The sequence below is a fragment of the Brachyhypopomus gauderio genome, chromosome 3 (assembly GCF_052324685.1).
Source record: "Brachyhypopomus gauderio isolate BG-103 chromosome 3, BGAUD_0.2, whole genome shotgun sequence".
NCBI classification, from domain to species: Eukaryota; Metazoa; Chordata; class Actinopteri; order Gymnotiformes; family Hypopomidae; genus Brachyhypopomus; species Brachyhypopomus gauderio.
Window position 1 is genome coordinate 26524641 of NC_135213.1, and position 70418 is coordinate 26595058.

The following is a 70418-nucleotide window of genomic DNA, read 5'->3' on the forward strand; positions in this document are numbered from 1 at the left end:
GCGTCGAACATCTCGTTGCCTGAACAGCCTGTAACCTTTGACCCTAAAGCCAACTGGCTGAAATTCCATTGGGGGATCAGCCGCTACGCGCTGTACTCCGGCGACGACCGCAGCATCGACCTGTTACTGCAGGACATGCATAGCGCCCCCGTCATCGGCGCAGGTGATTATTTCCTTTCATGAACGAATTTGCAATAATTATTTTTAATTACTAAGTCATAATGTGCAATGCCTAAATATTATGGAAGCAGGACATGATCGATTGCAAGTTTTTTCTACAGCAATCTCCTCAATGTTCCTCTAAAGTCGCCCCGGAGAGAAAACAATAAGTTTCTAGAATTTAAACGAATAATTCAACATAAGTCAATTCACCTGTTTGATTAGGTTATACTGTACTATACTCGAACATACCGACATGTGCGCACCTGTTTGCGCGGCTGGCTCGTGCGTCAGGTACCAGCGTCTGATGGTGGCACCTTTGTCTCTCTCAGATTACACTCAAGATGAAAAGGCCTTAAAGGGCGCGTGCGACTGCTCTCAAGGTAAGTTTTTATGTCTCTAAGTCTTTACTGTTCCGCACCAGTCTGAGCTCTTCGACGGTCTACAGCAGAGAAGCTGCTCGCCCCTGCGCCCCTCCGGCCAATGTCTGTTACCATTGCTTTCATTTAAGAAGTTGTAGTGTAGCCTAGACTATATTGCCACTGCCTTTGTTGGGCATTTAGGATACCGTATCATTTAATAAAGGCCCTCAACTGGAGTGCAATAACCCCAGAGCTGCAAACGAGCACTACCCGTAGAAAGCAGCCGGTCTGTAGCGAGGAGCCTGGGATCGTGGTGTGTAGCTCCACCACTCTCCCCTCAAACCAGACCAGCCTCTTAGAATCACACAAACACGGCAACAGCAGCAACAAATCTAATCTGTGATATTTTTTAAACAAAATTTTGTCCTCTTTAAACGATTAATTTACATATAAAAAATTATGTCTACCACACTCTTGCATGCTTCATAATGGATCAAAGTTAGAAGCGTTATCATCACCAGGCAAAAGACCTTGTTCTTGTCCTTGTTCTCAGCTTTTTCGCTGTAGTTTGTTATTGTTTTTGGCTGAGGCGTCGTATTCTTTTGAGTTTCTGCAAGGATCTGGAATTTGTGTGCTGTTTTGCGGCAATTCATGACTCACCTGTTTTGAACTGTTAATACGACTGTCTCGGAGTAGCTAAAAGAAGGCAACCGCGGTGTGGTTTCGAGGTTGGAGGCAGCCTGCCACAGCCAGCCACAGCCTCTGACAAAGCACAGGGAACGCCATCAGTCAAGCACAGGGCACGCAAGCGCCAGTAAAATAAAGAAATACATTTTCAAAAGTGTAATTAAGCCATTACTGCCAAGAGTCTGCATTACGCACACAGTGTAATTGAGCAATTCAACCCCATGAAACATTATCGTTAGACAGTACCAGTTTCACTAATGCACAAAGCTGCACAGTAAGATACAGGGTAGGCATACACTACATAAAAATCGTTAAATAATTCAAAAGGTACACTGAAACTCCACTGAAAATGTTACAATTTGTTTAGAATTAACAAACCATATAGTACAACTTATCAAATATCTTATTATCCTGGCAAATAATAAATCTCTTGTACCGTTTAGTGGTCAAACCAAGTGGTCATCACCTGAAACTGGCTTTGAAGTTGCAAGACTTTGGAAAGGCTATGTTCAAACCTATGAGGTGAGTCCACGTGAAGTATTATAAAGTGACCCATGTGTTGCAATGTGAGTTCCTACTTCAAAGTGATCAGTGATTGTGCCGGTTTAGACAGGAGAGACATGAGGTGACACCAGACGACTTCTTCTACTTTGTTGACTTTCAGAGGCACAACGCTGAGATCGCCGCCTTCCATCTAGACAGGTTCGCTCTTCATTTTCTAACTCATATTTTGTAGTAAAATGTTGCAGAAGAACGAAGAACTTTGCAGCAGTTTAACTGAATTTAATTGCCTGTGAATGGAGCAGCTAAATCAAGAGAAGAATGGAAACAGATACATTTCCAAAACATACAGCAGTGGTGAGGTAGATCTTGCTCAGGGCAGAAACATTTAGAGTCCCTATAATAAGCACTTATTCAAAAGAGGCTCCCTATAATGAATGTTTTCCACTGTAACTGTCTAATCTCTACAGAAGATCCTCCTAAAGGTATGATAAACTACACAAACATCAGACCACCCACAGACAAATCAGGACTGATCCCCCACAGCAAGAATAATCACTGTTTATAGCTATGAGTAAACACACATCATATTTCCCAAAGCTATGTGAGGCAATACCATTGATTGTTACCATTGTTTGTTGAATATTTTATGTGTCAAGACAAACAGTTTTCATTATGAATTGCAATACTATATTATTATTCATGAAAGTGACTGATAAGTTTAAAAAATCATCACTTCACAGTTTTGATCATCTTCTCAGAAATGATTGTTCAGTGTGTAACTGCTAGCATAATTACCTTAATGTCATTCCATTGTTCATCTTGCAAGACACCAGTAAACCCATGAAAACCCTTAGGTCTTGGAAAAATACCAACCTTCACAAGGCAGGTGAAACAAGACTTGCTTTGTCTATTGTCACTTTCACTTTATAGTCATTCTTTATATCATTCCGTTTAGAGTCCTTGATTTCCGGAGAGTTCCACCTGTGGTTGGAAGACTCATCAACATTTCAAAAGAGATTTTGTACACTACTCACAATGATGATCTCCGGAGTGTCTTCTTCACCTCTCCAGGTGTGGTGTTTCCAAAATGAGAAAATAAATGAACAATTATTGATGTACAACATTCCAATTGTACAGCACAGACATTTCATTAACTAAGCAGCCAATGTTCTACTTTACAGATTTTTACACTGACAGCTACAACTGGTCCACAACAAACATATGTGTCTCTACATTTGTTTAGCCCGATACATGAAATTGACATATCTTTCACATTTTTTTCCCCCGGCCAGCCAACAACACGTGCTTCTTTGCCAAGTGTCTGTACATGTGTAAGACAGAGTATGCAGTGTGTGGGCAGCCAGACGTGCTGGAGGGGTCCATGTCAGCATACCTGCCTGGCCTGAGTCTTGCTCCCCGCATTTCCATTCCCAGTCCCTGGATCCGCTCTTACACCTTCACTGGGAGAGAAGAGTACGTTGAGCCGTCACCGACGCTAGCAGCCAGAACGTACACTTTGCATTTTGTTGTTTGCTTCATTTTAACGATGAAGGCATGCCAATAATGAAATAGCATATGTTGTGTCTTAGGTTTTAGAGAACTCAAAGTAGGCACCCTTTACTTTGATGACAGCTTCTCTTAACTAGCTTCATGAGTTGAGCTTCCTGATATAAATTGAACAAAAGTGTCTCTGACAGCCGTTGGCTGATGTGGACCTTTGACAGATTTCTGAGTGGAGCTGTCTCCAAGGCCTGTTTGACTATTGCAGGTGGGAAGTTAATCCCTCATACTGTGACACGATCAAGAGCCTCTACCCTTACAGCTCTGGCAACAGACTACTCAACATCATTGACATGGCCATATTTGACTTCCTCACAGGTACTTGAGCATGAATGTATTGTAAGCCAATCAATGGCCTCCAGTTGTCATGGGGAGCTCACCAGTCAGTACTGTAGTATTCCATGTTCCAGTTGTCACGGTGAGCTCACCAGTCAGTACTGTAGTATTCTATGTTCCAGTTGTCACGGTGAGCTCACCACAGTCAGTACTGTAGTTTTGCATGGAAGTCACTTCTTGCTCCATTTACTGTAAACAGCCTTCTATATTAAACACCATTGTCCTATACTTTTCTATATTAAACACCAGTGTCCTGTACTGTTCTTCTGTTTTAGGGAACATGGACAGACACCATTACGAAATCTTTACTAAATTTGGTGATGAAGGATTTCTGCTTCATCTGGACAATGCAAGGGGGTGTGTGTTCCTTCGTAGTGAATGTTCTGATACATCTCCATTTTAAATCTGATGAACTAGATTAGTGTGTGTGTTGCAGATTCGGAAGACACTCCCACGATGAGATGTCCATTCTGGCACCGTTGATCCAGTGCTGCATGTAAAGAATTTTCTTTATGAATAACAGAAAATTATTTTATTACATTATATTTGCGTTATAATGGGTCAGAGAAAATGGTGAATATTACAAACAACATTTTGCTTTGTGGAACTCTATGGGAGGTATGGGCCTTGAGTAATTCTAAAACCAACCATTCACCAAATAAGTACTCTGAATGCTGAGTCATATATTAATTTTTTTTTAGATTTAACATTCCTTAGATGGCGAGTACTAGCTGTCATACTTTAGCCACTACAGCATGTTTGAACATACTAATATTCTTGCAGCATCAAGCGTTCCACCCTGCTGAGGCTCCGCCTCCTGACCCGGCCCGAGTATCGCCTCAGTGATGTGATGCGGGAGTCGCTTGACCAAGATCCTCTCAGGCCCGTTCTGACTGAGCCCCACCTGCAAGCCCTGGACCGACGGCTGGAGCACGTGCTGAGGGCTGTGGTGAGGTGCATGAAGAGGCTGGGTGAAGCGCAGGTGGTGGTCCCAGACTTTGTGGAGGCCACTGAGAGTGAGCAGGAGAAAACGAGGTCACGGACGCAGAGGAGAAAAGACAGATGAAGTCGAGGCTCAGGAACGTTGAGTCATGGCTGCCCGTTCAGCAAAAATGTCTAGCTGACAGTAAAATGTGCAGATGTATGAAGACTACAAATAATGTGGTGAAAATCTTCAACCGCTTCACGTTTTCAGAAATGTCAACAGCCTTCTAACAAGTCTCTGGTTCGGAGATCTCGAGGAGAAACCTCATCCTTGTGTTTTCTTCACCTCCATAATCATTTATGATCTTTTTTCATAATGAATGTAAGAAAAAAATGTTGGTCCAACAATCTGCTCATTTTGGCTCCCTTTTGAACACTTATTAATGGCAGCTGAGCCTTAATTATCTGGAATGATCACACAACGACTCCTAAGCATGTTGGAGAGAGATGGAGAGGGAGAGAGGTGAGGTTGATTCGCCACAGTAAAATGTGTGCTGTAAAAACGTCTAAAACAGACAGACTTTATGACTCTCATTCCAGACAGCACACAACAGTGTAATCCTTGGCTTTCTCTTCTGGATGCAGCTTGTAGGCTTTCAAGTGTCATTTCGAAACCATCTGAACAAAGTCATCCTAGGTATCCCTGGGCAACACTGTCTTGCCAAAGCTTTGTTTCAGCATGTGATATGAGATTTCTTGCAAAAGAAGTGTTGACGGAAGGTTCTCCAGCAGGTTGTAATTTGCCTGCATCATTGCTGCTGCACTCTATTGCCAACCAAATGTACAAATATATATTTCAGTCTAGGAAATTGAAGTATTCAACAGGCAGCAAATGTTTTTGAATTTTTCTTTTTACCTCATATGTTTGATTTTTTAAAGCTTGCATTGTCAACCTGAAATTGCACTGAAACATCAAGAAACCAAAGTCAAAAGACTTCTCAGTCAAAATGTCAAAGACCCAAGCACCATCAAAAAGGTGTGGCCTAGGTCCTCTCCAAAGTCCTGTTCTGACCATAGTTCTGTTCTGACCCTAACATCCATCCGAGCTTCATGGTGGGCCTCATTTTGGCCGTTTCCCAGCACCTTGTGTTTTGTGTTCTTGATTGCACAGCTCAGACCTTTTGAGAGCTGTAACAGATTAAAACAGTGAACCATTCGTGGTTCCCAGAAGATACAACTGGAACTCTAGGCAGTTGGCTATTACAGTTTAAACACTATAAACCAAAATATCAGGCTAAACTGTAGAGAACAGCCAAATCTACATGGAACCAACGTATCTGGGCAGTCTTACCTCCTGTAGGTAAGACCTGTTTTGGCACAAGCACGTGTGATTTATAGTTGGGCCGATGTAAGTTTTTAACTAAATTATATTTCATTTTTTGGTTTTGGACTGCCCCCTTGTGGTGTGGCTATGTGGTGAGCACATAAAATACATATACATTATATTGCCAAAAGCATTCAATCACCCATCCAAATTGTTGGAATCCAGTGCTCCAATCACTTCCATAGCCACAGGTGTATAAAATTAAGCACCTAGGCATGCAGACTGTTTTTACAAACATTTGTGAAAGAATGGGTCACACTCAGGAGCTTAGTGAATTCCAGCGTGGAACTGTGAAATGATGCCGCCTGTGCAACAAATCCAGTCATGAAATTTCCTCACTCCTAAATATTCCAGTCAACTGTCAGCTGTATTGTAAGAAAATGGAAGAGTTTGGGAATGGCAGCAACTCAGCCATGAAGTGACAAGCCACATAAACTGACGGAGCGGGGTCAGCAGATGCTGAAGAGATGAAACTATTCTTGCGGCAAAGGATTGACCAACATCATATTGAACTCTATAAATTAGGAATGGGATGTCATGTAAGCTCATATGTGAGTGAATACATTTAGCAATATAGTGTATATTATAGTCCTACATTGACAAAACTGGATGTATTCATACGAGTTTTTCCAGCTATTTACATCAACAAAAAACAAACATGGTTAATTAATACCACTTTTATAACTTTTTTTATTGCTTAAACTGCCATTAGGACAATCTATATCAAAAAGATTATCATCTGGGCAAGACACTGGAAAGCAACAATTTGGGTAGAAAAACAGAAAGAAAGCAAATGGTGCACTGTGTCTAACAACTGCAGTTCAAACGGTGCACTGTATCTGAACAGCTGCAGTTCAAACGGTGCACTGTGTCTGAACAGCTGCAGTTCAAACAACTGCAGGCTTCACAAAATCAGCTCAAAAGACTCGTCTAGCAAGGACATGTACTTTTTAATAACAGAAGCAAAGGCAAGCTAGATTAATATTGGTTCATACAGACATGTTCATAAGACCACTCATCAATCCATTCATTTATAAAGACACACAGTGCAGTACAGTGTAACAGTGACTGTGAGTGAGAAACTCAGGGATAAATGTTCTGGGCATAAAAAAAAAACCATTAATAAATATATAAAACAAAGCCAGAAAGTTTGTGAAGTTGAACAGAAATTAATATGAATACATTTCTCACAGTTAACAACAGAAATATTGAAGTTCTGTGTGGTTGAAAGTCTTTCTTGATATGCGTATGCATAAAATAAAACAATGGACGCGATTGAAAAATCCTTGTAGCACAGCGTACTGTGGAGCCAATGTGCCACCTCATTCTGAAATGGTGGCCTTCCTCACATGAATTCTTCCCCCCACAATTAAGGGTCTTTTCCTGATTATGCTTTATGTTCTCTAAAACTTGTGAAAAGACACAGTTCGCAACAACCGCATGTTTCTGTGCACAACGAGCAGAAAGAAGAAGCGTGTTTGCATGTGTCCCTTATGGCACCAACTTAGATCTGATAACAAAATGGAATGACGTTAAAAATCACGGGTGAGGACTGTGAACATACTGACAGCATTTCTAATACTGGTGCTTAGAAACCAACTTGCACATCTTGTGACTGTGGGTTATACAATCTTTATTTTTGCTCAATTTGAATAAAACTGGTAACATGCTAATTCCAAATTAGCTTTTGACCAACTTTTTGGATAATGACAGTAAAACTGTCCTGACCTGCACTTTGGCACTGGCTTTGGAACTAAATTAATGGTGCGCTCTTTCACACTGACCCAGACAAAACCAAGACACAAGCCAGTTTTTTTTATTCCCAGTGAGAGTGAAATCTGCTTATGGAGTTTAAATTTGCTGGGCCATAAAGGAATAAACCAACTTGAAACCTAATAAGACCGTGAGCTGGGATGACGGTGAGACAAGCGGACGGCCCCTCCAGTGCTACGTACGGTCAACAACCACGTCTACATGTGTGAAAGAAACAGTAAACTGGGGAACGCAAAACGTGTAATAAACGCTTAATAAAGATCTTCATAAGCATGCATACAGTCACTGTATAAGGATGCAGAAGATGATGAACAACTACTTCAGCTTGTATTTTTTACAAAACTATTCTTAGAAAACTACTTCAATTAAAGTATAGCAAGCCAAAAGAAAATGCAAGGGCTCTCTTGAAAAGAATTCTTAAAAAATATAATCTCACTCCTCCCCTCTCATCTCCCGTCTACAAGAGCTTAAAATAAGTCCAAAATAAATTCTGTTTGATTGTCTGACTCTTCACTGGTGTGTCAGAGGACGTACTGACGGTGTTCGATTTGACAGCATGCACACTTCTGTAAGGAACGTCGAGTGCGGATGGTGAGCAATGATGCAACGAAAAGTAGAAAGAGAAATAAAAGCTGGCCGCGTGTGTGGACCCTGCTGTTGAAAGGAGAGTGAGTGGGTGTGTGTGTGTGGGCGGGGAGGCCTCAGACAGACAGGGAGACGAAGCTGTTATACTGCTGGATGTTGCGTTTCAGGATGTCGGAGCAGGGGCCCAGCACTCGCTCAAAGCGTGGTCGGTCCAGCTTCACACACTTCAGCGGGCCGCGGGCCACCACGGTGGCAGCGCGGGGCCTGTTCATTAACAGAGCGATCTCACCTGGACCAAAGACACAGAGGAAGGAGTGGCTTATCTTTCACTAAGCACAGGAGAACTGATTTCCCAGGCTGACGAATGTCTGGGCTAAGACAATCATCAGCCTCATGTGACCACATAGCAAGAACACTGAATGTCATCTCTGAGGAGCTCCACTAACTCCTGAAAGGTGTGACTGATCATGAACATAAACAAAATTGCTGAAGAGATGCAATATAAGCAAAAAGCTGGAAGATCATCATGTAAATACATGTAGAATAAAAAAGAAAGAAAGAAAAAACTCACCGAAGTAGTCAGAGGGTCCTAACCGGCCAACCTCCACAAACTCCTCGTTCTCGGACCTCCGCTGTAACACGGCCGCACAGCCCTACAAAAACACGGAGGATGAGAGACACGGAAAAACACAGCAGGCAGTGATGGCAGAGGGAGAGAATGTGATGGCACCTCCAGGATGATGAAGAACTCGTCCCCGGGCTCTCCCTGCACCACAATCTTCTGGCTGTCCTCAAACTGCACTGGCTCTAGGGCGTCAGCCACCGTCAGACGCTCCCACTTGTCCAAGGACTCTGGAAAAGCATGCAGGACCTACTTACTGCACCTTTACATCATGATACTAATGCACAGAGTTCCTAAATTAACTGGATCAGTAAACAGAATTTTATGTCTCATAACCAAAATAAAATTGGTTAATTCAGATGGAAGTAACCCTAACCCTAGACCTAAAGGATTTACTGAAGGGAAAATGAAATGTTATAAAAATTATTAAAGTAGAAAATGATAGTGAGGATACTGACAAAACTTTATGTAAACCCACACATAGACCCTAAAAAATAGCACTGTGAACCCAATATATACATATATAAAACACTCCATTACTAATGATACTCTATACCGTTAAAACCCCAAGCAATACTTACCTAAAATAGATACTTTGCTAAGGAATTCTTCATACATCTTCCTCTTTCTTAGAGTACTTCCCTAAAACCAAACACAGGGGGTCAGGATGGGCAAATAATAATTAGCGGTTTGTAACACGCTTATTAAAGACTTCTACTCTGCCGGTCGGTGTGTAGAGATGTACTACTCGGTCTGCTCCGTTACCATCAGAATTCGTCTGTAGCTGTCTCTGTCGATGCCCCACAGTTTGACATCGGTCTTGGCCCTGACCGTGGCAGCTCTGGGGGTCCCATAGATGAGCGCCAACTCGCCAAAACTGCCGCCTTCCCCGATGCTGGTCGCCCACTCGCTATTTACGTAAACCTGCCCAACACAGTGTAATGATTGGCTGGGAGGCGGGGCTACACAGTGGCTCGAGAACAGAAGTGCCGCAACACTAAGTGGGCAGGTTATGTTCCTATTAACATTGTACATGATTTGAACCCAAATGGCATGCAAACTGCAGTTAAGGTGGAATATCCACAGTATGAATAATGTGCAGGCCAATTAACCCAAAGTGATACTTACATCCATTTCGCCCTGATCGATTACATAGAAATTATCACCTTCATCACCTGGAGAAACATGAAAGAAAAAAGATGCAAGGGATTTAAATTCAATAATAAATAAATTCAGTTCAGAATGATTCAGTAGCAAATTCAGTAAGAAGTAAAGGCTGCACCTTGTTGAATAACAATCTCCCCAGCAATGTAGGTGACTGGAAACATGGCATCAAATATGTCACTGAAAGAATAAAGAAGAAAGAACTGGTGGGTTAGAAGGTGACTACTCTTCCAGAGATTACAGATAAATAAATGACTGCCTACCTTCTTTCATTGTCATCCAAGTGTGAGAAAAGGACGTTCTTTTCGATTGCCTTGGCCAGTGCCGCCATTGTTTTGTAGTCTTTAGGAATTACCTTAAAGAAAATGACCTTGTAAGTTTTTACAACCCTTTTTCATGTTCTTTGGCTTTAAACACAGTCTTGACATACGTGACCATAGCATGTGTTCATCAAGCCTGTTTGTTGGCCAAGCAAAGTCACCGGGAAATGGTTGCAGTTGGTCTTTTAAGCATGAATGAGTATGGCCACAGAAGTGTGGTTTGTGTAGCGGAGGAGACAGACCTTTCGGACATAGGAGGCGGCATCCTCCTCAGTGTAGACTTCTGCACTGATGGCTCCCCTCCTCCGGCGACCTTTCACCACCGAGTTCATGGGAGGGGAGACCTCGTCTTCTCGAGAGTCCGACCGAGAGCTGCCCTTCTGCTGATTCAGGAGCTGCTTAGCCTCCTCCTGCAGGCGCACAGGGAGCGCACAAAAGACACACACCCCCACACACCAAACACACACACCCCCAGCTACAGTTACACTGCATGAGACAATCGTGATGCAGCATGACGGAGCGACTACGGAAGCAAATGCGATTAAAGCCGTGTTAGGAAGAGACCTTCTCAAGCCTCTCGAAGTACTCTCGGAGGAAGGCCATGGGCCTGTCGGGCCGGGACGTGCACAGCTGCACGATGCAGTCCTTCAGCAGCTGTTGGATGTTGTGCTTCTGCACATAGTGCTCGCACTCACGCAGACTCCTCTCCTCCTCACTGCTGCTCGTGCTGCCCGACGCCATGCTGACCTGCGGCTTCTGACCTTCTGACCTAGGGAAAGTGAGGAAGGAAACTAGTTAGAAATGGGCAGAGTTTGTAGACCAGAAAGATCTTAGTAAGTGTGAAAAAAAGCACTTCACTCAAACAGAGTTGCTAGACTGAGCAGTGTTCTCTGCCAACAACTACAGATGCATGAATTACAAAAAATAAAATAAAAATTGCACCCATAGCTGGTCAATAAGTCAGAAATCAGAGAGAATAAGTAAATTTTAGTGTATCATTTTAACAATTATCACCGTAGCTGGTCATTATGACAATAATCATAGCTAGTTTTTTTTCTAATGGGTTGTCCATAAATGGGGCTGCAATAAATTAAACTAATAAAATGATTCACTTACAATTTTCCATTATATACTGTATGTAGCTACATTTTAAGCCTTTTCTCCACATATATCGAAAAACCGTCATTGCCTATCGCCGCAGTAGATAAATGGATAACGTACTTGAACAAAAATGAAACTAAACAACAACAACAAAAACCAGATGCAACCCAGAAATACATCTTGCCCAGCTAGAAGCTGAAGTGCGGAATGGCGGACGGATGGCTACATGACTCCAGGGTTTGACAACAAACCAAATGCATCAAAGCGCCACGTTCTACATTTGGGAAAACTCAGCGGCATGAAAACGCAGCATACGTTATTTATTTAACGCTTCTAGAGAAGGAAAATTAATGTCGTACAAATATTAGGTCCGCAGATCCGACGCCATCTTTATTTGTATCATAACAAACGACAGAAGCGCACAACAGCGGTTAGCAAGTTAGCCCATCTCTAGCTAGCAAGCTACATTTCAGGATGGCCGCTAAACGCAATTTTAACGTCAGTCTGTAACACCGAATGTGTGCGACAAGTAATATAATATAAAATCTTACCGAATCCGACTGTTTATTAGATAGCTTCAGATAGCTTCTTTTTCTCGTCTCCTCAACCCTTGGACGCCTGCTACACCGGAAACGGTCAAGACCAATCACAAATTGGCATTGACGTCAATTCTCTTCGTTTTGACACGGAAGCTGTAACCACTGGCAACCTTAAAGGGGAAATGAACGTGTCGTTTTGACAAAGAATCTGTTTCTTCTTTTCCCCCTAATGTTCTTAAGACTCTCAAACAAACATTGCCGCCGAAAGCCGAACAATATACGTATTATGATATAATATATCATATAAACAAACACAGAAAATATTTTCTTATATACATCCATTAAATTAGTACAAGACTAAAACAACCTTTATTGTGCACGTGATTCTAAATTACTAGCACTGGCGAGCAAAATTTCTTATTCACACCATAGCACCATGGAACTGTTATATGATGCCACCTGTGCAACAAATCCAAATATTCCACAATCAACTGTCAACGGCATTATAAGAAAATGGAAGTGTTTGGGAATGACAACAAATGCAAAGAGGTCACCAACTTTCTGCTGAGTCAGTCACTACAGACATCCAAACTTCATGTGGCCTTCAGATTAGCTCAAGAACAGTGCACAGAGAGCTTCATGGAATGGGTTTCCATGGCCGAGCAGCTGCATCCAAGCCATACATCACCAAGTACAGTGCAAAGCGTCGGATGCAGTGGTGTAACTGACACTGACACTGGACTAGAGCAGTGGAGGTGTGTTCTCTGGAGTGATGAATCACGCTTCTCCATCTGGCAATTTGATGAATGAGTCTGGGTTTGGCAGTTGCCAGGAGAATGGTACTTGTCTGACTGCATTGTGCCAAGTGTAAAGTTTGGTGGAGGGGGGATTATGGTGTGGAGTTGTGTTTCAGGAGCTGGGTTTGGCCCCTTAGTTCCAGTGAAAGGAACTCTTGATGCTTCAGCATACCCAGATATTTCAGACAATTCCATGCTGCCAACTTTGTGGGGACTGTTTGCAGCTGGCCCCTTCCTCTTCCAACATGACTGCACCAGTACACAAAGCAATGTCCATAAAGACATGGATGGTATGGACAGAGTCTGGTGTGGATGAACTTGACTGACCTGCACAGAGTGCTGACCTCAACCCAACAGAACACCTTTGGGATGAATTAGTGCAGAGCCTGAAAGCCAGGCATTCTCGTCTAACATCAGTATGTGATCTCACAAATGCGCTTCTGGCAGAATGGTCAAAAATCCCCATAAACACACTCCTAAACCTTGTGGACAGCCTTCCCAGAACAGTTGAAGCTGTTCTAGCTGCCAAGGGTGGACCGACGTCATACTGAACCCTATGGATTAGGAATGGGATGTCACTTAAGCTCATATGTAAAGGAAAGTGAGCAAATACTTTTGGCAATATAGTGTATCATAGCTTTATAGAGTCATAGCTTTATATAGTCATAGATTTTGTGGACAACAATTTAAACATTTAGGGAATAACATGAGGTGTCTTGCAGAATGGCAGTGTATTGAACTTTTACTGGTTTAGGTCTTTGAAAAGGGCTCCAAGAAGCATTACATGAGCGGTCCAAGATTTAAATAACTGATTAAAAAAGATCAAAACAAACAAGCAACAAAAGGCATGCAAAAGGCAAGGGGGTGAACGTAAATTGTTACCGGGCGGCAGGGGCCCCGGTGGGCCGCCGGGCCGCTGGCCGCCGGTGGTTTAACTCAGCCCGTGGAGGAGCCACTGCGGCCCCGGCCCGTAGTCACGCTGCTGTTTAACGGTGTCTATTACCTCCCTCGCTCCAGTCAGGCATACACACACACACACACACACACACACACATATATATATATATATAGTGGGCCAGTCTGTCAGGAACTCCCGGGCCACTTTTTCTCCCCAGTCCGCCCCTACCGGGCGGTGTGTAAAATGGACACAAACGGGCGATTTTAGGATCTGGTCTTTAGGGGTGCCCAGCCCCCAGTGCTCACAGAGGCACAATACCAAAGTATTGCGCAGGTGCAGAGCAAGGTTTTTGCATAATATAATATTTAAAAAATGTGTTGAGCCAGGGGGTGCTGAGCAACTTCACGGTGGTGCTCTAGCACCACTAAAAATACCCTAGCCTCGCCCCTAGTATTATATCACGATCGATCGATTGCCAGTGGTTGGCTCATTAGTAACTCATTGAATCATAGATATGATTTTTTCGGAGTGAGAAATCGGATGTGTGGCGTGAGAGCGCGTGAAGACGGTCAAATGCGTGTGTCTCACGCTCAATGCGTGAGAGTTGGCAACCCTGTATTTTACCCTTTTATTTTATTTTTATACTAAACATATATTATGTTCCTGTTACTTTTAACTCGAGTGTCTAGATTTATGTATAATTTATTAGACTAGGGACACATCAAACCGACAATTCTGATCTGTCAGCATACTGTCGCCTCTCGCCGTCTTTATTTACATTTCAACACCACATGATGAATGGCGAGCATATACGCCCTGCACAAAAGGAAACAGCTAAAAGTTGAAGTCTTACGACGAGTATATGGAGTTTTGAGTGACTCCCACCCCTCTTGACCTACGTTTCATGAAATTGCACACGGTATTGTCAAGGTAATAGCAAATGTTCTCTATATAGCACAACAAAACTACCTTCCACGTGGCAAAATATGTTAACATATCTCTCTGTCTCTGTAGATCAAGCCACAATGCAAACACACGCGCGCGCGCACACACACACACACACACACAAAAACGGCCAATGAGGATCTCTCCCTCATGACTGACTGTCGAGGACCAACACGGTGCGGAATATACTGAGAACGGACGACAGTCGTTCACCCACGCCCTCCAACGCCCGACGCCATCCGTCGGGTCAGTGTGTCCATAGTCTTAACGAATCCGACTTTTATTTTGAAATCTATTGAAAGTTTAGGGTCACAAATTAATTTCAGTCGAAGCACGAGAGCGCTATCAAAGCCGTCAGCTGGATGGATGTAAGAATGCTAGGGTAACGACATACTGATTTATTAAAACTACCCGAAGGTCTTTTTTCCCCCAATACGTGTTATTTATTTATATTCTAACGGGACCAGTACTGGTAAGGAAGCGAGCCCATTACAGAATAATAATTTCCCCGTCTTGTTCCGCCGTTACGGTCTTTAAAGCATTTTTCTAGCTCACAAGTTAGCCGGCTAACTATACAGCGTTTGCTACGTTAGCTATCCACGTTTGCTACGTTAGATACGTTAGTTCTCTACGTTAGCTACGTTATCTTGCACATAGCTGTGGCATAGCAGGCAGAGGCAGTTAGCTGCCTCATACAGCGGTTCATAAATGTTATCCTTCTGCCAGTTAGCTAACGGTGGCAATTCGGCTCGCTTTTCTAAAATTATGAGCTATTTATCTACTCTTGAGTTAGTTTGATGCAACTGTTTGATACATTTTAAACGACCTAGTAGGTAAGACGTTGTTGTCAGTTATTAGCTGTCAAATATTAAGGTAACTATCAGATTGTTTAGTTGATTTCCCTTACACGTAAACTGTAGCCGTGACCTGTCACTGATCAGGTTTGAACCGTCTCAGTGGAAAGTTACTTTTTTCTTTTTTGCCAAGAGTGAAAGTGAAGATGGATATCAGAAACAACGTCTAGTACTGAGTTACAGGACGTCAGTCATAACCATGACAGTGGAAACAGGGCAGAGTTTCCGCCAGTGCAGACAGGTGGTTTGAAGGCAGTAGTTCCTGGCAGGGAGCCCGGTGTTGTCCTAGCTACTATTTTTAGAGAGGAAGCTTCATACGAAGACTATTGTGTCCGAGTTACCGAGAAAACACGACAATGACTGAATCAGGTGTGCAGGTGAAGCGGCTGCATTTGATCAAAGGGCTTTAATGAGATCACCTCAACAACGGCGGCTTCTCCTGTTGTTTGAGAGTCACTTGCAGGTTCACCTTCTCCTGTTCCCAGATGAGCAAACGGGGCAGGACGGGGCAGCACGGCGCTCCTGGGCGCACTGCGGGCCGTCCGGCGTCTGGAAGCCCATTAAAAGTTCATGAGCTGTGCTTTTGCAAAATGCACGCGGGGCTCATTCTTATGGGTGAAACCTTTGACCTACTCACTTTCATGAAACGATCCTGTATCGGATAGCTCCTTATTCTACTGAGGAGATTCATTCAGGGCTGAGTTACAGTGGTCTGGTGGCTTGACAGAAAAGGGAAGCTGTTGATAAAATATTTAGGCCTAGAGTCTTTTTTTTTTTTGGTTGTTTTTGTAGGTGTTGTATAACCTTGCTCCATTTTGTAATGGTCTGTATTTAATTAAACCTTTGCCTTTGTCTGAAATTGCAGATGCACCAGTGTAAATGCCAGAATGTGACAGTATGTGACAACATGAAATATGCCTTCCTTTCTTGTTTCAGGTGACCTATAAACCTTTTTTTAATAATGAAGACCCTCAAAATGTTGAAACATGGCGATACAGTATAAGATGTCGTGCATCATATAAGGTACCCAACTAATTTACCTTGAGTTGGTATTTACCTTCTTGGGTTACATGGTGGAAGATTATATTCTAGTTCTAATGCATAAGCCAACAGGAAACATTTACTGTGGATGATAATTGGGATAACGTGTGTGACTTGAGTAGCCGGAGTGTGCCAGTTGTGGGCTAGACGTGTGTGTGTGTGTGTGTGTGACACACAATAGCCCAGTCTCATGGATCTACATCCTCAGTGCATATGACCGTGTGTGTTTTAGGAAGGTGGCATGCGTAGCTGGGAGTGGTACCTGTCCAGGGTCATGCGTGTCTCCCTGCGTTGGGTCCGGCTGTGCCCCTGTCATGGAAGGGGCAAGCAGCCCGGGAGACTTCGAGATCTTTGGAACTATGGGAAAGTAATCATCAACTCTCTCTACTTCAACGTCCTCACCAACTGGGACACGGTGCTCGACTCAATGTTTGAACCCATATACTGGTTGGTGGACAACCTGACCCGATGGTTTGGAGTGGTGAGTTGCCTGATATAACTTAATAATTGTCTGTTTTGGTGTAATGTTCTTATAGTTATTTTGTTGCTTGGCTGAAGTTATTAAGATAATAGTGTAATGTGCAATGCTGGTCGCCAGCTATTCCATTTTGGTGGTCTAAAAAGACCATAAAAAAAAAAAAAAACTACGTGGAACAAGAGTGTTTATTAAGGCAACGTTAAAATATTGCTGCTGTTACACACCAGTACTCTAATGCTGAGTTCTTTTTTCTTTTTTGGAAGGTGTTTGTGGGCCTGGTCATTGCTCTCACCAGCTCCATAGTTCTGATCGTCTACCTCTGCGTACTGCCATTGATCATAGACACGTACCCCACACACTGGGTCATCTGGCACCTCTGCTACGGCCACTGGAACCTTCTGATGATTGTGTTTCACTACTACAAGGCTATCACAACCTCTCCTGGACAACCTCCGCAGGTGCCTCCTGCTTACTTCAGTCATTATTATGCAGGAATGTAAATAATCTAAAGGTTCATTATCAATAGTTTTAACAGCAGCCACTGTTTGTTTTTTCTTTCATTTTAGGAGAAAAGTGATATTCTAACAGTGACGATTTGTAAGAAGTGCATAGTTCCCAAACCAGCTAGGACGCACCACTGCAGCGTCTGTGACAAGTAGGTTCTGGCAGGGGTGTCGCAGCGCTTGGAGCATGAGGTGCTGAATCAATGCCATCAGATTGTTTGTAATAAGGTTGCCGTAGTGTTGCCAGGGTGTGCACGAGACTTCAGATGCAACATCTCACCCATTATTTGTTTCCCCACAGGTGTGTTTTGAAAATGGACCATCACTGTCGTATCCCTTTGCTATTTATTGCTAAGTACAGTAAAGCTCTTACATTGGAACTTTGTCCCATCAATGACGGTGATCACATACTCTGCTGCTATTTTGCCCTTAACCTCTCTGCCCTGCAGCCTGGTTGAATAACTGTGTGGGCCATTTCAACCATCGCTACTTCTTCTCCTTCTGCCTCTACATGACCCTCGGCTGTGTCTACTGCAGCATCAGTGCCAGGGACATGTTCATGGAGGCCTACAATGCCATTGAGGTAAAGGCTGAAAACCATAGAAACCATGAAATCTGCTGGAATACAAAAGGGGAACTCTTCCATCCCAGTTGTTTTTAGAGCTGACTTTCTCTCCTGCATCAGCCTGCAAAAAACCTGATAATCCTCTAAAGATCTGAGTCAGGCGTGAGCAGTGAACAAGAACCTTGGCATTCAGCCGCGTCACTGGTATCCTGGTACACACAGGTGCTGATGCACACACAGTGGCCAGAGAGTACAGAGCGGCTGCAAGCACTCACTATACTATGAATGTGTGCTGCATCCTTACTGGCTTGGTGTGTTGCCTAGCTTGGTGTCAGCTGTGTAAACAAATGGAACTAGGGATGCAAATGATTAATCGACTTTCGATTAATTGTCGATCAAGAGGTTAGTCGATCAAAATGTATTAATCACGATTAATCGTTAGAGCGCGCTACTGTAGTAACTTGAACAGAGCGTAAGAACGAGAAGTGAACACGTGTCGCGAAAGACCAGAGTGGAAAACAAAATGAAGCGGGCGAAAAGACGTGCGGTGTGGGACCATTTTGAAGCGGGTTCGGGAAACAAGACAGAAACTGCGTAATCCAGAAAATCCCGATGAGGGAAACTTTATTTTCCACGCAACTCAAACAATAGCACCGTTCTCTCTCCGCTCCCCCAGTGTCACTTAGGACCAAGTGCCTGTCTGTTAGGGAATTCGCTGCGAGGAGTAGTACTCGCTACAATTTCAACATTGTTAATTTAGGCAAAGAAGTCAAATATTCTCTGTGTAATGCGGTATTGAAGTACAACAATTCCACTAGCTCACTCAATTATCATTTGAACACCGTGCAGCTGTCCTGCATATCACCACTGCACCTGGTCAACCTAAAATCACAGCTACACTTGGAAGGCGAGCGTTTTCGAAGCTCGCTACGAATAAAGAAGAGTGAGCTAAAAACAAAGCTAGCTACTGCTACTGCTGTAGCACTTACAACAGATTGTTGGACGGCTCTAACAACAGAAAGTTACATTACCGTGACGTGCCACTACACTGACGAGAACTGGCAGCTAAAATCTGCAGTGCTGATTACGACGAACATGTCGGATAGACACACCGCTGACAATTTAGCTGACAAGCTCAATGATGTTGTGGAGACTTGGGCACTCTCCGGTCGTGTTACAGCGTGTGTTCACTACAACGCTAGAAACATTGTCCAAGCATAGGCTCAATAATATTCTGTTTGGCTCTCTATTTAATTTCTTTTTTTGTCTAATGTCTAATGTTTCAAATGCAAGAACGGAGCCAGTCCTTAATTTATTCCTTTTTAAATGAAAGAATGTATTTTGTTATACCATAAAAATTTCCTAATGCAATTACTTAAGCAATATATAATACAATATACTTATCATAATATAATATATACTTTTTGAACAAAGTGAACCATTTAGCTGATATTTTTAAAGGCCCTATTGAAACACTGAAATTCAGGTGAAAAACGCCGCTTATCGATTAATCGAAAGTCGATCGATAAGATCAATCAACTAACGATTAATGAATTAATCGATAATTTGCATCCCTAAATGGAACCCAAGTGATATGGCTTATGAGTTAGAGGAAATGACAGGAACTGAAGGTTAGAGGTCCACAGATTAGACACGCCGTCCTCGGTCCACAGATCAGACACGCCGTCCTCGGTCCACAGATCAGACACGCCGTCCTCGGTCCACAGATCAGACACGCCGTCCTCGGTCCACAGATCAGTGAAGCAGCAGCAGTGTCCTCGGTGTTGGGCTGTTTGGCTGAGGAGCTGCTAAAGAAGTTACTACCTATTATATGTTCCCTTCAGCCCATATAACTGACAGTTGTAATAAATCCTTATTCGAGTAAATTATAAGACCCTAGGTAACTCGAATTAGGTAAAGATGTAATCCTGTGATATCAAATGAAACATATTTCCTAGTTGCATGATTTATACAACTAGGAACATTTAGTACATGTACAGTACATGCCTGAGGACATTTAAATTCTGCCATCTAATGCAGAGTATTTCATTTTTTTCCTGGGTTGCCAATCAAGAGCTCCTATCAGACACCTCCACCTCCTTACACTTATCAGGAGAGAATTTTTCATAAGAGCCTTCTTTATCTGTGGGTGCTAACAAGGTAACACACAAGACATGACATTGCATCTCTTGTATCCGAGTTATGAATCAGAGTTGTGCTTTTAGCCCTGTGTTGGGTGCTGTGTTTGGGGTTTTAGCTCGGTGGCATTAGCCTTGGGAGGCCTCACCATCTGGCATGCTATACTTATCACCAGAGGAGAGACTAGTGTGGAGAGACACATCAACCGTAAGGAGTGCAGACGCCTTCGGGAGAAAGGCAAGGTGAGCCCCCTTCCTGCTTACACGTCACTGATTTCTAGCAATAAACAGATGAGATTCAAATTTGCATTCATAAAATGTTTCTACTCAAGGTTCAGTAAACCATACTCATGTATCTAACCAGCAAATAAATATTTTGAATTATCTTATAATTAAAGATAATTACAGAATATTATGAAGTGAGACTATAGTGATATGCTTAAAATATACTGGACAGGTTTCCTTTAGAATTTATAAAGATAAATCCAGATGAATAGTTGTTTTTAGTTATGTTTCCACAGCTAGTTTTAGTAGGAACTCCTATGTATTTGTAAGCTGTACTAGTGTCGTACTGGTAACCACTAGACATAGTTTATTTGATCAGTAGGGAGGGAAGGAAAACATTTATTTATGGTAAAATGCTGATTCATGATGAGGCTTCAGTCAAGTGACCTGTTCAACTGTTTTCTAGAGTTTGTGCAGTCTACTGTACCTTCAGATCTTTTGATGCTCATGCCAAGCTTTGTCCAGGCTGAAGTTCAGCTTCAGTCCTGCACCCTCCACCATGCTTAGCCTACTCTTCTGTGTAAATGCACACACACACACACACACACACTCAATGGCCATCCATGACAGCTAATACTGAACCTAGGAAAGTCAATGAGACGTTTCTCCTTTCCTTGAATTCAGCTAAATATTATTATATCTCCTGGAAGATGGCTAAAATCGGCTAACCTCTCTTTATAGTTATTCCGGAATCCATATTACTACGGAAGAATAAATAATTGGAAAATACTGTTTGGTGTAGAAAAGACAAGGTATGAGGCTTTCTTCATTATACCCGTTTACCTCTAACAATAAGAGCTGACATCAGTACATTACTTTCAAACATTTGTTATGCATTGGTTATTTAATTGAAGATGTATATAATTTTTATAAGGTAGAAAGCACAAAAAAAAAAGATGATTTTACTGGTTTGCACACCAATGATCTGGACCCTTAACATAAAGCTGCTTTGTGGCATGTTGTAAAAAGTAAACTTTACTAAATCTGACTTTAGAAGAAACCTTTAAATGCTCCTTAAAACCTGAGGTCTTTTGAAACTTGCATCTTTTTAAAAATTATTCTTTCCAACAGTCACTGGCTAACGCGGGTGCTGCTTCCCTCCAGCCACGCCCCTTTTGGGGATGGACTAACATGGAACTGCCCTCCACACCGAAAGACCATGGCAATATGAACTTTGTCAACCAGTATGGACCCATGTTTCATATTGGCACTACAGAATCACTGGCTCTCTCGTGATCTCCAGGTAGTGGAGGCAGAAGATTGTGCTCTGCTTTGTAAGCAGTCACTTTTCTGTGAGCCGCTGACCCTGTGTGCTTTGGTCATGTAGACAGGCTCTCGTGTTTGAACTGTTTAAGTGAATGTAAACCAATATGTGCTCAGTATGGCATATGGTGACAGAACTACTGTGAAAAGAATTTTAACTTTTTTCAAATAATTTAAGGTGATTCAGTGTTTTGGCTAGAATTTTGTAATTCATGAAACACCATGAATTACAATTCGTTCACACACCATGTGTTTGACAAGGTCTCTGTATATTCAACTGTTTTTACACTTTGAGGGAAGGACTAATGGAGAAGAGCAATTAGCTAAATTAGCATCACTGCAGTGTTCGAGTACTCTTCTTCATTTACCTCTCTGAAATCAAGATCATTAACAGACTGAAAATACCAGCATCATCTGCTTAAGTATATTTCAAAAAGTGAAGTTATCATGAACTAAGGCAAACATTTCCAATAATAATCTCCTGCTTAGTCAGTTGAATTTTTGTTTAATAACTGCTAATGAGATCAGCACACAAAATCTGGGTGAGTGACCAAGGTGTCATGAGACTTCTTTAGCAGCTGTACTGCAAACCTCAGAATGATGAGCCTTGGTTGCCATGACTACAGAAGAGCTGTGCTCTTTAGACCTGCAGATTTGTACCTTTCCTTTTTGTACAATAAACATTTTGATTACATTTTGTCTTTCTTTTGCCTTTCCTGTGTCTCCCAAATGAAAATGAATGAATGTCTTGAACTAAAGACACAAAACTGAACTAGTGATTTTACTTTAACACCTTCCTTAATGTTCACAAACTGAATGTTTACAAACTGTAAGACGACATTTAATGGAAAATTTCCAATGCTTTCAAGTTTCTGCTTTAAGAATCTGAACGTACTTAAATCTGATGTAATCAAAAACACAGACTGATTTTCTTTAATCAGTTGTACTAAAATGTAATTAAATTTAATTTTACAGATTTACAAAGACATTTATTGACAAGTTAATTTTGTTCATTGCTATCCTTGGCATGTGTTATGTGGTGAGGCTTCAGTGTTCGACCAATGAAATTAACCCCCAACCCAACACCCCTGTCATCTCAAGAATGTCTCAAAGGTTTAAAACTGTTGGAACAGTCTTAATATGCCACATATTCCATATAAATCTCACTGCATTCCTCTTGCATACATAGAATCTCGTTAAAAAAAAGTTCATGGCCATTGTGTTAGTAAACTACCAGTCCATCAGTTTAATCAGGATGGTGAGAGTGAAGATCTTCACTGGGTTATCTACTCTGTGTTGAAGCTGTTGGTTTGGTGCTTTGTATACCTTGGGTTGAAACTGCTGTGGTGGTAAACACCTCTGCCCCAAAACTGTAAAACATCTTTACCAATAAACACTGAAAATGGCACACAATATTGGCTCCAAAATACAGCACCACCTGTTGGACACAGTTCCAGACATCTGTAAATTTAAAGTACAGCAGGAAAAGCCTCCACCGGTGTGTGCTGTCAGTCCATTCCCATCCAGACAGCTCTGTGAGGCAGGGCAACCCCTTTCCTGTTGTGTGCATTCAGAAGTGGTTTAGAAATAAGTACATTGAACTGGAAAGGCTGCAGGCAGTGAGGTCCTGCAGCTGCTGTGGGCCAGTCAGTAAGGAGTCTGTACTTCTCACTCACTACCATGAACCAGGTCCTTCACCGTCCACCAGGACTTCCTATTAAAAACCTGGAACAAACAAGGAAGGAACAGCATGCTAACCCAAAACATGACATCTGTGAAGCCAATCTAGGCATAACAGACTGATGACCTGGGATTATCAGCAATAAACTTCTAGAAACCCACCACTCTCCACGGGCAGCTACGGCCTCCTTCCTCACCAGCCTCTTCCTGTCATCCAGGGGCAGGGCCAGGACTCTCAGCACCCGGGCCCGGAACGGTAGCACCTGCAGCAGCGCACAGAGCTGGAGCTCACGCAGGGCAACGCAACGGCAAAGCGTAGGAGAACTGCCGGACCGCTAAAGCAGACGGCCATGGGTGGAGCTCGTTTGGTGAGCACTGAACGTTAACTGGGCATGTTACCGTGTGTTCCGGCAGGCGGGAGAGGGCATGGACACAGCGAAGAGTGGCAATCCTCACTTCCTGTTTGGGAAGGGACAGAGAAGTGTTCAGACACAGGAGTAGCGCCAGGAACTCACGTTTCCAGTGACCCTTTGGGCAGAGTGGCGGTTAACGTGTAAGTGGGTGCGGTACCATGGAGGGGCTGGCGGTGAGAGCCAGCAGGCGGGAGAAGAGCGCCTCCAGCTGGGCACTGAGCGCAGGGGGAGGGTCCAGCAGCACAGGCTGCAAACAGCACAGTGTGGAGAGCTGCACCGCCTGGTCAGCACACGACAGCGCCTCCAGCAGGAGGGGCAGCAACTGATCCCAGAACAGCAGAAAAGGGAGGTGGACAACAAACACACATATACAGAAGAGTAGCGTTAGATACCCAACCTACTTTATGCTAAGGATGCACAATATGGGCAAAATTACTAAATAAACATTACTCATAATGTCCGAGTCATGTTACTTAATGGCACTTTTCATAACCAAACTGGAGAGCACTCATGGGATTGGCCAGAATGCTTACAGTGCACCAATATAAACGTCATTGGTCAGCGGGCTCATTTCCATATCACACTTTTCAGTGATTGGTGTCAGCATTACAAGACCCAGTATTACAATAATAACCAACAAACGATATATTGCTCAGGCTTTCTGTACACACCACACATATTTCAGGCGTCAGTAAGTCAGTCATGAGGACTTTCAGGGTTACATCAGATCTAGTAAGTGCAACAAAAACATCTATATGTTACTCTAATCTTTCCCCTTCCTCTCTTTCTTTTATATCAGGTCATGTGAGCATGTGCTGGAGTGGCGGAGTAACGGTGTCACTACACTCACTATACTCACCGAAGGAAGCTCTGCAAGTTGGACTTGCCTGGGCAGATTATTCACAATGTGAGACAGGGCCTTCAGATAGACAGATTTGTTCTCTGAAACACACAAATGAGAGCTGTGCGTTATCCAAGCAGGCCGTTTGCAGGCTTGACGCGATGTGATCCGACGTTCAGGTGCCTCGTGGTCCTACCCGGCTCTGCGGCGTTGAAACCTTGGACCAGCTTGCTGGAGTTCTCTGCAAAGAACCGCTGTCGGTACATGATGCGCACGTCGGCGTGGCAACTGCGGTTCAGCACGTCCGGGGAGTCGCTCATGAGGAGCAAGAAGGTGTCGGCCGCCTGGGACGCCAACCGGCGGTCGCTCAGCAGAGAGAAGAGCTGAGAGGAGACAAAGAGGTTGAAGTGTGTGGACGTGAAGGAGGCAAGATGCTTATTGAGAACGCTAGCAAAAGCGTGTGTACCTTGTCAGTCAGGACTGTTGACAGAGGATGGTAGCGTAGGAGCAGGGCCTTGGCCATCTACACACAGGGAGAACCTTAGAAACAGGCTCACCATAGCAACCCTCTCCATCATTCGTAACATACATTGCGGGAGGACAACATGAACTCTCTCATATTTTGTCGAGTGGCTGCACAAACAGTGTTGGTCTCTCTGAGCATCCCAGAAGTTACTGAGAGCAGGAACATTTTTAGATTTGTAAATGTAAGCGGAAAAGAGGCAATAAAAGTGCTATTTTACCCAGCCAAGTAAAGTGAAAGCTTGAACCCGCTGGGCAGAGGACTGGTCGTCTAAAGTTCCCTGAATCCTTCTCAGGGTTTTCTCCAGTACGCCATCCAGGTTTTGACCTGTAAAGAGCAGGAAGACGCATAGTCAACACACTTACTTTCTCACAAATCACCACACAGATCAGGTAAGAAAAGTCTCTGACTCGGATGACTCATTCATTATTTCTTTTGGTACATGTAGATAACAGTAGATCCTCTATTAGGTAAAATAAGGGCAAAGACACTGGAGAACCTGAGGCTGGTGCACACGTCTCTCACCTGGTGCTCTCTTGTTGATCAGTCCAGCAAAGCACTTGGCTGCAGACGTGTAGGAGAATGGGTGTGTACTCGTGCAACTCAGCTCCTCCAACTGGCCCAGAAGCCTGTCAATCTCAGGAACGTCCACCTACCACAGCATTCAATTATTCGATTATGTAGTGAAAACGCTTAAGAAATACTCAGTTTCTGCAACTGTTACACCACAACGGCACAAGTTAAGAATATATTCAGATTTCATTTTATGCATGTGAAACTTTGTGCATTGCTGAACAGTTTATGAAGACGTACACTATGTGGGAGGGAACACACACAGGCCATTAGCAGACACACCAGCTGGGACTGGGTCCAGGATTCTGACTGGCTCTGTAGGAAAGACACCATCATTTACCAACATCACTAGATGCAAGCAATCACCCTTTTACCGCCACGTTACTATTCACATCACTAATCATTCACTCCATTTTACTGTGAAACTATATTAGCATTCACACTTAAAATATATACTATCATTTAGAAGCCTGGAATTGCTGATCAAATATTCTTCTAAAATGATGCTACCACTGTGCAGTTACATAGGTGTTAAAATCATTTCTAGGAAATGACCAAAACAGAACATTTGGTGAACATTTGAGCTGCAATATATGCGACTTGCAAGGAGGGTTAATATGGTGCAACACTTTCCACCTGAGAAGGGAAACGGTGCCCCGGGTGGTTGTGAACAGTCAACTGCGACTCCCCACAGGAAGATGAGTCAGCTCAAGACTAAGCAGAGAGAAACAGCAGGCCTTCTGACCTTAAGCAGCTGAATTTGGGATCGGTAGTCATTTTCTTGCAGGAAGGACGCGTCTCCGTCCAGAAAGAGACGCACCGCATTGGCAGCCATTTGAGTAGCCAGTCTAAGAGGACACAGCATTCAAAACTCCACATAGATTTACGGTTGACTATCATTATCTGCTTACAAGGAATCAAAAACTGAAGCATACTTTGCTTTGACTGCACTTGTGCGTTTGTGCATGTGTATGTTCTTCGTGTCATGTGACTCACTCTGTCTGTAGGGCAGCACATGCAGTACTGATGACAGGAACAAGAGCAGACAGCACAGTCTGCTCCGTGAGAGGACTACGGTCACCCGATACCTCCCCTGCAATCAGCACAAAGACATGTATGAGCTGCTACCACCCCTACCCTTTTACACACAGTGCACATGTTACAGAAACACAATACAACTTCATTCATTCTTATCTTGTCCAGGGAAGGTGCTGCAGTTTTTGTATCTTGAAATAATGCGTAGATTCATGTGACACCAGGCAGGCGCATGAATATGAAAGCAGTTTAAATCCTCACCCTGCAGAGCTGCCTGCAGGGCTAGTGAGAGCAGTCGCGGAATGATGACATCATGGAAGAAGTGGCCGATCTCCTCGTCATCCCCGGCCTGAGCAGCCATCGTCTGCAGACTGGAGCACGCGCAGATCACCTCCTCTGCAGAGAAAACAGGGCTCCCTGCACACGGAGGGACACATGCTTTAAAGTGATGAACAGGAAATGAAACACTCGAGTGGTGCACTGCAAATGACATGACAAACTACAACACAAGAAATGCATTTCCCCACCCACTCATTAGACACTGTAATTTTAAATCAAATCTACACACACACATACACACACACTATATATATATATATATATATATACACACACAAACCTTTTTTTCATTACCACATTCCTTAGAATGTGCATATATAACAGATATACAAAGGAGTGTAAGCAGCTTTCTTGGCTTCATTTCAACAATACAAATAACTGACTTTGAAAATGAGCCAAGTTAAATTATAAAACCACAGTTCACACATGTTGCCTTCAGGCTGCCCGGGGACGGGTGCGGGCGACGTACCTTTGTGTGCGGAGGTTAGCACCTGCAGCAGCACGGGGGCGCTCTCCTGCGCCAGGCTGGGCCGAGCGGACACAGAAGCCAGCGCCTTCATGCACCTCTGCTTGCATGCGCTCTTGCCCAGGCCGGGCAACAGGGCGGCGCCGTCGTTTCCACGCACCGTGGGCTCTGGAGGATGGAAAGGACGTGGTTACTGACCAGGGGACACGAGCTAGCAGAAGAAACAGACAGGTATATGGATACCTGAGAAGATCTTGTCCTTCAGCTTAGGGACCAGTCTGGAGGCGAAGGGCGGCGGGTGGAGGCGGGACAGGGCGCCGGCGCATTCCGCTACTGCCAAACTGAGACACGAGACTATAAGGCCTTTCGCACAGCACACGGACCCACGGGCCAGTAATCACACCGGGCTCTGATGGACCTACCTGACCTGAGCGTCGTCCTCCTCCAGAACAAGCCTGGTCAGGTGGTCCACGGCCGTCTCCACGTCCGGCTCCGTCAGCACACCTACATGGGGTAAAGCGGGGGCAGGGCTATTTAGCCAGTGTGATATTGCATGATAGAATGGGACAATGTGGAAGGTTCGAGAGTGTCCAGTCTGATAAAGTGAACATGAGCCGAAGGATTTTCCAGCGGGGCAAAAAAAACCAGATCACGGAGACACTGCCATCTGCTGTGTGGGAGAATGCTGAGGAAAGGTGAGCATGTGAGTCTTCTCTACGCTGGTGATGAAGTCCAAGTCCAAGCATAACACATGAGGAAACTTCAGAAGTTGCTATCTTCTTGCTTTGTTAGTTTTAGAGATAGTCCTGTGTTTTATAATAACCTCTGTTTAATCAGTAGAGTGCACTGGTGTGTATATGTGTGTGCTGCACAGGTCAGGTTGGTGTGGCACTGTGTCCACTCACCAGGCTGCTGCCCCAGTGCAGTGAGAACTTTGGTAGCTGTGATTTGTAGGCCTGCGTTTGACTCAGCCAGAGCAGAAAATAGCACACTGCACAGAGACTTCCGGAATGGCAGCAGGACACTCTCCACTGAGAGAGAGAGAGAGAGAGAGAGAGAGAGAGAGAGAGAGAGAGAGAGAGAGAGAGAGAACCATAAATATCTTCCCTTATCCATACGTAGTGCAACAATGCTATGCTTCACTATAACAGTCTTAAATCCTCAAATCTTTAGAAACCATTTTACAAATCATTATATATATATATATATATATATATATATATATATATATATATATATATATATATATATATATATATATATATATATATATATTTTTTTTTTTTTAATACAAAAATAAATAAATCAGATTTGTCCACACAAATTGGAAAACAAAAGCAGGAACATCCTGGAGGGTAAAGCCAGGCAGACACAGTATAAGCCACAGCATGTTTTATTGACATATACCTCCCTCTACAGGCCAGCTCCTTGCCGTGGGCTGAATGAAGCCCTGCACCACCTCCAGCAGAGTGCGCCGTTGAGCACACTACACAAACACAGACACAGCATGACAAACAAGTCCAATGTTCTATGACTCATTTTGCACAGGGGAGGAAAACGAACCACAGTGCCAAATGCTTTGACTTATTCAGAGGTTGCAAAATACGTGTTCAGCATAAATACTAAAGAAACAAATTACAGCTTGATGGTGTAACGTTACAGAAGCAATTATTATTCAGAACCACTGAAATGACTTAAGGGAGGAAGTGCCAGAACAGCCTGACATTGATGGATGCAGATTCCCTGGGAACTCCAGGACATAATTATCTAGACCTAATTAATGAGCAATAGGGTCTACGGCTGCTAGTTTGCTACAGTTAGTTTACCACAGTAACCACCATCAGGAAGGAACCTGTAATGTGAGATAAAACCGCCACCAGCTCAGTAGCAGAAGATGAATTAATTCCCACATTAATACAAGATAAACACTGGCTAACATTGGCTGTTATCAGAGGAGAGAGAGGGTCCACCCAAACCCATCTAAGCACTGGTTCACATTTATATGCTAAAGTAGGACGTGTAAGGCATTTTACACATTTATATATACTCTGATGGTGTGATCCCCTGGAGAAATAAAGCAGACAAACAGGCATGTATGTGTGTGCCCATGATTGTGGGTGGTACTGAGTCTGCCTGAAGTACCTGAGTCCTGGAGTTGTACTGCTCGAGCAGGTTGGGCAGCACTGCTGCTGACACTATGAGGCTCGACCTGTAGGAGGCACCAGCTGCAGCCTGGAGCAGCTTGGCACTGGGCCACACTAGCTTCAGGTCTGGCTCGCAGAGGTGGTGTTGGCAATCTGGGCAGGGGTGGAGAGGGTGGAGAGAGAAACAGATCAGGGCAGAGAGAAACAGGAAGAACGTGAAAGAGTAGGGTTGATTAGAGAGAGAGAGAGAGAGAGAGAGAGAGAGAGAGAGAGAGAGAGAGAGAGAGAGAGAGAGAGAGAGAGAGAGACAGACAGAGTGCAATGGCAGTGGTAGAAGTTAAAGATCTATACATAGAGCATTCATTGCAGATTGCACATTGATTTACATTCAGTGATTTGATTCTGAAAGTAAATGTCAAATTCTCAAAAACCCCACCATTTCCTCATATCCAGTGTGGGTATACATGCTCGATGGGCCTGGGTTTCTACCCTTCTTCCTTCACTCCGTACAGTTTGAGAACAGAGTCTACACAGCTCATCACCATGCTGAAGAGTTGAGATGACACTTTGACCTTTGGCCATAGATCCTAACTTACCATAATTCACTTCAATTCACAACTGAAGAAACTTTAAACAGAAAATCAAAAACATTTCAGGAAGGTGTTGCAGTGTACTGATCGAATTTCAACATGCCTGCAAGGTAAGTAATCTTGCTTTGAGGCCATCATCTCCAGGTCTCTGAGCCATAAATTTGTTATTCATTTAGGATAACAGCGTTTTAGCGTTTTCGACTTAGAAACTGGGTTTGGGAGTGGCTGCTGCACACAGATCTACTACCTTTGAGAACGAGGTCCAAGAAGCCTTGCAGAGCATCTTGGGAGTTCGAGTCGAGGACAGCTCGAGACAGGCAGGAAGTGAGGGCGCTGAGGGCCGCAAGTGCTGCCAACTCCACTCTCTCGCTGGCGGTTTGGAACACCTCCACGTTGAAGAGCAGAACTGAAGATCAGTCTCAGAAGTGGGACAACAGGCCTGGCATGCTATACCGTAAAACCTCAGCTCTGCACAACCATATATAAATAAGAGGCGTGATAAAATGTAACAGAAAACTATAATTACTGCAAGCGCTGCACCTGGCAGCTACATCCTGCCTGGAGTTATTGTTTGTTTTGTCAAGACTCCAGAAATAGAAGCTCACCTCTCTGCGTATGGAGGACCAAAGGCTTGGGAGGAACTCACTCAGTTCTTTATGCCCATATACAGGTGCACAGGCAGCCTAGAGTGAAATGGAACTACTCACTCTTATGCATCACTGTGTTACGTTGAACAGTTACACCACATCACTCGCTAGCTTAGAGACCAGAGGCCAGGAGCCTTATTAAAAAGGTAATGGCATAAACACATTCCTAGTTTGTCTGATTAGGTTGTACATTTAGACTGTACCAGAGTCTAGAGAGAGTCCACTAGTCTGTCTCATTAGGTAGTACATTAAGATTGTACCAGAGTCTGCAGAGAGTCCACTTTGGCATTCTGCATGTCTGAGTCGAGCTTCTCGATGATCAAGGGCAGAAGGAACTGTTGGAACAGAGAATACGAATCAAAACCACAAAGACAGTTTCTTTTAAGAAATCACACAGTGCTGCTGGTGGACACAGTGCTGATTGGTAGGCACTCCAGCAGTTTGTGTAAAGGCATTGTTCCCTCCCACCTCTGCGAACCGCGGCGTTCCTGTCAAAACGGCCCGGAGAGCCAAGATCAGCTCCTCCTGGGTGATGCCGTGAGGGTCATTGGGAGGCTACACAAAACAAGGGAAGCATGGAGAACTCATTAGAGTTCACAGAGGGGGAGTGGTTTAAACGTTTGTTAGTTGTGCATGCTCACAATCAACTGAATCCTAGTGTTGCTTAAAGTCAACAACAGTATCAGCTGTAGCGTTACCCTGTTTCAGAAAGGTTATGTACAGTAGACTTTATAGACACAGATGATTACAGATCATATAGAATCATTGACCTTATGAATCATGAAAGTGCCACAAAGTAGCACTGTGAGGTTATTGGTCACCATACAGAAGGAAAAACTTGTGGGAATCTTACATACCGGGGTGAAATCTATGGGGAAGTAACATGATGTGACTTCAAAGAGCTCCTCTGTGAACTGACCTAAACAGGAAAAATGATCCATTCAGACCAACCACTGGCTTAGCTGCTAATTCTAGATATTTAACTCCATACAGAAAATAGAGCGTGACATCATATTAGCAGTCCTTATGTAGTGAAGTGTGTATCCACTTCTGTACTCACTGAGGCTGTAGCCTCTGTGTATGATGTTCCCGGCTATCTGGAACGCAAGGAGCAAGTTGCGTGGATCTCTCTCTCCATCTACTGCCTGCACAAATCCAAACACGAAGTCTGGGCCCAACCCCTTCAGCTCTGCAGGATTGGGAATACAAATGGTAAAGTTCCATTGCAGAGTGACGGTCGAAAGTGATAGACAAACCACATGACTGCGCATGACACTCAGGTTTGAAATTCATGTTTCGCTTTAAACACATTGATAAACAAAAGAAAGACCCAAACCAGCTCCACACAGTGAGTAACATTTCCTCACTCACCCTCCTCCCTCGATTCCATAAGGCTGATGAGTATATTGTAGACACACGAGCGCTCTGCCAGCATCAGGGACTATTGAAATGAGCAACTGTATCAACACCATGAAGAAAGCCACCAAGAGGTCTACTGCATGTGGTGGAATATTGTAGCTTAAAAATGTATCTCAGAGTGCAATGTAAAATAATAAGGCATAGAGCTTTTTAGCATATCTATATATAATAATATTTGTGTAATTTCTTGGTGACAGTGTGTTACATTACCTGTACTTGGACATCCTGGAAGAGGGACTTCAGAATAGACACTGCCGATCCTTTAGGGAGCATTGTGCACTTGGCCTGTGGATATCAACTGGTCAGTCACTGAGCCAACTGGCATTCCACATTTCTTCATTAAGCTAGTTTAAGGCCTCTCTGTGTATCTAACTGGATATGGCACAATATTTTACATCATCTTCTCGTGCTTCAGTGCGGGATCACTTACCAATGCCTTGAGTCCACGGAGAACATGAGGTGTGATAGCATAGTGGTCTTTTAATCTGTTCTCGTAAAAAGCTACCAGGACCTCCACTGCAGACAGCATACAACATTGTTTTGTTCAAATGTTGTTAATCCAAATTAAATCAGAGATGTCAAGACCGAGGTCATCATAAATAAGTAACAACTACGTACACATGTACATAGCAGTGTTACAATATGTCCAATGGCTCCAAACTATGAAGGAGTGCACAAGTCAGGATCTGCGTGAAGGACGGATAGCGATGAGAAGCTCTTACCTTCCTTCTCGGACAGACTGCTGTAGCATTCTTCTAGCACTTGCGAGAGGAGCTGCACCCCTCTGCCGCGTGTCTGAGACTCGGAACTTGTTAGGCTTAATCTAAAACCAGCAACACAACCAGTCAGCACCATAACCAAGACAAACCAAGCAATGGTACAGTTAAACATGCAGCTGGAGGAGCAAAGGCTTTTCATTTAAGAACACGAGACATTACCCTAGTGCCTCGACCAACTGAAGTATTGTGAATTGTCCCGAGTTGACACCTTTAAGACAGACGAAGACAGTAAACATACGGAATAACATGTGAGGGAGGAAAACAGCTTCGTGTGATCACAGTCCGAGTTGAATGTCTTTAGTTAACACACGTTACTGCACGAGATTACCAGCAGGATGTGGTGAGCTAGCAGAGTCTAGTCACGTTACACACACAGCATCCTTACACACACGGACGTTACATTCACACTGTTCAGTCTGATTATTAGCGTCATCGACATATAAAGCGACAAAAGACTAACACTTACCATTTGCAGCATCTGTAGCCTTACTGTCCGTTTGTCCCGTTACAAATTCTTCCACCAAATCCACCAGACGGGTGCTATCGGCAGCCATCGCGAAACGCTTCAAACCCAACAGCGCATGCGCATACGGACGTGCGGGCGCATAGCAAACAGTTTAACCGGAAAACCGACGTTAAAACCACATAAACTCCACATTAAACTTGCATTAGTCCGGACTACCCGTTAACTCTAATAATGTTATTTATTTTATTAGAATTTGTAAACAAAAACCAAGATAGCGATACTGAATCTATCCAATCACAGACCGTTTCTGGCTTTTCCGTGTGACGTAGAAAAGCGGCCGTTGGCGAGCACGCGCATGCGCGCGTGACGAGTCGCTACAGAGGCAGCTAGGAGCGCGAGACGAGCGGAGCGGAAGGTTCGTTATTTAACGTCAAAAATGTCGAGTGTCTGGCGTTTTACAGACGAACTGCTGTAACCGATCTCACTCTAAACGTTCGCGTTAACATCTGTTTTCCTGCAGCCTTGACCCGGGGCCTCGTAGAAAGCTGTGTAAACTTCCCGACTGGAGATAGCCGCGCTAGCTAACCGAGCTTGTTGCCAGCCAGAAATAACTTGGCCGTGTTGTGGAGTCGGTCGCTCGGCGGCAGCGCGGCGGAGGGACCGCGGGTGTGTGTGTGCGCCCACCGGGGACACGGACCCTGAGGACACGGCCCTTCTGCTGGAGCCATCGCCTTTACATCTGCACCTAGACTCGTTCTAGCCGAAGGTTTTGTGTCGAAGTTGCTTCGCTAGTAGGCTACGTCTCGTGTTTTGTTCGGGTAACTTTAACTAGTCACTAGTGAGCCAGACTAGCCGAACTTCTCGAGTTGAAACCAGGCTCGATAAGGCACGACGATCCGCTCCTGTCAAATCAATCAAATAATACATGTAACACTACAATATGAATATCTGAATGTGCGTAGAAGTTGATGTGAGGCAAACAAGGGCGAAGTCGTGACCCGCTCCGGTAGTTTGAAGGTGAGAACTCGGGGAGGCGAGTCGTGAGGCAGTAGGTGGATGGGAGGGGGAAACCTTCACCCTTTCTGCTACTTTTTTAAACAAGACTTTCCTGGTCGAACAAGAAACTACATGCAGCAGGCGCGTGTTACGCTGAGGAGCTAATAGAGTCGTATGCAGAGTCCTCCCTACCTGTTTAAATCGTAATCAATAGCCAGTAAACAATGTGGCTGATGTATAATTGAGGACCATGGGAGGATGTGTGGGGAGAGAACGCCAGGAGTCCGGCGGACAGGGATCATCTCGCGGAGGAAGAGCACAAAGAAAACGTGGAGGTAAGACCACTGCTTGTTGAAGTTTTCGATCGCCTTCATTATAATGTCTCCGTTTGCATCATGTGCATACATATATAGTCAACGAAGCATAGTTTAAAAGTCTTTTTGTGAAATCGCTTTGTGCCCCGTGTGCAGTTATGTACTTGACAGTGTAGAAATATTTGCAGGACCTGAAATATGTTTTATTCTTTAAAACAGGACTAGTATTCGTTCCTTATTTAAATTACTAGCATATCAGTTGCAAAACAGTATTGCAGTTATTTGTCACCGGTAAGCATAATCAATATTCAGTTCCTTCTACAGGTGCAGAAAGAAAGAGTTTTGGTTTTTGTTTTCCAAAAACGTTTTTCACTTTCGCAGTTTGGTAGTAGATACATCCACCATTTATATTCAAGATATGCTGATGCTATGCTGAGCTGCGAGTTGCCTTTGATAGCCAGACTTGCTGCAATCACTCAGCATTCTGGGGGACGAGATGAGAAGGAAACGCTTGTGAACTTTTACAGCTTTAAGCTACAGCTGCATTGGACGGATTTGAATTGTAATGCCGATGAGGAGCAGATGGTTTATCTCCATTTACGTCCACCTCAGCAAAACCTTGTTTGTCAAATGCAATAAGGATTCTACGTCATGGTTCTTGCTGTAACTGCACTACAAAATTGTATTTATTTGAATTTCATTATATTAATTTCCTCAAGTATGCCCAAATAGAGGAGCTATTTACATATGTCCTCTCATGAACAGGACTAAACATGTTTTTCCTTTCAACAACAAAGGCTATGTTCCCATCAGCATATATTACCATGTTTGTTTTGTAGACGGTTTTACTAAACATGGAATTGATAACAAAATTATAGCAAAAAAAGACAGTGGACATATAACATGTTTAAACTGTAATATTCATGATCTGTCTGGGAAATAATTGCTTTTTGTTAAATACAGGCCTACATAATGCATGTACCATATTATATTGTTAAGTGCATGAATTGTGCTAGAACTCCTGTACCTGTAAGAGCATGCCTAAAGAACATGTTTTTATTAAGCAGACCTTCATTCAGAGATAACGTAGGTAAGACAGAGTTCAAACTGAACTGTAAATATCAGCACTCGTTACACCCCTGAGTTTCCTAGTTACAATGCAAACAAGCAGGCTGTTTTTAAGAAAACATGCTATACTTTGAGAATGTGTGTGTGTGTGTGTGTGTGTGTGTGTGTGTGTGTGTATACCCTACAGTTTATGTATTAACTTATTCAGTCGTTTGAATCATGGTGTATGCTAATTTAGCATCCAACACTAATGGCATTTGTGACACCTTACAAATGTAGTCAATGCAGCAGAGCACATGGGTTATCTTTAGTCACAACTTGGTGTATATATGCTGTGTTTTGGACAAGAGATTAGATTAGCAATTAAAAATTAGTTGCCAGTTGACTATTATGACCTAATGATAACCTAAGTTGTTTGTATTGTATCACTTCCTTCCTTCCTGCCATTTGAACCATATGGTTCATAGTTGCTTCTTTTGAGAAGAAAGCTCCTCTTGTGGTTTGGCAACATACTGCCAAACTGAGCAGACTATGTAGAAATTATTGGGTGTGGGATTGTTGTAGAAGAGTACTGGCATAAGATGAGTTCACTTTAGTCTTCTCTTTGGGCTTTGTAGGAAACCACACGGTATTTCCTCCATGTCTTTCGTTTACAGACATTCCAAGACAATGCTCTATTATTGAGTCATGTTTTTCATATCCTTGCTGCCTGTAACATTTCAGTCCAAAAACATGAAGAAAGTCTTGCTCCCCTTTCCAACCCATCTCTCTCGTTCAGTCACTGCAGTAAGCTACGTAAACGCGGCCGTTTGACTGTACTTCTCTGCCTTGTCAAATCAAACGAGGCCTTCTGTGTTGAGCAACCGTGGGAAGTCCAATGGAGTGTGAGCAGGATCTGTGAGGAGCCTCAATGTCTTTCGGGAGGCGTGCCGGTTCTGCCGCTTCGGCACAGAGAGCGCCGATTACTTCCAGCAGTGCGGCGTGAGCCAGAGCGTAGTGTGCTTAACCAAACGAGACAGCCGAGCAAATCCTGCGCCGTGTCCTGATTACGCGCTACACCTAAGCCGGCCGGACTATAAATAATTTGCTGGGATGAAAGGTGACCTTTTAAAACCCCTCACTAACAGCCAGCTGTCCCACTGCAGTGGCCGCAGGATGGGAACGCCACCCAGCCGCATCTCTCCTCTTCGTCCGCAAAGCTTGCCAAGACGCGTTTACCTCCTCCAAGTACAGTTTGAGACTCCCATATTGGTTGTGAGCTCGTTGCACGTCAGCTGCCATGTGATTGGATGGGAGCCACAGCTGTTTTTGAACCACAGGGCAAGTCTTTGTGCAGGAGAAGGTCAGGTGAAATGCTGTAGGCGCTGTATTCCTTATTGCACACCTCTCATAATGCCTGTTTAGGAGCAGTCCTTGTGGTGGAAACACCTTGTGAAAGAATGGATGATGCGTTTAGTCGATGATTTTATTCTGCACGGGGGTGAGCTTAACATCCATTATGCTACTGGTGTTGCCTTTACCAGCCAAAGTGCTGGTTGGGTTGAGCTTAATGCTCTGCACATCTTCAGGTATAATGTTATTTGCATTTTTTATTGTGTTAAAGCCACAGTGGAAATGGAAGCATCCTCAAGTCCCAATAAACTAATGTACACTGATGATGTATTGAATATTCAAATGAAAGTACAAATGGAAAAATGAATATACATGTGAAACTTTTCTTGTAATTTCAGCCTTTATTGTATAAGGTTTTTCTTTCTGTTGTGTTGTAAATTAACTACTCTAAGGTTTAGATTGATTTGAATTTAGAAGTAGTATTGACCTTGGACACTTTGAGTGAGTGTTTCATGAAACACCAATTACATTTTGGAGATGATATTGGCTCTAAGGGAGTGATCTTTCTACTCTTGATGTTTGCACCTGCATATGAAGGTGTCCCATGTGCGAGTAAGTGAAATAACACTGCCAGGAAACACTTACTGTTCAGCAAAGCTGGGGCAGTTTTAGGTTTTCAGGATTGTAACTGATGTAACAAATTGATGTCCACCATATCCTTGGTTAGCCATGGTGCGGTGATGCAGAGCCCTGTGTGCTCCCAAGAGCTGCATGGTTTGGGCCGTATTTCATGACCATTCGTTTGTTGCCCGTTAGCCATTGACTGATCTGTGTGTAGTTAGCAGTATTCCAGTAGACTGCCCCTGTGAGAGCGCACCACCATCCTCTGGTCCTCTAGTGCTCATGCTCTACTGTTCTCGTCATTTCACTGTGTTCTCAGACAGCAAGGTTTTGTAATTTCAAACCTATTTCCACTTGGACATAGCCATGTGCGTCATGGGGCCCAGATCTTGTTCTGTGTATGTTCTGTATATATAATATTCACATACATTCATCATGCAATAAATAGGCTACATGCATCATAAATGCATATAAACTGCAGAGAATCTGACTTCTATATAATAGACAATTACAAATGTATAGTATACAAATCTACACTAGTTCCTAGGAGGCTGATATGACACTCCTAAGATCTGATGGAGTTACAGCTCATGTCTTGAGTTTTGAACCTTCTGAGTTAATCAGCTGCCTGAACATGTGCCAGTGAGTCATAGTGACTGAGGTAATGAATCCTGTTGCCCCGTAGCCCGCAATGAGCCGCTGAAGAAGGACAAGCCCAGGTGGAAGAGTGACTACCCTATGACGGAAGGCCAGCTCCGGAGTAAAAGGGATGAGTTCTGGGACACAGCCCCGGCGTTTGAGGGCCGCAAGGAGATCTGGGACGCCCTGAAAGCAGCGGCGGTGGCTCTGGAGTGCAGCGACCTTGAGCTGGCCCAGGCCATCCTGGACGGAGCCAGCATCACGCTGCCACATGGTGAGAGGGCCCCACTCTCTACCACGCACCTTCTCACACGCCTTGTGGACTGTTTTGTTTTTTTTGTAGATAATGGTTATAGATTGATTAGATTATGGTCATTTTCATTTAATTTGACTTTTATGATGCTCCTTTCATACTGAATCTGTTCAGACGCTATTGTTGGATTTGATTACTATTTCTACAAATGCTTTTATTGGGATGTACTGCATGTTTGATTTGTTGAATTTTTCCTCTTTTAGGATCCTTGACGGAGTGCTACGATGAACTTGGGAACCGCTACCAGCTGCCTGTCTACTGCCTGGCGCCGCCCGTGAACCTCATCAGTGAGCGGGGCGAGGACGATCTGTCGGAGCAGCCTGAGAATCACTCCGCCCCCAAGAAGGAGTTCCAGCTGAAGGTCCGCCTTTCCACAGGCAAAGACCTGCGGCTGAGCGCCAGCATGGCCGACCCCATCGGCCTGCTGAAGAAACAGCTGCAGGCACAGGAGGGCATCGACGTGGCCCACCAGCGCTGGTTTTTCTCAGGCAAGCTCCTCACGGACAAAACGCGTCTGCAGGACACCAAAATTCAGAAGGACTTCGTCATCCAGGTCATCGTGAACCAGACGACGGCACCCGGATGCTGAGGTCGGGACCGCCGTGGCTGTGGAGGGTGAATCTTTGCGCCTTTTTTTGTTTTGTTTTTAATTAAGCAAAAATGCAACAGTGGAAAAGGACATTATGGAAAAAGGCAGACACCGTGTGCTGCTTTCAGTGTTCTGGTCCAGCATTACTGCTTTAAGCCCAGCAACTGCTGTTTCTTCACCCTGCTGGGTTTTGAGTTCGAGCAACTCGCTGCCTCTGTCTCTCTGGGGCCAACTCCCTCATGCGCTCATTATGCTGACCATGGGGAACCTAATGAACAGCGCAAGTGGATCCAGCTGTGTGTGGCCTGCATCTATGAGCCCTTTTAAAGTCAAGCAATCTGGTGAAAAGACAAACAAGCCAACGTTGATGTTCACACGAGCAAAGTGCCAATATGAGTAGCTTTGGTGGAAAAAACTCCTCATCTCTTGACTATGCATCGTCTGTGAACGCCTAATATTTGCAGGATCAGGTCAGCCCTCGTACCTCAATGGTCCTGCTCCAACAGAAATCTCAAGGTTGCTCTTGCTCCACTTCTCCTTTCTGGATTTATTCAGTGTTTTAATATGATAATCTCACTTGAGCTTCATTTGCACACTTGAATATATGTACAAGAATCAGTACGTATTGTGTGCCTTTTTAAATTGGGAAAAAAAGACGTTCATGTTCAAATTGCTGTTCTTAAGCTGTGTGTGTTTGTAGGGATGGCTTTAAGGCCAGTGTTTTCAACATGAAATCCACGTGTTTTGTAGTGGCTGGCCCCACAAAGATATTCTTTTTTGTCAGGTTCTCAGTTCTCCAATATTTGAAGCTCTGTGTAACAGCACAACTTGACTATGCAATTTACATTTGTAAAAAAAAATGCAATTCTGGCTTTACTTGCAGAAATTTTTGACTAATGAATTTGTCCATGTTCTGTGTAGAGGTCTTCATGTTCGCTGTTCAAACATCTTATGGGCTTGGAGATGGACTGGAAATGATTACTGTACCTGCACATGTAAATCCAGTGCAACATAAACTGATTAATAGGCTTCTCTGTGGCCAAGACTAGCAAATCTTGGTGACTGAATATTTTCTGTCTATATTTCTAATCATCTTGTAGGTGGAAAGCCATAATCAATGGCTGTCTCTCAGTAGGCTGCTTCAGCCTGTCTAGCAGTACCTTTAATCAATGTGATTCTTCCTTGTCAAACCTTCCTCGGTTGTTTTCCCCAGTCTGTCAGTGTTTTACTGTGAGGGTGTGTTCCTGCTTGGCTTGTTTTGGAGTTCTGGTGAACTCTGGTCTGTTCAGGCTGGGCTCATTTGGACACGTGTGAAAGTCTCGGATGCCTTCCAGCCGTGGTCTGTTTTCAGAAACTGTCTGTGTGAATACCAACCGCTGTAACGGGAAATGATCGAGGCATGCTGCATTGTGGACGCACGTCAGGAAGTTGAGACGTTCAATCCCCTGTGAAGCCATAAAAACCATTTGCTGGCTTAAATATCAAAATGTTACTTGATAGAATTCCTAAATTTGCACTTTTTAAAAAGGTATTCTTGTATATTTTCATCTTTGAAAGTGTCTGTATAATTAAAGGCTACAAAAGATCCTGACATTAAATTGTCAAATTGCTCTGTTGTTCATAATACTGGGATTTTCCTGTTTGCTAGTACAACAAAGAAAGGAAATAAAGTGATACGAGATGGAAAGCTGCTGTGTGTGACTTCATCTTCACCAGAGAATGTTGTGAATGTGACATCTGAAAAGAGACTTTTAGGGAAGGAAACTAGGGCTCCGGCCCCTCTACGGTGTGGGCTTACATTGAGTGATTCAGTTCAAATTTAAACCTTCATTAACAAACCTGTACCAAATAATTGTATACCGTTCCTTGACTTAAGGTCCAAAACTAAGACTCTTGGGTGTGTATGCGCAGTTAAAATGTGGCAAAGCCACTAACGCTGCCTGCAGGCCTGGGTGGCGCGGGCTGAGAGGAGCACTGGGGCTCCGTGCTGTCGTCTGTGTTAGCTGACCTTGGAGCCGCTCCGCTGATCCACCGGCTGGCCCGCTGTGTTGGTCTCAGGACTTCCACTTTACCACTTAATGGTCTCAGCACCTCGGGGCTCCCACTAGCACCTGCTCCATGCTACCTTCATCACAGTCCACTCAACCTGTGACGCCATGTCTCTGCACATGCCTACATGCACCTGTTTCTGGTGGAGAGTACATGGGTTTACACAGGTGTCCCCAGCACAACACCCCTACGGACGGTACGTTGAATAGTTGAATATTATTACCTAATGTCTTTTTCACTAAAGCTACTACTGTAACAACACCATCATAACACATTTCCCATGTTGCAGGTTTGGTCAAGAGAGAACAGGATATGTGTTGTAGTAAAGTCTACAAGATGCAGAGAACTGAGTGAAATGTCTGTTTGACTTATCTCTGGCTGGCTGTTAATCCTGTCTGCAGAACCTCAAACTCTCCTGCAACGACACAAACACATTAAAAAAACCTTCAGTTTTATTATTTGGCCCTTAATTTGGAAATGTCACACTTTTGAAGTGTCTGTGAAGTGAAGTAATATACTTCACTATGAAATAGTGGACCTATTTCTATATCTTAATGTTTTGATATTGTATCATCCATTTCCATATGTATGATGTGTATACTCTGTGGGTGGAACAGTCCTGCCTTTTGTCTGTTCCAAAGTCCAAATGCTGTTTTTGTGAGGACATTCCTCTCAGTCCATGCTTCCCCAACCTGCAGGCAGAATTGGTGGCTTTGCCACATTTTAACTGTACATAGACTTGGGTTTATTAGTTTTGTACCTCTACTGGAACAGTAAACAATCATTGTTAACAGGTTTGTTAAAGAAAATTAAGGTTTAAATTGTAATTACATATATAACGTCAGTGCTCAACTGCAATAACACTGCCATCTAGTGGAATAACTGCCAACCATACACATTTGTAGTGGCACAAGTTTACAATGTGTTATCAGAATCAGGGGGGTATTCCAGAAAGCGGGTTTATCAAACTCTAAACTTAACCCTGAACTCTGAGTTGTCTTACCCCAATCTGACATACTCGGAGTTTTCGGTTCCAAAACGGCTGATCGGAGTTAAAGTCATCAGGGTCGCTCAACTCTGAGTAGGTTGACCCAGACAGAAGCGCGTTCACGCTTCAATGTCAGGAAAAATGAAATAATAAAACATTACAGTGAATTTGACTGTAATGTATACTAAAAGGTTACAGGGTGGATGGTGGGGTGGCTGGTGGTGCATGGTTTAATGTGAAAAGCAGTGATTGCAGATGGAGTCTCTGACAATTCCACCATCTCTGTTGTCACCCACATGCATGTAAGGTTCCTCATCTGTGGGTAGGTCAGAGATGGTAGGCTGTCGCTCTTCCTGGATGGTTGCAATGTTGTGTAATAGCCAAAAACCTAGGCGTCATACTCGACTCCGACCTATCATTTGATAAATATATAGATAATACTACTAGGATAGCTTTTCTACATCTCCGCAACATTGCCAAATTAAGAAATGCATTATCACAGGATGATGCAGAAAAATTGGTGCACGCCTTTGTTAGCTCTAGACTAGACTACTGCAATTCACTACTGTCAGGATGTTCAAATAGGAATCTAAATAAACTTCAAGTAGTTCAAAATGCCGCAGCTAGAGTTCTGACCAGAACTAGAAAATTTCAGCATATTAGACCAGTCCTATCAGCCCTGCATTGGCTCCCAGTTAAATTTCGTATTGATTTTAAAATTCTATTATTAGCATTTAAAGCACTACACGGGCTTGCTCCTGAATACCTCCAGGAACTTATTTCCTACTATGAACCCCCACCTCAACTAAGATCACAGGGTGCTGGTCTGTTATTAGTTCCACAAATTAACAAGGTAACAGCAGGGGGAAGAGCCTTTTCTTATAAGGCCCCCCAGCTTTGGAATAATCTTCCTAAATGTGTCGGGGACTCTGACACAGTCACAATCTTTAAATCTAGGTTGAAAACCCACTTATTTAGTCTAGCATTTGATAATTAATATCCCCCTTAGATAAAGGTACAGATCCAGGGGTTCATAGACGAAGGGTTTTATGGTAGACTGGGGTGCTGGTGCTGTCATCCTGTCACTGCTCGTGGTCACTCAAGTTTGTTGACAGTGCAGTGGACGGATGCCATTGTCTCAGAATGCCCCCAAGCCTATGTTACCTTCTGGTTCTGCCTTTTTTTTAGCTAGGCTGTAATAATTTAACTTAGTGCCGGAGTTGCTGCCACACTCCAGAAATGTTTATAATTTTACCTGTCCTGTATATGTCCTCATACAGAGCTAATTTTCCCTGTTTCATTTCTCCACATGGCTGCCCGCCTGCTTGAGGTATAATGAGATGAGGAGAGACAAGCGATCCATCCTGGCCGGCCACCTCCTGCCTAACCGGATGCCTACACCATGATGGACATTATTACATCTTTTTCGGTCTAAATGGACATTATTGCATCTTTTACATTCTGTCTACATTCTGTCTATATTGTTGTTGTTGTCATGGTGACCGGTGTCGGCCAGAGGAGGATGGGCTCCCCCCCTGAGTCTTGGTTCCTCTCAAGGTTTCTTCCTCATGCAAAAACTAGGGAGTTTTTCCTTGCCACTGTCGCCCTTGGCTTGCTCACTGGGGGCTAGGACTCGGCACTTGTAAAGCTGCTTTGTGACAACAACTGTTGTAAAAAGCGCTATATAAATAAAATTTGATTGATTGATTGATTGTAATACTACATATGCCATTATTATGTGGCACGCCCTATCAGGGGTAACTGAGCCCCTTCAGGCACTGAAACCTGGCCTCAAGGATTCCTAGGGTCATTTAAATTCTTGCCCTGGTTTTGCTGTGAGCCTGATTGTAGCGGGACTGTGGTCCAGGTGCAGGATCTGAATAGGGAGTCATAAGGTAGGCATGAAGGAGGCTGTCAGTACGATCTCTTAGTATCCTCTGATAAAGGACACATTTCTTTTCTCATACTGCTAGACCTCAGTGCTGCTTTTGACACCATTGATCATAATATTCTACTTAATAGGCTGGAGACACTCATTGGCATAAGAGGTCAAGCACTCTCCTGGTTCAGGTCCTACCTAACAGATCGTTACCAATTTGTACTAGTAAATAACGAATGCTCAGAGCATTCTAAGGTAAAGTATGGTGTCCCACAAGGATCTGTACTGGGTCCCATATTATTCTCATTATATATGCTACCACTGGGCAGCATTATTTGTAGGCATGATATTAGCTTCCATTGCTACACAGATGATACTCAGTTGTATATGGCGTCTAATTTTCTTCAACTAAATTCTGACAAGACTGAGGTGCTGATTCTTGGGCCTAAAGCTGCTAGAAGCAATTGGGCTGATATTCCCCTTACCCTAGATGGTTTTTCAGTAACACCTAAATCTACTGCAAAAGGTTTAGGTGTCACTATTGATTCTGATCTTTCATTTGACGCACATCACTAAGGCTGCCTTTTTCCATTTAAGTAATATCGCCAAGCTGAGACACTTACTTTCATTAGCTGATGCAGAGAAGCTGGTCCATGCTTTTGGCTCGTCAAGATTGGACTACTGTAATAGTCTTCTAATTGGATGCTCTAAACAGTCCATAAAGAAGCTACAACTTGTACAAAATGCTGCAGCTAGAGTCCTAACTAAGGCTAGGAAATTCGATCATATTAGTCCCACTCTCGCCGCATTACACTGGCTTCCGATTAAATATCGCATTGAATTTAAAGTTCTTCTGTTAACCTTTAAGGCGTTAAATGGTCTTGCCCCACAATATCTGAGTGCAGAGGCAGTCTTTGCATAGAGGCGTTGCTAGGCAATTGCCTTGGGCCCCTCCCACTGTAGGGCCCCCTTGTCTAGCTAAAGCCAGGTTCACACTACACGACTTTTCAGTCATCAGGTTTTTGTGCCGTTCGCACTACACGACTGGTTGTGCTGTAATCGCGAGTCTTTCAGCTGTTGTGGCTTTCACACTACATGACTGATCGCCGACTCATCTGGCTGCCGTCCAAAAACACAAGAACACGAAAACGAAACACTCGCGAGAACCAGTAACACCACGTAGAAGATAAAAACAATGTACATGTACTCCACATTTTCGTTATTATTATTTTTTTTACCGTTTAACCACTCCATAGTCCCAAATTGCCAGAATTATTTCATCTCTCCGTTGCAGTGGACATAGATATAGTCAATCGCACTATTTCTCCAGTGCTGTCACAATAACTTAAACACAGTGTTGTAGTAAAGTTGTATGAAGCTAGACGCTGCTGTTGACTCACAGTCGCTGACTGCTAGATATTAAACATGCTAGATATCTGCCGGTCGTCTGCGATGAGTTGGCGACGGCTCGGCGAGCGTCTTTCAGCAGTTCACGCTACATGATTGAGCGAGCGCCGAATGATCCCCGATTTGCCTCCGACCACAGTTTCTGTTGGCGATCTACAAAAACAGTCGGCGACTGGAAAACCAGCCTAAAATCGTGTAGTGTGAACCTGAACTTATTTCTCGCATATTAATGTTGATGGGCCCCCTAGCTAAATTCGCCTTGAGCCCCCAAATTGCTAAGTCCGCCACTGTCTGAGTGAACTCATTGCTTACTACAACCCATCTCACCCTTTGCGCTCCCAAAATGCTGGATTTCTCCTAGTTCCAAAAATTTGTAAGACTACAGCCGGAGGCAGAGCTTTTTCCTTTAAAGCCCCTCATTATGGAATAGCCTTCCAGCTCCAATCCGAGATTCTGACACAGTTCCAATCTTTAAATCTAGACTTAAGACTCACCTATTTAATCAAGCCTTCACCTAATATTCCCCTTGTAAGGTTTAGGGGCTCGGGGGCCCCCAGACGTTGAGATTTCTGGTGATCTGAGATGTTGATGCTGTCATCCAGCTGTGTCATGGCATCACTCTAGTTATGACAATGACTTGTGATCGAGGGGACTTTGGCCGGGGAACAGGAGCCTTGACTGTTGCTGTGGAACTTTGGAACCACCCTGTGACCCAATGGAGGATGGGTTCCCTTTTGAGTCTTGGTCCTCCCGAGGTTTCTTTAAGTAGATGGGTTGGTACAGCATCTAGTATGCATGTGGAGGGTTTAGCAGATTTCACCAGTGAAATAAGCTCCTCACGACCAATTGGGGAGAAGGACTCTAACAGGGCACCAGAGCTGACCAGACAGCTGTCAAGGTGCATTGGCATGTTGACAGGCTCTGAGATAGCACTACAATTTTTTTCCCTAATTTTATCAATCTTATCATTAAAGAATTTCATAAAATTGTTACTGCTACACTCTAGTGGAATTAGAGAATTGATTTGTTCGTGACTCCTCGTAAGGCTGGAAACAGTTTTAAAAAGGAGTCCTGAATTGTTTTTATGTTTTTCTATTAAGGCCGATAAGTATAAGGACGTATGAAGGGCATACTTATATTCAATAAGGCTGCTTTTCCATGATAGTCTATACACTTCTAACTTCGAATTTCACCATTTACGCTCCAGGATCCGCGCGGCTCGTTTGAAACTACGCGTGTGCTCATTGTACCATGGCACTATTCTTCTAACAGTGGCTCTCTTATATCGTAATGGCGCAACTTTGTCTAAAGCTGTACGAAGAGAAGTCTCGACATGCTCGGTGAAACTCTCTAGTCCTTCCGGAGCTACAGGTGGATCAGTGTTTGTCAGACCCGGTAAGATATCAGTGAGCGCGGCTATGGTGCTGGGTGTTATAGTTCGTTTAATTTGGTAGCGGGGTGGCCAATGAATACAGTCAGTTAAACACAACAAGTGAGAAAATTAACAATATGGTTTAAGATATATTTATCATTTTGTTTTTATTTTGATAAATTTTTTTGCCTCGTTCCACACAGCTGTTTTGCTGTGTATAATGTCTCAGCATTGTGGCAAACATTTCATTAGGAACATAAAACGGATTGTTTGACTAAAATAAGCAAACTATTGCTCAAATGATTCCTGAATAAATGAAGGAAAAAGCAGCTTGTCTATTATTTTGAAAGTAAACTTTTTAAAGTGGTATTTTGTAGACCAGTTTATGCTGAATAGAATGGGCCCAGCCATATTTAAACAGATCTACAGAGTCTCTGAATCATCCAGCCTCAGTATGTGTGAACATTGTGACTGGTTCATAGTATGAAGAAATGTTTTGGAACAAAAGACTTGTTCCTTTTTCTAAAGACTGCCATGGGTTAAAGACAAAATGTTATAAAACTACACAAGTGGCATCAATTAGTGATACAAATCTTTGGAATTACTATTTATAAACCAATAAAACCATTTTGCTTTTGTAAGCTAAAGTGTTTTTGAGAGAGGTTGAATTTAGCCAGTTTGCTAGCCAGTTACAAAATGATTGCAGGCACAGGACAAAGCTAGTTTACTAGTAACTAAAAATATTTTTGACATATTGACTCTAAGATTAACATTAGACAAATGTATCACAGGTAATCAGAAATATCTGAAATCACTTACATTGCACTTTTCTGATTTCGAATTATTGGGTAAGCTTTGATGCAGGAGAATATTTTTTGAAGTTGTATGGAATAGTCAGTGGAACTACCAGCATTTTCACATGACTCCCTCTTCTACCAGAGAGTGCCAAATGGCAGTGCTGGGGTAATTTGCATCGCACTAGGCCATTCTTTGTTATGTACATGCAGCCACTACTAGGTAATGCTAAACGGGGCTGGATGGGTGATAGTGTGAACTATGTTGATCCATTGACTCAGATGGAGAAGCAAAAACCCTTTCAGAACAATCTGACCTTTAGCTATTTTGACCAATCAGGTAACAGGGATGGGTGTGATGGGTGGTAGTGTGAACAATGATGATAACGATTATGTATGTATCCACCTACATGTGGGTGGATAAAAATCCATGTCACCACACATATCTCACTTACTCTGTTGACTGAGAAGCAAAGATGGCAAAGGCTTACAGTACACAGCAGGCTTTGGACAAGATCCTCAACCATGTCAACCCCTGTGACTCAGATGGAGAAGAAATAATTCTTGATCAGAGTAGTGACTCTGAAATCTCTTCTGGTAAGATTTCCTAAATTTCCTATTTTTGTTTGCTGGTTATGGCTGTTGTTTTTGTAAGAGACACACTGCAAAAAGTACCATCTTTATAAGTTAAAATTGCTCAAGAATATTATTCTATTTCAAGTAGCTGGGGTTTTTTTTGTATAAATTTATGTAAAAGTATCTGTACCTATTGGCAGTTGTTTTTTCAAAAGACAAAAACTACTTAAAAATAAGGTAAAAAAAATCTGAGCTATTTTGACTAATCAAAATGCCACTTTTTGCAGTGTGAAAACAATCCTACATTAATACAGAGGAGGCATACATGAGATGTTTTGGAATTATATTTCAAATATTATGTTTGTGTCAATTGTACATTATTTCAACCTTTCACTAATCGAATCTCAAATATATGGTCCTGTAGATGAGGAGACTTCATCACCTCCAGAAAAGAGAGGTCGCATGGAGACACACGAGTGGCTGACAGAGACGGCAAATGACGGCACAGTGTGGCGTGAAGAAACGATCGGAAGACATCACGGAAGGCATCACAGCCCAATTGAATGCAATCCCACGAATGGAGAGCCAACTGCTTTTGCCAGAATAAAAGTGTCGAGTCGCTTACAGAGTTTCCTCTGTTTCATCTCTCTGGAAATGCTTCGGACCATACAGGCGTGGACTGTCCAGCATGCACGCCAGACAAAGCATGAAAACTGGTTCATGACCCTCCCTGAACTAATGGCGTTCATTGCAATCCTCATCCTGCGAGGGATTGTCCGCCTGCCAGCGGTGCATGACGCATGGTCTGCAGCACTGGGAGTGCCCTCCATCAGCAAGATTATGGCGCGAAACCGCTTCCAGGACATCATGCGGCACCTACGCTTCGACGACAAGGACACACGCAGTGAACGAGCTGCAAATGACCCGTTTGCTGCAGTCTCTAATGTTTGGGAGTCTTTCGTTGCCAACTGCATCACTTCTTACAACCCAGGAAGGCATATCACCATAGATGCGCAACTTTTTCCAACTAAGACCCATTGCAGTTTTCTTCAGTACATTGCAAATAAACCTGACAAGTTGGGGATAAAGTTCTGGGTGGCATGTGACCTGAAATCTAAGTATGTATGCAACATCATCCCATCTCTTGGCAAAGACTCCAGTCGTCCCATGGGGGAAAGACTATCGGAAAATGTGGTGATGAAGCTGATGGAACCATTTATGGATGAAGGAAGAACTGTTACCACAGACAATTTTTTCACCTCATTGTCACTAGCACAACGATTGCTCGGCCGGAAGACCACCCTCCTTGGCACAGTAAACAAGATTCGTCATGAGCTTCCAGACTCTGCCAAAAAGACTTTGGATCGTGAGGAATTCAGTACACAGGTGTTTTCAACCTCTGGTGCCACACTGACCGTTTATGCGCCCAAACGGAGAAAGACCGTCTGCATACTTAGTAGCATGCACAGTATGGTGGAGACTGGGGACACCGGAAAAAAAAAGCCTAACACACTCACCGACTACAACAGCCTAAAATGTGGTGTGGATGTCATGGACCAGATGGTGCGAAAGTACACTGTACGTTCAGGAACACGGCGTTGGCCAGTCGCTGTGTTTTATAACATGATTGACATTGCAGCACTGAATGCATATGTGCTTTTTCAGGCATGCACTGGGGTAAAAGAGAGACGGTCAGACTTCTTGGTGAAGCTTGCAAGAGAACTTGCAGAGACTCATATGGCAGCCAAGGAGGTGTGTAAGGAAAACGTTCCGCAGCAACCACCCACACCTGACACAGGGAAAAGGGCATTGTGCCAGGTTAAGTGTTGCTGCAAGAATAACCATGCCACTAAGCGTTGTGTTTCTTGTAATAGGTTCACATGTGGCAGATGCAGAAAGGAGATGTTGTGGCAGTGCCAGGTGTGTTCAGACAATTTATAAGTGTGCTGAGACTATTGGGTTTTCATACCAGTCTGACAACAAGCAATGTAGCACAATACTGCACAATGACTGTATGTACATAGGCTTATTAACATAGTTTATTTTTCTGTATAGTTTACATTTCTATTCATGAATAATTTTGTTATCATATTGTTGCATGCTTATTTTATCTTTTATTACTTGCTTTACTACTATTTCATTGTACAGAGCAACATGTTTGTTTACTGTGCATGTACCAATAAACTTAACTTGAATCTAAATTTTTGGCAATGTTGATGTAGTAGAGTGTCCTTAGAGTTACTTCTTGCAAATGTAGTGGGCTCATTTTAACTTAGCCCAAAAGTATATAAAACAGAATCAGTGGGTTGTAGTTGAAGTTTAGTTTGAAGTTATGTTGTAAATGTTTATTTATCCTTGCTATGGTTGCATGAAAAAATGTTTGTGAATTCTTTTACATGACCTCAATTTATGTATAATAATAATAATGAAATATCATAATAAAAACCCATTCTTATCAAATATCACACAATTCACAGTCCCATATCTGTATAGATATGGTTTAAACAAGATCACTGAGGAAAAAAGTATGTAAACCAAGTAATTGAAGTCAGGTCATATAAAAAAAAAGAATGGAAAAGGGATTTGGATCATGGCTGCTCCCTTTACCAAAGAACTTTGCTAATTTTTGCAATATAGTGTAAAACTGCCAACATCAACAGTGTCGTTAGAGGATCTTAAAAGGCAAAAGTGCTATAGGTTCTAAACAAAAGCACTTGTGAAGATGTTGCGTCCATCAGTCCACAGTGAAATCAGAAGAAGAGTTTGTGATGAAACTAAACACCAGCATTGCTGCTAAATTGCATTGTAGTGGACATTAGGTTGGGAAGGTCAGAGGACTCAAAAATATATCAGTCAGAGGAGAAAAACTGGGGTGTTACAGCCACTATACATCAATTTTATGTGAACAAATTATGCAGTTACTTGCCATATGATCATGGCTTATAAATCGATATTCACTTAAACACCATGTTGATGTTCCTTATCCTGTCTCTTAACGATTCATATACTGTAGGGGAGACTGGGTATGGTTGTAACACTTTTTGCTTCTCACTGAATTTTTGAGCTAGAGTTCTCAAACTTTTATATAAAGTATACACATTTGTTCACTACAAATGGCACCAATTCAAATATCACAGCCCTCGTGAGTTGATGTCAAATACATGGTGTTCCTTTGTTACAACCTACCCCACTACCGGGGTAGGTTGTAACACATGCTGGGGTAAGTTGTAACAATTAGACAAAAGAAGCAAAAACAGAAGCCACACCATGCAATATGCTTCAAAAAGAGGTTTATTAATAAAATAACAATCCAGAACAATGTCTCTCTCTCTGTGGCTGACCATAACTCATATCCACCTTCAGTTTTACTCAGGAGTGTGTGTGTGTGTCTGCGTGTGTGTGTGTGTGTGTGTGTGTGTGTGTGTGTGTGTGTGTGTGTGTGTGTGTGTGTGTGTGTGTGTAAATTAGTGTACTAGAACAAACTTATTTGACAATATGTATGCTTAATGAACACTACTACAATGTACCTGTGTAAAGAACATGTAAGTCAAATAATAAACAATGTCAATGTGTGTGTGTGTGTGTGTGTGTGTGTGTGTGTATGTGTGTGTGTGTGTGTGTGTGTGTGTTACATGGCAGATACCATGTGCCTTCGCAACTGATCTGACTGACTCTTTGTGACCTCATCAGATGCTTTTTTAAAAACATTTGCAGGCACACCTCTGTCAGTCTTTCTTTAAAATCATTAAAAATCAAGAAAGTTTTCTTAGTTGTATGTAAGATGATGGTTGTAAGACTTTTTAAAGCTGTGTTACAACCCATCCCACCCCTGTCAGCCATTGTTTAACTAGCTGTATTAGCAAGGTGATTTGAAATTAACAGGGGAAAAATGCATCACAATTTGCCTGAGAAACGACAGTTTAATGTAATATAATTCATATGGTTTTATCTGCAATAGTCTAAGTACTAAACAAAATATAGTCTTGATTCAGAAATTTACTTTCTCACCTCAAAATCAGTTTTTTTTCTCTATGGAATCTGCATGTGCCTGTTTTCAGCCTTGATATTCACCATGTGGGATCAGGGAAGAATGGGGTAAACACTGGAATGATTATATGACTCCTATCATATCTGTGATCGGTGGAATTGATGGTGTTACAACTCTCTCCATGTTACAACCATACCCAGTCTCCCCTATCTAAAAGTATTGTGGCATTTGTGATTCAAACTATCCGTTATCAGTGCCTGACTTCACTAGTACTAGTGAGTGCGACGGTGCTCATAACGATATTGTCAAGTTGTAAAGTGCTCGAAAGAGTAGAGACAGTTACTGCAGGAAAGGGGAACAAACCGTGGGGTCCACAAGAACTGAATTCGCGGACGATAGCCTGGCGCAGTAAGCATGGACATTCCTGTGTCCGAAGGTGCTGGAGACATGAATTACTGTCGGGACTGAAAGGAAGAGGTCCACAAACATGTATGTCCGTGTTTTGATGAGCTTAAAGAAAGTGAGAAAATTAGCAATATGGTTTAAGATATATTTATAATTTTGTTTTTATTTTGATTTTTTTTTTTGCTTCGTTCCACACAGCTGTTTTGCTGTGTATAATGTCTCAGCATTGTGGCAAACATTTCATTAGGAACATAAAACGGGTTGTTTGACTAAAATAAGCAAACTATTGCTCAAATGATTCCTGAATAAATGAAGGAAAAAGCAGCTTGTCTATTATTTTGAAAGTAAACTTTTTAAAGTGGTATTTTGTAGACCAGTTTATGCTGAATAGAATGGGCCCAGCCATATTTAAACAGATCTACAGAGTCTCTGAATCATCCAGCCTCAGTATGTGTGAACATGGTGACTGGTTCATAGTATGAAGAAATGTTTTGGAACAAAAGACTTGTTCCTTTTTCTAAAGACTGCCAAAATGTTATAAAACTACACAAGTGGCATCAATTAGTGATACAAATCTTTGGAATTACTATTTATAAACCAATAAAACCATTTTGCTTTTGTAAGCTAAAGTGTTTTTGAGAGAGGTTGAATTTAGCCAGTTTGCTAGCCAGTTACAAAATGATTGCAGGCACAGGACAAGCTAGTTTACTAGTAACTAAAAATATTTTTGACATATTGACTCTAAGATTAACATTAGACAAATGTATCACAGGTAATCAGAAATATCTGAAATCACTTACATTGCACTTTTCTGATTTAGAATTATTGGGTAAGCTTTGATGCTGGAGAATATTTTTTGAAGTTGTATGGAATAGTCAGTGGAACTACCAGCATTTTCACATGACTCCCTCTTCTACCAGAGAGTGCCAAATGGCAGTGCTGGGGTAATTTGCATCGCACTAGGCCATCCTTTGTTATGTACATGCAGCCACTACTAGGTAATGCTAAACGGGGCTGGATGGGTGATAGTGTGAACTATGTTGATCCATTGACTCAGATGGAGAAGAAAAAACCCTTTCAGAACAATCTGACCTTTAGCTATTTTGACCAATCAGGTAACAGGGATGGGTGTGATGGGTGGTAGTGTGAACAATGATGATAACGATTATGTATGTATCCACCTACATGTGGGTGGATAAAAATCCATGTCACCACACATATCTCACTTACTCTGTTGACTGAGAAGCAAAGATGGCAAAGGCTTACAGTACACAGCAGGCTTTGGACAAGATCCTCAACCATGTCAACCCCTGTGACTCAGATGGAGAAGAAATAATTCTTGATCAGAGTAGTGACTCTGAAATCTCTTCTGGTAAGATTTCCTAAATTTCCTATTTTTGTTTGCTGGTTATGGCTGTTGTTTTTGTAAGAGACACACTGCAAAAAGTACCATCTTTATAAGTTAAAATTGCTCAAGAATATTATTCTATTTCAAGTAGCTGGGTTTTTTTTTTGTATAAATTTATGTAAAAGTATCTGTACCTATTGGCAGTTGTTTTTTCAAAAGACAAAAACAACTTAAAAATAAGGTAAAAAAAATCTGAGCTATTTTGACTAATCAAAATGCCACTTTTTGCAGTGTGAAAACAATCCTACATTAATACAGAGGAGGCATACATGAGATGTTTTGGAATTATATTTCAAATATTATGTTTGTGTCAATTGTACATTATTTCAACCTTTCACTAATCGAATCTCAAATATATGGTCCTGTAGATGAGGAGACTTCATCACCTCCAGAAAAGAGAGGTCGCATGGAGACACACGAGTGGCTGACAGAGACGGCAAATGACGGCACAGTGTGGCGTGAAGAAACGATCGGAAGACATCACGGAAGGCATCACAGCCCAATTGAATGCAATCCCACGAATGGAGAGCCAACTGCTTTTGCCAGAATAAAAGTGTCGAGTCGCTTACAGAGTTTCCTCTGTTTCATCTCTCTGGAAATGCTTCGGACCATACAGGCGTGGACTGTCCAGCATGCACGCCAGACAAAGCATGAAAACTGGTTCATGACCCTCCCTGAACTAATGGCGTTCATTGCAATCCTCATCCTGCGAGGGATTGTCCGCCTGCCAGCGGTGCATGACGCATGGTCTGCAGCACTGGGAGTGCCCTCCATCAGCAAGATTATGGCGCGAAACCGCTTCCAGGACATCATGCGGCACCTACGCTTCGACGACAAGGACACACGCAGTGAAAGAGCTGCAAATGACCCGTTTGCTGCAGTCTCTAATGTTTGGGGGTCTTTCGTTGCCAACTGCATCACTTCTTACAACCCAGGAAGGCATATCACCATAGATGCGCAACTTTTTCCAACTAAGACCCATTGCAGTTTTCTTCAGTACATTGCAAATAAACCTGACAAGTTGGGGATAAAGTTCTGGGTGGCATGTGACCTGAAATCTAAGTATGTATGCAACATCATCCCATCTCTTGGCAAAGACTCCAGTCGTCCCACGGGGGAAAGACTATCGGAAAATGTGGTGATGAAGCTGATGGAACCATTTATGGATGAAGGAAGAACTGTTACCACAGACAATTTTTTCACCTCATTGTCACTAGCACAACGATTGCTCGGCCGGAAGACCACCCTCCTTGGCACAGTAAACAAGATTCGTCATGAGCTTCCAGACTCTGCCAAAAAGACTTTGGATCGTGAGGAATTCAGTACACAGGTGTTTTCAACCTCTGGTGCCACACTGACCGTTTATGCGCCCAAACGGAGAAAGACCGTCTGCATACTTAGTAGCATGCACAGTATGGTGGAGACTGGGGACACCCGAAAAAAAAAGCCTAACACTCTCACCGACTACAACAGCCTAAAATGTGGTGTGGATGTCATGGACCAGATGGTGCGAAAGTACACTGTACGTTCAGGAACACGGCGTTGGCCAGTCGCTGTGTTTTATAACATGATTGACATTGCAGCACTGAATGCATATGTGCTTTTTCAGGCATGCACTGGGGTAAAAGAGAGACGGTCAGACTTCTTGGTGAAGCTTGCCAGAGAACTTGCAGAGACTCATATGGCAGCCAAGGAGGTGTGTAAGGAAAACGTTCAGCAGCAACCACCCACACCTGACACAGGGAAAAGGGCATTGTGCCAGGTTAAGTGTTGCTGCAAGAATAACCATGCCACTAAGCGTTGTGTTTCTTGTAATAGGTTCACATGTGGCAGATGCAGAAAGGAGATGTTGTGGCAGTGCCAGGTGTGTTCAGACAATTTATAAGTGTGCTGAGACTATTGGGTTTTCATACCAGTCTGACAACAAGCAATGTAGCACAATACTGCACAATGACTGTATGTACATAGGCTTATTAACATAGTTTATTTTTCTGTATAGTTTACATTTCTATTCATGAATAATTTTGTTATCATATTGTTGCATGCTTATTTTATCTTTTATTACTTGCTTTACTACTATTTCATTGTACAGAGCAACATGTTTGTTTACTGTGCATGTACCAATAAACTTAACTTGAATCTAAATTTTTGGCAATGTTGATGTAGTAGAGTGTCCTTAGAGTTACTTCTTGCAAATGTAGTGGGCTCATTTTAACTTAGCCTAAAAGTATATAAAACAGAATCAGTGGGTTGTAGTTGAAGTTTAGTTTGAAGTTATGTTGTAAATGTTTATTTATCCTTGCTATGGTTGCATGAAAAAATGTTTGTGAACTCTTTTACATGACCTCAATTTATGTATAATAATAATGAAATATCATAATGAAAACCCATTCTTATCAAATATCACACAATTCACAGTCCCATATCTGTATTATAGATATGGTTTAAACAAGATCACTGAGGAAAAAAGTATGCAAACCAAGTAATTGAAGTCAGGTCATATAAAAAAAAGAATGGAAAAGGGATTTGGATCATGGCTGCTCCCTTTACCAAAGAACTTTGCTAATTTTTGCAATATAGTGTAAAACTGCCAACATCAAAAGTGTCGTTAGAGGATCTTAAAAGGCAAAAGTGCTATAGGTTCTAAACAAAAGCACTTGTGAAGATGTTGCGTCCATCAGTCCACAGTGAAATCAGAAGAAGAGTTTGTGATGAAACTAAACACCAGCATTGCTGCTAAATTGCATTGTAGTGGACATTAGGTTGGGAAGGTCAGAGGACTCAAAAATATAACAGTCAGAGGAGAAAAACTGGGGTGTTACAGCCACTATACATCAATTTTATGTGAACAAATTATGCAGTTACTTGCCATATGATCATGGCTTATAAATCGATATTCACTTAAACACCATGTTGATGTTCCTTATCCTGTCTCTTAACGGTTCATATACTGTAGGGGTGACTGGGTATGGTTGTAACACTTTTTGCTTCTCACTGAATTTTTGAGCTAGAGTTCTCAAACTTTTATATAAAGTACACACATTTGTTCACTACAAATGGCACCAATTCAAATATCACAGCCCTCGTGAGTTGATGTCAAATACATGGTGTTCCTTTGTTACAACCTACCCCACTACCGGGGTAGGTTGTAACACATGCTGGGGTAAGTTGTAACAATTAGACAAAAGAAGCAAAAACAGAAGCCACACCATGCAATATGCTTCAAAAAGAGGTTTATTAATAAAATAACAATCCAGAACAATGTCTCTCTCTCTGTGGCTGACCATAACTCATATCCACCTTCAGTTTTACTCAGGAGTGTGCGTGTGTGTGCGTGTGTGTGTGTGTGTGTGTGTGTGTGTGTGTGTGTGTGTGTGTGTGTGTGTGTGTAAATTAGTGTACTAGAACAAACTTATTTGACAATATGTATGCTTAATGAACACTACTACAATGTACCTGTGTAAAGAACATGTAAGTCAAATAATAAACAATGTGTGTGTGTGTGTGTGTGTGTGTGTGTGTGTGTGTGTGTGTGTGTGTTACATGGCAGATACCATGTGCCTTCGCAACTGATCTGACTGACTCTTTGTGACCTCATCAGATGCTTTTTTAATTTGCAGGCACACCTCTGTCAGTCTTTCTTTAAAATCATTAAAAATCAAGAAAGTTTTCTTAGTTGTATGTAAGATGATGGTTGTAAGACTTTTTAAAGCTGTGTTACAACCCATCCCACCCCTGTCAGCCATTGTTTAACTAGCTGTATTAGCAAGGTGATTTGAAATTAACAGGGGAAAAATGCATCACAATTTGCCTGAGAAACGACAGTTTAATGTAATATAATTCATATGGTTTTATCTGCAATAGTCTAAGTACTAAACAAAATATAGTCTTGATTCAGAAATTTACTTTCTCACCTCAAAATCAGTTTTTTTCTCTATGGAATCTGCATGTGCCTGTTTCCAGCCTTGATATTCACCATGTGGGATCAGGGAAGAATGGGGTAAACACTGGAATGATTATATGACTCCTATCATATCTGTGATCGGTGGAATTGATGGTGTTACAACTCTCTCCATGTTACAACCATACCCAGTCTCCCCTATCTAAAAGTATTGTGGCATTTGTGATTCAAACTATCCGTTATCAGTGCCTGACTTCACTAGTACTAGTGAGTGCGACGGTGCTCATAACGATATTGTCAAGTTGTAAAGTGCTCGAAAGAGTAGAGACAGTTACTGCAGGAAAGGGGAACAAACCGTGGGGTCCACAAGAACTGAATTCGCGGACGATAGCCTGGCGCAGTAAGCATGGACATTCCAGTGTCCGAAGGTGCTGGAGACATGAATTACTGTCGGAACTGAAAGGAAGAGGTCCACAAACATGTATGTCCGTGTTTTGATGAGCTTAAAGAAAGTGAGAAAATTAGCAATATGGTTTAAGATATATTTATAATTTTGTTTTTATTTTGATTTTTTTTTTTTGCTTCGTTCCACACAGCTGTTTTGCTGTGTATAATGTCTCAGCATTGTGGCAAACATTTCATTAGGAACATAAAATCATCATTGCTCAAATGATTCCTGAATAAATGAAGGAAAAAGCAGCTTGTCTATTATTTTGAAAGTAAACTTTTTAAAGTGGTATTTTGTAGACCAGTTTATGCTGAATAGAATGGGCCCAGCCATATTTAAACAGATCTACAGAGTCTCTGAATCATCCAGCCTCAGTATGTGTGAACATGGTGACTGGTTCATAGTATGAAGAAATGTTTTGGAACAAAAGACTTGTTCCTTTTTCTAAAGACTGCCAAAATGTTATAAAACTACACAAGTGGCATCAATTAGTGATACAAATCTTTGGAATTACTATTTATAAACCAATAAAACCATTTTGCTTTTGTAAGCTAAAGTGTTTTTGAGAGAGGTTGAATTTAGCCAGTTTGCTAGCCAGTTACAAAATGATTGCAGGCACAGGACAAGCTAGTTTACTAGTAACTAAAAATATTTTTGACATATTGACTCTAAGATTAACATTAGACAAATGTATCACAGGTAATCAGAAATATCTGAAATCACTTACATTGCACTTTTCTGATTTAGAATTATTGGGTAAGCTTTGATGCTGGAGAATATTTTTTGAAGTTGTATGGAATAGTCAGTGGAACTACCAGCATTTTCACATGACTCCCTCTTCTACCAGAGAGTGCCAAATGGCAGTGCTGGGGTAATTTGCATCGCACTAGGCCATCCTTTGTTATGTACATGCAGCCACTACTAGGTAATGCTAAACGGGGCTGGATGGGTGATAGTGTGAACTATGTTGATCCATTGACTCAGATGGAGAAGAAAAAACCCTTTCAGAACAATCTGACCTTTAGCTATTTTGACCAATCAGGTAACAGGGATGGGTGTGATGGGTGGTAGTGTGAACAATGATGATAACAATTATGTATGTATCCACCTACATGTGGGTGGATAAAAATCCATGTCACCACACATATCTCACTTACTCTGTTGACTGAGAAGCAAAGATGGCAAAGGCTTACAGTACACAGCAGGCTTTGGACAAGATCCTCAACCATGTCAACCCCTGTGACTCAGATGGAGAAGAAATAATTCTTGATCAGAGTAGTGACTCTGAAATCTCTTCTGGTAAGATTTCCTAAATTTCCTATTTTTGTTTGCTGGTTATGGCTGTTGTTTTTGTAAGAGACACACTGCAAAAAGTACCATCTTTATAAGTTAAAATTGCTCAAGAATATTATTCTATTTCAAGTAGCTGGGGTTTTTTTTGTATAAATTTATGTAAAAGTATCTGTACCTATTGGCAGTTGTTTTTTCAAAAGACAAAAACTACTTAAAAATAAGGTAAAAAAAATCTGAGCTATTTTGACTAATCAAAATGCCACTTTTTGCAGTGTGAAAACAATCCTACATTAATACAGAGGAGGCATACATGAGATGTTTTGGAATTATATTTCAAATATTATGTTTGTGTCAATTGTACATTATTTCAACCTTTCACTAATCGAATCTCAAATATATGGTCCTGTAGATGAGGAGACTTCATCACCTCCAGAAAAGAGAGGTCGCATGGAGACACACGAGTGGCTGACAGAGACGGCAAATGACGGCACAGTGTGGCGTGAAGAAACGATCGGAAGACATCACGGAAGGCATCACAGCCCAATTGAATGCAATCCCACGAATGGAGAGCCAACTGCTTTTGCCAGAATAAAAGTGTCGAGTCGCTTACAGAGTTTCCTCTGTTTCATCTCTCTGGAAATGCTTCGGACCATACAGGCGTGGACTGTCCAGCATGCACGCCAGACAAAGCATGAAAACTGGTTCATGACCCTCCCTGAACTAATGGCGTTCATTGCAATCCTCATCCTGCGAGGGATTGTCCGCCTGCCAGCGGTGCATGACGCATGGTCTGCAGCACTGAGAGTGCCCTCCATCAGCAAGATTATGGCGCGAAACCGCTTCCAGGACATCATGCGGCACCTACGCTTCGACGACAAGGACACACGCAGTGAAAGAGCTGCAAATGACCCGTTTGCTGCAGTCTCTAATGTTTGGGGGTCTTTCGTTGCCAACTGCATCACTTCTTACAACCCAGGAAGGCATATCACCATAGATGCGCAACTTTTTCCAACTAAGACCCATTGCAGTTTTCTTCAGTACATTGCAAATAAACCTGACAAGTTGGGGATAAAGTTCTGGGTGGCATGTGACCTGAAATCTAAGTATGTATGCAACATCATCCCATCTCTTGGCAAAGACTCCAGTCGTCCCACGGGGGAAAGACTATCGGAAAATGTGGTGATGAAGCTGATGGAACCATTTATGGATGAAGGAAGAACTGTTACCACAGACAATTTTTTCACCTCATTGTCACTAGCACAACGATTGCTCGGCCGGAAGACCACCCTCCTTGGCACAGTAAACAAGATTCGTCATGAGCTTCCAGACTCTGCCAAAAAGACTTTGGATCGTGAGGAATTCAGTACACAGGTGTTTTCAACCTCTGGTGCCACACTGACCGTTTATGCGCCCAAACGGAGAAAGACCGTCTGCATACTTAGTAGCATGCACAGTATGGTGGAGACTGGGGACACCCGAAAAAAAAAGCCTAACACTCTCACCGACTACAACAGCCTAAAATGTGGTGTGGATGTCATGGACCAGATGGTGCGAAAGTACACTGTACGTTCAGGAACACGGCGTTGGCCAGTCGCTGTGTTTTATAACATGATTGACATTGCAGCACTGAATGCATATGTGCTTTTTCAGGCATGCACTGGGGTAAAAGAGAGACGGTCAGACTTCTTGGTGAAGCTTGCCAGAGAACTTGCAGAGACTCATATGGCAGCCAAGGAGGTGTGTAAGGAAAACGTTCAGCAGCAACCACCCACACCTGACACAGGGAAAAGGGCATTGTGCCAGGTTAAGTGTTGCTGCAAGAATAACCATGCCACTAAGCGTTGTGTTTCTTGTAATAGGTTCACATGTGGCAGATGCAGAAAGGAGATGTTGTGGCAGTGCCAGGTGTGTTCAGACAATTTATAAGTGTGCTGAGACTATTGGGTTTTCATACCAGTCTGACAACAAGCAATGTAGCACAATACTGCACAATGACTGTATGTACATAGGCTTATTAACATAGTTTATTTTTCTGTATAGTTTACATTTCTATTCATGAATAATTTTGTTATCATATTGTTGCATGCTTATTTTATCTTTTATTACTTGCTTTACTACTATTTCATTGTACAGAGCAACATGTTTGTTTACTGTGCATGTACCAATAAACTTAACTTGAATCTAAATTTTTGGCAATGTTGATGTAGTAGAGTGTCCTTAGAGTTACTTCTTGCAAATGTAGTGGGCTCATTTTAACTTAGCCCAAAAGTATATAAAACAGAATCAGTGGGTTGTGGTTGAAGTTTAGTTTGAAGTTATGTTGTAAATGTTTATTTATCCTTGCTATGGTTGCATGAAAAAAATTTTGTGAATTCTTTTACATGACCTCAATTTATGTATAATAATAATAATGAAATATCATAATGAAAACCCATTCTTATCAAATATCACACAATTCACAGTCCCATATCTGTATAGATATGGTTTAAACAAGATCACTGAGGAAAAACGTATGTAAACCAAGTAATTGAAGTCAGGTCATATAAAAAAAAAAGAATGGAAAAGGGATTTGGCTCATGGCTGCTCCCTTTACCAAAGAACTTTGCTAATTTTTGCAATATAGTGTAAAACTGCCAACATCAACAGTGTCGTTAGAGGATCTTAAAAGGCAAAAGTGCTATAGGTTCTAAACAAAAGCACTTGTGAAGATGTTGCGTCCATCAGTCCACAGTCAAATCAGAAGAAGAGTTTGTGATGAAACTAAACACCAGCATTGCTGCTAAATTGCATTGTAGTGGACATTAGGTTGGGAAGGTCAGAGGACTCAAAAATATATCAGTCAGAGGAGAAAAACTGGGGTGTTACAGCCACTATACATCAATTTTATGTGAACAAATTATGCAGTTACTTGCAATATGATCATGGCTTATAAATCGATATTCACTTAAACACCATGTTGATGTTCCTTATCCTGTCTCTTAACGATTCATATACTGTAGGGGAGACTGGGTATGGTTGTAACACTTTTTGCTTCTCACTGAATTTTTGAGCTAGAGTTCTCAAACTTTTATATAAAGTACACACATTTGTTCACTACAAATGGCACCAATTCAAATATCACAGCCCTCGTGAGTTGATGTCAAATACATGGTGTTCCTTTGTTACAACCTACCCCACTACCGGGGTAGGTTGTAACACATGCTGGGGTAAGTTGTAACAATTAGACAAAAGAAGCAAAAACAGAAGCCACACCATGCAATATGCTTCAAAAAGAGGTTTATTAATAAAATAACAATCCAGAACAATGTCTCTCTCTCTGTGGCTGACCATAACTCATATCCACCTTCAGTTTTACTCAGGAGTGTGTGTGTGTGTGCGTGTGTGTGTGTGTGTGTGTGTGTGTGTGTGTGTGTGTTACATGGCAGATACCATGTGCCTTCGCAACTGATCTGACTGACTCTTTGTGACCTCATCAGATGCTTTTTTAAAAACATTTGCAGGCACACCTCTGTCAGTCTTTCTTTAAAATCATTAAAAATCAAGAAAGTTTTCTTAGTTGTATGTAAGATGATGGTTGTAAGACTTTTTAAAGCTGTGTTACAACCCATCCCACCCCTGTCAGCCATTGTTTAACTAGCTGTATTAGCAAGGTGATTTGAAATTAACAGGGGAAAAATGCATCACAATTTGCCTGAGAAACGACAGTTTAATGTAATATAATTCATATGGTTTTATCTGCAATAGTCTAAGTACTAAACAAAATATAGTCTTGATTCAGAAATTTACTTTCTCACCTCAAAATCAGTTTTTTTTCTCTATGGAATCTGCATGTGCCTGTTTTCAGCCTTGATATTCACCATGTGGGATCAGGGAAGAATGGGGTAAACACTGGAATGATTATATGACTCCTATCATATCTGTGATCGGTGGAATTGATGGTGTTACAACTCTCTCCATGTTACAACCATACCCAGTCTCCCCTATCTAAAAGTATTGTGGCATTTGTGATTCAAACTATCCGTTATCAGTGCCTGACTTCACTAGTACTAGTGAGTGCGACGGTGCTCATAACGATATTGTCAAGTTGTAAAGTGCTCGAAAGAGTAGAGACAGTTACTGCAGGAAAGGGGAACAAACCGTGGGGTCCACAAGAACTGAATTCGCGGACGATAGCCTGGCGCAGTAAGCATGGACATTCCTGTGTCCGAAGGTGCTGGAGACATGAATTACTGTCGGGACTGAAAGGAAGAGGTCCACAAACATGTATGTCCGTGTTTTGATGAGCTTAAAGAAAGTGAGAAAATTAGCAATATGGTTTAAGATATATTTATAATTTTGTTTTTATTTTGATTTTTTTTTTTGCTTCGTTCCACACAGCTGTTTTGCTGTGTATAATGTCTCAGCATTGTGGCAAACATTTCATTAGGAACATAAAACGGGTTGTTTGACTAAAATAAGCAAACTATTGCTCAAATGATTCCTGAATAAATGAAGGAAAAAGCAGCTTGTCTATTATTTTGAAAGTAAACTTTTTAAAGTGGTATTTTGTAGACCAGTTTATGCTGAATAGAATGGGCCCAGCCATATTTAAACAGATCTACAGAGTCTCTGAATCATCCAGCCTCAGTATGTGTGAACATGGTGACTGGTTCATAGTATGAAGAAATGTTTTGGAACAAAAGACTTGTTCCTTTTTCTAAAGACTGCCAAAATGTTATAAAACTACACAAGTGGCATCAATTAGTGATACAAATCTTTGGAATTACTATTTATAAACCAATAAAACCATTTTGCTTTTGTAAGCTAAAGTGTTTTTGAGAGAGGTTGAATTTAGCCAGTTTGCTAGCCAGTTACAAAATGATTGCAGGCACAGGACAAGCTAGTTTACTAGTAACTAAAAATATTTTTGACATATTGACTCTAAGATTAACATTAGACAAATGTATCACAGGTAATCAGAAATATCTGAAATCACTTACATTGCACTTTTCTGATTTAGAATTATTGGGTAAGCTTTGATGCTGGAGAATATTTTTTGAAGTTGTATGGAATAGTCAGTGGAACTACCAGCATTTTCACATGACTCCCTCTTCTACCAGAGAGTGCCAAATGGCAGTGCTGGGGTAATTTGCATCGCACTAGGCCATCCTTTGTTATGTACATGCAGCCACTACTAGGTAATGCTAAACGGGGCTGGATGGGTGATAGTGTGAACTATGTTGATCCATTGACTCAGATGGAGAAGAAAAAACCCTTTCAGAACAATCTGACCTTTAGCTATTTTGACCAATCAGGTAACAGGGATGGGTGTGATGGGTGGTAGTGTGAACAATGATGATAACGATTATGTATGTATCCACCTACATGTGGGTGGATAAAAATCCATGTCACCACACATATCTCACTTACTCTGTTGACTGAGAAGCAAAGATGGCAAAGGCTTACAGTACACAGCAGGCTTTGGACAAGATCCTCAACCATGTCAACCCCTGTGACTCAGATGGAGAAGAAATAATTCTTGATCAGAGTAGTGACTCTGAAATCTCTTCTGGTAAGATTTCCTAAATTTCCTATTTTTGTTTGCTGGTTATGGCTGTTGTTTTTGTAAGAGACACACTGCAAAAAGTACCATCTTTATAAGTTAAAATTGCTCAAGAATATTATTCTATTTCAAGTAGCTGGGGTTTTTTTTGTATAAATTTATGTAAAAGTATCTGTACCTATTGGCAGTTGTTTTTTCAAAAGACAAAAACTACTTAAAAATAAGGTAAAAAAAATCTGAGCTATTTTGACTAATCAAAATGCCACTTTTTGCAGTGTGAAAACAATCCTACATTAATACAGAGGAGGCATACATGAGATGTTTTGGAATTATATTTCAAATATTATGTTTGTGTCAATTGTACATTATTTCAACCTTTCACTAATCGAATCTCAAATATATGGTCCTGTAGATGAGGAGACTTCATCACCTCCAGAAAAGAGAGGTCGCATGGAGACACACGAGTGGCTGACAGAGACGGCAAATGACGGCACAGTGTGGCGTGAAGAAACGATCGGAAGACATCACGGAAGGCATCACAGCCCAATTGAATGCAATCCCACGAATGGAGAGCCAACTGCTTTTGCCAGAATAAAAGTGTCGAGTCGCTTACAGAGTTTCCTCTGTTTCATCTCTCTGGAAATGCTTCGGACCATACAGGCGTGGACTGTCCAGCATGCACGCCAGACAAAGCATGAAAACTGGTTCATGACCCTCCCTGAACTAATGGCGTTCATTGCAATCCTCATCCTGCGAGGGATTGTCCGCCTGCCAGCGGTGCATGACGCATGGTCTGCAGCACTGAGAGTGCCCTCCATCAGCAAGATTATGGCGCGAAACCGCTTCCAGGACATCATGCGGCACCTACGCTTCGACGACAAGGACACACGCAGTGAAAGAGCTGCAAATGACCCGTTTGCTGCAGTCTCTAATGTTTGGGGGTCTTTCGTTGCCAACTGCATCACTTCTTACAACCCAGGAAGGCATATCACCATAGATGCGCAACTTTTTCCAACTAAGACCCATTGCAGTTTTCTTCAGTACATTGCAAATAAACCTGACAAGTTGGGGATAAAGTTCTGGGTGGCATGTGACCTGAAATCTAAGTATGTATGCAACATCATCCCATCTCTTGGCAAAGACTCCAGTCGTCCCACGGGGGAAAGACTATCGGAAAATGTGGTGATGAAGCTGATGGAACCATTTATGGATGAAGGAAGAACTGTTACCACAGACAATTTTTTCACCTCATTGTCACTAGCACAACGATTGCTCGGCCGGAAGACCACCCTCCTTGGCACAGTAAACAAGATTCGTCATGAGCTTCCAGACTCTGCCAAAAAGACTTTGGATCGTGAGGAATTCAGTACACAGGTGTTTTCAACCTCTGGTGCCACACTGACCGTTTATGCGCCCAAACGGAGAAAGACCGTCTGCATACTTAGTAGCATGCACAGTATGGTGGAGACTGGGGACACCCGAAAAAAAAAGCCTAACACTCTCACCGACTACAACAGCCTAAAATGTGGTGTGGATGTCATGGACCAGATGGTGCGAAAGTACACTGTACGTTCAGGAACACGGCGTTGGCCAGTCGCTGTGTTTTATAACATGATTGACATTGCAGCACTGAATGCATATGTGCTTTTTCAGGCATGCACTGGGGTAAAAGAGAGACGGTCAGACTTCTTGGTGAAGCTTGCCAGAGAACTTGCAGAGACTCATATGGCAGCCAAAGAGGTGTGTAAGGAAAACGTTCAGCAGCAACCACCCACACCTGACACAGGGAAAAGGGCATTGTGCCAGGTTAAGTGTTGCTGCAAGAATAACCATGCCACTAAGCGTTGTGTTTCTTGTAATAGGTTCACATGTGGCAGATGCAGAAAGGAGATGTTGTGGCAGTGCCAGGTGTGTTCAGACAATTTATAAGTGTGCTGAGACTATTGGGTTTTCATACCAGTCTGACAACAAGCAATGTAGCACAATACTGCACAATGACTGTATGTACATAGGCTTATTAACATAGTTTATTTTTCTGTATAGTTTACATTTCTATTCATGAATAATTTTGTTATCATATTGTTGCATGTTTATTTTATCTTTTATTACTTGCTTTACTACTATTTCATTGTACAGAGCAACATGTTTGTTTACTGTGCATGTACCAATAAACTTAACTTGAATCTAAATTTTTGGCAATGTTGATGTAGTAGAGTGTCCTTAGAGTTACTTCTTGCAAATGTAGTGGGCTCATTTTAACTTAGCCTAAAAGTATATAAAACAGAATCAGTGGGTTGTAGTTGAAGTTTAGTTTGAAGTTATGTTGTAAATGTTTATTTATCCTTGCTATGGTTGCATGAAAAAATGTTTGTGAACTCTTTTACATGACCTCAATTTATGTATAATAATAATGAAATATCATAATGAAAACCCATTCTTATCAAATATCACACAATTCACAGTCCCATATCTGTATTATAGATATGGTTTAAACAAGATCACTGAGGAAAAAAGTATGCAAACCAAGTAATTGAAGTCAGGTCATATAAAAAAAAGAATGGAAAAGGGATTTGGATCATGGCTGCTCCCTTTACCAAAGAACTTTGCTAATTTTTGCAATATAGTGTAAAACTGCCAACATCAAAAGTGTCGTTAGAGGATCTTAAAAGGCAAAAGTGCTATAGGTTCTAAACAAAAGCACTTGTGAAGATGTTGCGTCCATCAGTCCACAGTGAAATCAGAAGAAGAGTTTGTGATGAAACTAAACACCAGCATTGCTGCTAAATTGCATTGTAGTGGACATTAGGTTGGGAAGGTCAGAGGACTCAAAAATATAACAGTCAGAGGAGAAAAACTGGGGTGTTACAGCCACTATACATCAATTTTATGTGAACAAATTATGCAGTTACTTGCCATATGATCATGGCTTATAAATCGATATTCACTTAAACACCATGTTGATGTTCCTTATCCTGTCTCTTAACGGTTCATATACTGTAGGGGTGACTGGGTATGGTTGTAACACTTTTTGCTTCTCACTGAATTTTTGAGCTAGAGTTCTCAAACTTTTATATAAAGTACACACATTTGTTCACTACAAATGGCACCAATTCAAATATCACAGCCCTCGTGAGTTGATGTCAAATACATGGTGTTCCTTTGTTACAACCTACCCCACTACCGGGGTAGGTTGTAACACATGCTGGGGTAAGTTGTAACAATTAGACAAAAGAAGCAAAAACAGAAGCCACACCATGCAATATGCTTCAAAAAGAGGTTTATTAATAAAATAACAATCCAGAACAATGTCTCTCTCTCTGTGGCTGACCATAACTCATATCCACCTTCAGTTTTACTCAGGAGTGTGCGTGTGTGTGCGTGTGTGTGTGTGTGTGTGTGTGTGTGTGTGTGTGTGTGTGTGTGTGTGTGTGTGTGTGTGTGTAAATTAGTGTACTAGAACAAACTTATTTGACAATATGTATGCTTAATGAACACTACTACAATGTACCTGTGTAAAGAACATGTAAGTCAAATAATAAACAATGTGTGTGTGTGTGTGTGTGTGTGTGTGTGTGTGTTACATGGCAGATACCATGTGCCTTCGCAACTGATCTGACTGACTCTTTGTGACCTCATCAGATGCTTTTTTAATTTGCAGGCACACCTCTGTCAGTCTTTCTTTAAAATCATTAAAAATCAAGAAAGTTTTCTTAGTTGTATGTAAGATGATGGTTGTAAGACTTTTTAAAGCTGTGTTACAACCCATCCCACCCCTGTCAGCCATTGTTTAACTAGCTGTATTAGCAAGGTGATTTGAAATTAACAGGGGAAAAATGCATCACAATTTGCCTGAGAAACGACAGTTTAATGTAATATAATTCATATGGTTTTATCTGCAATAGTCTAAGTACTAAACAAAATATAGTCTTGATTCAGAAATTTACTTTCTCACCTCAAAATCAGTTTTTTTCTCTATGGAATCTGCATGTGCCTGTTTCCAGCCTTGATATTCACCATGTGGGATCAGGGAAGAATGGGGTAAACACTGGAATGATTATATGACTCCTATCATATCTGTGATCGGTGGAATTGATGGTGTTACAACTCTCTCCATGTTACAACCATACCCAGTCTCCCCTATCTAAAAGTATTGTGGCATTTGTGATTCAAACTATCCGTTATCAGTGCCTGACTTCACTAGTACTAGTGAGTGCGACGGTGCTCATAACGATATTGTCAAGTTGTAAAGTGCTCGAAAGAGTAGAGACAGTTACTGCAGGAAAGGGGAACAAACCGTGGGGTCCACAAGAACTGAATTCGCGGACGATAGCCTGGCGCAGTAAGCATGGACATTCCAGTGTCCGAAGGTGCTGGAGACATGAATTACTGTCGGAACTGAAAGGAAGAGGTCCACAAACATGTATGTCCGTGTTTTGATGAGCTTAAAGAAAGTGAGAAAATTAGCAATATGGTTTAAGATATATTTATAATTTTGTTTTTATTTTGATTTTTTTTTTTTGCTTCGTTCCACACAGCTGTTTTGCTGTGTATAATGTCTCAGCATTGTGGCAAACATTTCATTAGGAACATAAAATCATCATTGCTCAAATGATTCCTGAATAAATGAAGGAAAAAGCAGCTTGTCTATTATTTTGAAAGTAAACTTTTTAAAGTGGTATTTTGTAGACCAGTTTATGCTGAATAGAATGGGCCCAGCCATATTTAAACAGATCTACAGAGTCTCTGAATCATCCAGCCTCAGTATGTGTGAACATGGTGACTGGTTCATAGTAT

General features: G+C 42.2%; 5 protein-coding genes across 10 annotated transcripts in view; 3 read left to right on the forward strand and 2 right to left on the reverse strand.

Annotated features, from left to right (window-relative positions):
- Nucleotides 1–7186, forward strand: part of fam20a (FAM20A golgi associated secretory pathway pseudokinase) — a 10279-nt gene extending 3093 nt beyond the window's left edge. Inside the window, exons 2-11 of the mRNA XM_077000797.1 lie at nucleotides 1–163; nucleotides 492–542; nucleotides 1652–1730; nucleotides 1818–1910; nucleotides 2668–2783; nucleotides 3005–3185; nucleotides 3481–3590; nucleotides 3884–3965; nucleotides 4045–4104; nucleotides 4392–7186. The exon at nucleotides 1–163 is cut by the window's left edge and continues 31 nt beyond it. Coding sequence (XP_076856912.1) covers nucleotides 1–163; nucleotides 492–542; nucleotides 1652–1730; nucleotides 1818–1910; nucleotides 2668–2783; nucleotides 3005–3185; nucleotides 3481–3590; nucleotides 3884–3965; nucleotides 4045–4104; nucleotides 4392–4674 — 1218 coding nt within the window. The 3' untranslated portion in view covers nucleotides 4675–7186. The remainder of the gene's footprint in view (nucleotides 164–491; nucleotides 543–1651; nucleotides 1731–1817; nucleotides 1911–2667; nucleotides 2784–3004; nucleotides 3186–3480; nucleotides 3591–3883; nucleotides 3966–4044; nucleotides 4105–4391) is intronic.
- prkar1ab (protein kinase, cAMP-dependent, regulatory, type I, alpha (tissue specific extinguisher 1) b) lies at nucleotides 6589–12164 on the reverse strand. Its single transcript, XM_077000805.1, has 11 exons — nucleotides 12033–12164; nucleotides 10945–11149; nucleotides 10623–10790; nucleotides 10324–10415; nucleotides 10179–10240; nucleotides 10025–10071; nucleotides 9662–9820; nucleotides 9478–9538; nucleotides 9005–9126; nucleotides 8846–8927; nucleotides 6589–8563 (listed from the first exon to the last, which is right to left on the reverse strand). Exons 2-11 carry the CDS (start codon nucleotides 11119–11121, stop codon nucleotides 8391–8393), a joined length of 1143 nt encoding a protein of 380 aa, XP_076856920.1. The 5' UTR covers nucleotides 11122–11149; nucleotides 12033–12164; the 3' UTR covers nucleotides 6589–8390.
- A 2639-nt stretch (nucleotides 12165–14803) lies between these two features.
- Nucleotides 14804–22481, forward strand: zdhhc16b (zDHHC palmitoyltransferase 16b). 6 transcript variants are annotated; one of them, XM_077000803.1, is made up of 11 exons: nucleotides 14804–14906; nucleotides 16451–16537; nucleotides 16788–17036; nucleotides 17297–17491; nucleotides 17600–17688; nucleotides 17838–17866; nucleotides 17986–18119; nucleotides 20176–20261; nucleotides 20359–20482; nucleotides 21206–21276; nucleotides 21596–22481. In XM_077000803.1, the coding sequence occupies exons 3-11, from the start codon at nucleotides 16797–16799 to the stop codon at nucleotides 21693–21695; spliced, it is 1068 nt and encodes a 355-aa protein (XP_076856918.1). In that variant the 5' UTR covers nucleotides 14804–14906; nucleotides 16451–16537; nucleotides 16788–16796; the 3' UTR covers nucleotides 21696–22481. The 6 variants fall into 6 exon arrangements, with proteins under 6 accessions (XP_076856918.1, XP_076856915.1, XP_076856914.1 ...); XM_077000800.1 differs by having other exon boundaries at nucleotides 14906–15042; XM_077000799.1 differs by lacking the exon at nucleotides 14804–14906 and adding an exon at nucleotides 14965–15028.
- On the reverse strand, nucleotides 18672–33925 carry mms19 (MMS19 homolog, cytosolic iron-sulfur assembly component). Its single transcript, XM_077000796.1, has 32 exons — nucleotides 33703–33925; nucleotides 33396–33444; nucleotides 33180–33280; nucleotides 32888–32973; nucleotides 32668–32742; nucleotides 32410–32479; nucleotides 32099–32227; nucleotides 31896–31957; nucleotides 31507–31593; nucleotides 31299–31373; nucleotides 30997–31074; nucleotides 30639–30777; nucleotides 29800–29954; nucleotides 29065–29143; nucleotides 28563–28688; nucleotides 28080–28161; nucleotides 27901–27998; nucleotides 27661–27825; nucleotides 27114–27269; nucleotides 26814–26910; nucleotides 26563–26665; nucleotides 26058–26132; nucleotides 25770–25896; nucleotides 25465–25571; nucleotides 25188–25244; nucleotides 24918–25104; nucleotides 24740–24822; nucleotides 24038–24202; nucleotides 23867–23926; nucleotides 23630–23730; nucleotides 20952–23512; nucleotides 18672–19906 (listed from the first exon to the last, which is right to left on the reverse strand). The coding sequence occupies exons 1-31, from the start codon at nucleotides 33788–33790 to the stop codon at nucleotides 23482–23484; spliced, it is 3093 nt and encodes a 1030-aa protein (XP_076856911.1). The 5' UTR covers nucleotides 33791–33925; the 3' UTR covers nucleotides 18672–19906; nucleotides 20952–23481.
- A 127-nt stretch (nucleotides 33926–34052) lies between these two features.
- ubtd1b (ubiquitin domain containing 1b) lies at nucleotides 34053–44319 on the forward strand. Its single transcript, XM_077000806.1, has 4 exons — nucleotides 34053–34117; nucleotides 34223–35033; nucleotides 38719–38946; nucleotides 39189–44319. Exons 2-4 carry the CDS (start codon nucleotides 34949–34951, stop codon nucleotides 39572–39574), a joined length of 699 nt encoding a protein of 232 aa, XP_076856921.1. The 5' UTR covers nucleotides 34053–34117; nucleotides 34223–34948; the 3' UTR covers nucleotides 39575–44319.
- The last annotated feature ends 26099 nt before the right edge of the window (nucleotides 44320–70418 follow it).

Bases quoted from the DNA above. Each gene is read 5' to 3' on its own strand.
- prkar1ab (XM_077000805.1), bottom strand. From the start codon at position 11,121: ATGGCGTCGGGCAGCACGAGCAGCAGTGAGGAGGAGAGGAGTCTGCGT. The intron at 9,127-9,477 runs GTAAGTATTGCT...ATGCTTTTCCAG, and splicing joins TAGCAAAGTATCTATTTTAG to AGTCCTTGGACAAGTGGGAG. The intron at 8,928-9,004 runs GTGCCATCACAT...GTGTTTTTGTAG, and splicing joins AGTTCTTCATCATCCTGGAG to GGCTGTGCGGCCGTGTTACA.
- zdhhc16b (XM_077000799.1), top strand. The intron at 17,867-17,985 runs GTATCCCTTTGC...TCTGCCCTGCAG, and splicing joins GAAAATGGACCATCACTGTC to CCTGGTTGAATAACTGTGTG. The intron at 20,262-20,358 runs GTAACACACAAG...TTGGGGTTTTAG, and splicing joins TATCTGTGGGTGCTAACAAG to CTCGGTGGCATTAGCCTTGG.
- mms19 (XM_077000796.1), bottom strand. From the start codon at position 33,790: ATGGCTGCCGATAGCACCCGTCTGGTGGATTTGGTGGAAGAATTTGTA. The intron at 28,689-29,064 runs GTATATGTCAAT...TCTCTCTCTCAG, and splicing joins GAGCTGGCCTGTAGAGGGAG to TGGAGAGTGTCCTGCTGCCA. The intron at 26,133-26,562 runs GTCAGAAGGCCT...TCTTTCCTACAG, and splicing joins CCCAAATTCAGCTGCTTAAG to AGCCAGTCAGAATCCTGGAC.
- ubtd1b (XM_077000806.1), top strand. From the start codon at position 34,949: ATGGGAGGATGTGTGGGGAGAGAACGCCAGGAGTCCGGCGGACAGGGA. The intron at 35,034-38,718 runs GTAAGACCACTG...GTTGCCCCGTAG, and splicing joins AGCACAAAGAAAACGTGGAG to CCCGCAATGAGCCGCTGAAG. The intron at 38,947-39,188 runs GTGAGAGGGCCC...TTCCTCTTTTAG, and splicing joins CAGCATCACGCTGCCACATG to GATCCTTGACGGAGTGCTAC.